This window comes from Jaculus jaculus, chromosome X (assembly GCF_020740685.1).
Source record: "Jaculus jaculus isolate mJacJac1 chromosome X, mJacJac1.mat.Y.cur, whole genome shotgun sequence".
NCBI lineage: Eukaryota > Metazoa > Chordata > Mammalia > Rodentia > Dipodidae > Jaculus > Jaculus jaculus.
In genome coordinates this window covers 136,062,764-136,134,852 of record NC_059125.1, presented here as the reverse complement: position 1 = coordinate 136,134,852, position 72,089 = coordinate 136,062,764, and the positions used below count along the sequence as shown (strand labels likewise).

The following is a 72,089-nucleotide window of genomic DNA, read 5'->3' as shown; positions in this document are numbered from 1 at the left end:
TGGTCATCTCATAATGCAAATCAATTCAGTCTCCTTTAATCTCTCCCATTGTTTTTAAAAGGTCTAGCACAGTTCCAAATCTGAAGCTTAAAGACTCTTCTCAGCATAAACACAATCTATTAATTGTGAACCTTAAAAATCAAAGTACAGGTTACACATTTCATACAGAGCATGGCAGAAATGAGTATTCTTACACACAAAGGGAAGAAAGATGTGGGTTTGAAAGTGAATATGTGTAAATGTAGCCTCACAGATTTTTTTTTTAATAAGATCAAAATTGCTACTTAAGTCTTCAGCCACTAGAGTCCTGATGGTAAAGGGATGTTTCACTGGGGGAAGATCTTAGATCTGCCCTACTAGGTACATGAAGAGCCATTTGCCGGTCTGGATGTTCACGTTTGCTGTTTGGTGGTTTATCTCTGTGATGGCTCTATGAAATATCATCACTTCATGCCAGGGGCCAGTTAGAGTACACTGAAGTGTGTCAACTGATAATGCTGGCTGGATTGTGGAACGTCCCCCAGTGCAACATGTGTTTGTGATTATGTCCTATACTTGATCCACAGCTGGTGGTGCCTTTGGGAGGTGAAGCATCACTGGAAGATGTAAGCCCCTTGGGCACTTTATTGGGTCTATTAGTATGGATGGATGCATAGGGCTGGGAGAGCAGACTTGCTGCTCCCTCCAAGCTGCTCTGACAAACTGTTACAGTCTGGCTGCCTGTTTTACCATGTTTCCCTGCCATGGTAAATCTTGCCCTCTAAACTGTAAACCAAAAGGAGTGATCTCTTTTAATAAGCTGAATCATGCCAGGGTTTTTTCTCCCCAGGAAGAAAAATTAACTCCTACCACCATAAAGCCTATGTCAACGAGTACCTCGTAAAATCTTTTGTATTCACACTCATCAAGGACTCCAGGAAGCAACAACAAGCTGAGAGAATAGCAGTGCAATGGAAAGTTATGTGTTAAGTCTTGTGTGAAACCATCTGTCAACTTCGTACATGAAAGGGAAGATTGGATCAGCAAGGTTGTTCTAATAATCCTCAAGACCCACTCCCAGTGACATATCTCCACCACTACAATTTCCCACTCCAAATCCTCTGCCCCCTGGGGCCTGAATAGAATGCTGAATCACCATGTTCCACCCATTTGCCCACAGACACATGAACACCTCAGAGTTTATATATATATATATATATATATATATATATATATATATATATATATATATATACACATATATACATATATATTATATTATTATATGTATATATACATATATATTCAGCCTAACATTTAATGTCCTAGACTTTATGAATCTCAATGTTATTCAAATGTTAATCTCTCCTGAAACTCAAAAAATATATATCTCTTAACTGTAAATCCTGTACAATCAAAGGACAAGATTCCCAGGTTTCCCTGGAGTACATTCCATAATGCTGGTGTTTCCAAAATGTTGAAGTCTCCTTTGTAACACAACACCATGTTCATCATTTTTTATTATATTATATTATGTTAATTAATTTATTTATTTATTAGTTTTTTACTTAGTGAATACAGTCAAGTTGGTGCCATTGTTAGCCTCCTCCCTGCCCTCCCTCCTCCCCCTGGCCTCTACTTGTTGAGATATATGAGTCATGCACTATGGAGTTAGATCTCACTTATGGGTAGGAGAAAACGTCTCTGCATATCATGACCCAACATGTGGCTTTGACATTCTTCTGCCCCTTCTTTGACAAATTTCCCTGTGCCATGTAGGGTTCATTTTAGGTCTGCTTCAGTGATGAGGTCTTGAGAGCCTCTGTGTCTCTGGATATCTGATTAGGTAGAAGTTGACTGCTCTCTTTGTTGATATCCTTAACCCTTTGCTGGTACCATGTTCACCAAGAAAACAGCACCCTTGCTTGTTTTGCCTATTATGCTTACTTTCATCTGGGGCACTTTTGAGGTATGATGGGGTGGTTCTCTCCTTAGGATCTGCATCTATCTGAAAAAGAGAAACAGATTCTCCATCAGAGAGTAAATTTAGCACAAGATAAATGGAATAACCTTTATTTTTTTAGAGAAAATTTAATAGGTGTAGGCCCTCTTGTAGCATATGATTGGAGGTAGCTTGATAATGGAGAGTGGGCTCATTATTGGATCTGGCTCTGACTTGTTTCCCTGCTCCAGCTATGGGTTCCATTCCACTGAGCAGAATAGTTAGCCAAATCAAGAGTAGGTGATTTCCCACCATGGCTGTGTGCCACGATCACACTTGTATGAGCATCGCAGCAGGTTTTTTGCTGTTCAGGAGGTTAGTCCATGAGTTTCTTGGGCAGATATTGGTCATTTTCCCCAGTTGCCCATGTAGCACCTTCTGGCACTAGACATGCTACCTGGGGACTGAATCTTTTCTGGCTTCCAGCCATGTCACATGTCAACCTCATATGGTGTCTCCAGTAGTAGGATCTTACAACTAACCTTTGGTAGGTCATCAAGTACTCTGACAGAAATCTGTCATTCTTTTATGAAACCTTGTAGGTCTCTCTGATCAAAAGCTCTTTTTGGATGATGGCCACATGCTGGTACTGGGAGTTACAGGTCAGTGCCCACTAAGAGAAGGAAAAAAAAAAAAGATAAGTAATATAAAAGAGAGAGATTGAGAGAGAGAGAGAAGCTGTAGAAGTTTGAGGTCAGTCTTCAGCATACCCTCTCCAGTGCCATGTGACTCAGGTGTTCCCTCTAAGGGCCTGGTGAAGGTTCAACCATTTGGTCTGCCTTTTAGGATGGAGAATTTTATGGTACCATTGCCATTTGGGTCCAGATTTGTGTCCCCCATCCCCTCCCTTGCCCTTCCCTGCCTCCCTACCCACCCTATTATCTGGTCCTTGAGATGCTTGCTGGGTACATTGACATCTTGTGTAGATTCAGGTTAGGTGCTGAAGATGAGTGAGACTATGCGGCAATTATCTTTCTGTGATTGAGTGAGTTCACTGAAAATGATATGTTCCAAAATCAAGCATTTTTCTTCAAATTTCATTGTGTCTTTTTTTCTTACTGCTGAGTAGAATTCCACTGTGTAGATATACCACATCTTACTTATCCATTCGTCTGGTGATGGACATCTGGGTTGATTCTAGCTCTTAGCTATTAGGAATTGAGCAGCTATAAACATAGTTGAGCAAATCTCTCTGAACTGAGGCTTGAAGGTTTTGGAGTAAGGGAATAACTTGGTCTGTAGGGAACTCTATAGTCAGTTTTTTTAGGAGTCTCCATATTGTTTTCCAAAATGACTATGTACCATCTTACATTCCCACCAACAGTGGATGAGGGTTCCTGTTTTTCCACATCCTCACCAGTATTTATTTTCATTTGATTTTTTGATGTTTGCTATCCTTATTGGGGTAAAGTAGACTCTCATTGTTGTTTTAATTTGAATTTCCCTGATGATTAGGGATGATGAACATTTTCTTAAGTGTGTGTTTGCCATTTGTATTTCTTCCTCTGTGAACCGCCTGTGCAGCTCTTTGCCCCATTTTGTAAATGGGTTGTTTGATTTTTATTGTTTAGGTTTTTGAGTTCTTTGTAGATTAAAGAGATTAGGCCTTTGTCTGTGGGATATTCAGCAAATATTTTCTCCCGTTCTGTTTGTAATCTATTGGCTTTGCTTATTTTATGTTTGTCTCTGAAAAAAACTCTTCCGCTACATGTGATTTTAGTTGAGTGATTTTTTTTAACATCCTGTGCTACTGGGGTTTGGTTCAGGAAGTGTTTTCCCATCCTTATATCATGGAAAGTTACTCCTATATTTTCTTCTAGTACTATCTGTGTTTCCATTCTTATATTGAACTCTTTGATCCGTTTTGACTTGAGTGTTGTGTATGAAAAGATGTGTGGATCAAGTTTCAATTTCCTGCATATGGTTATCCAGTTTGTCCAGCATAATTTGTTGAAGATGCTGTCTTTTTTCCAGGTTACATTATTAGGGCCTTTGTCAAATATCAAGGAGCTGTAGTTGGTTGACCCAAATCTGGGTCCTCAATTCTATTCAGTTGGTCTATACTCCTGTTTTTATGCCAGTACCATGCTGTTTTTATTACTATGGCTTTGTAATATAATTTTAAATCAAGTATGGTGATGCCTCCAGAAGTGTTTCTTTTGCTGAGGATATGCTTGGATATCCGAGGACATTTGCCTTTCCATATGAATTCTGAGATCATTTTTTCTACCTCTCTGAAGAACAATGTTGGGATTTTAACTGGAATTGCATTAAATCTGTATATTGCCTTTGATAGGATTGCCATTTTCAGAATGTTAATTCTGCCTATCAAGGAGCATGTGAAGTCTTTCCATTTCCTCAAGTCCTCACTTTCTTTTTTGAGTTTTTTTTTTTTTTTAATTGTATAGATCTTTCACTTCATTGGTTAAAGATATTCCAGGGTATTTTATTTTTATTTATTTATTGTTGTTTTTCAAGGTAGGATCTCACACTAGCTCAGGCTGACCTATAATTTACACTGTAATCTCAGAGTGGCCTTGATCTCATGACAATACCCTGCCTCTGCCTCCTGAGTGCTAGGATTAGAGGCATGCACCACAATACCCAGCTGTACTTTATTATTATTTGTTGTTGTTGCTATTGAAAATGGGACTATGTCCCTTATTTCTTTCTCTGTTTCTTTGTCATTTGCATATAGAAAGGCTACTGACTTTTGAGTATTGATTTTGTATCCTGCTACTTTGTTAAAGGAGTTAAGCATCTTCAAGAGTTCCAGGATAGAATCTCTCAGGTCTGTTACATATACAATTATGTCATCAGTGAATACACCTAGCTTAACTTCTTCCTTTCCAAATTGTATCCCTTTTATTTGTTTCTCCTGTCTTACTGCTTTAGCTAGGACTTCCAGTACTATATGGAAGAGCAAAGGTGAGAGTGGACACCCCTGTCTTGATCCTGAGATCAATGGGAATTCCTCCAGTCTTTCTCCATTTAGTATTATTTGGGCTTTAGGAGCTTTGTATATACCCTTTATTATGTTAAGATATGAACCGACCATGCCAATTCTCTCCAGTGTTTTGATCATGAAGTGATATTGTATTTTGTCAAAGGACTTTTCTGCATCTATCAAAATGATCATGTGGTTTTTGTGTTTAAGATTGTTTATGTGGTGTACTACATTGACATATTTCCATATGTAGAACCACCCATGGTTCCTGAAATGAATCTCACTTGATCAAGGTGGATAATGATTTGATGTGTTGTTGGATTTGGTTTGAAAACATTTTGTTCAGCATCTTTGTGTCTAAGTTCATCAGGGAAATAGGCCAGTAGTTTTCTTGTGGCATCTCTACCTGGTTTTAGAATTAGGGTGATATTAGCTTCATAGAAGGAGCTGGGTAGCTTTCCCTGTTCTCCAATTGTGTGGCACAGTTTGAGAAAGATTGGCTTGAGTTCTTCAATGAAGGTTTGACAGAATTCAGCTGAGAAGCCATCTGGTCCCGCACTCTTTTTTGAGGGGAGGGTTTTTAATTACTTTATCAATCTCAATGAGTTGATAGGTGTGTTTAATAGATTAATCTGCTCTGAGTTTAGCTTTGGTAGATGGTATTCATCCATTTACTCCATATTATCCAGTTTTGTGGAGTAGAGGTTTTTAAAATAAGCCTTGATGATTCTTCTGATTTCACTTATGTCTGTTGTGATCTTTCCTTTTTAGTTTCAAACTTTGTTAATTTGAAGCATCTGGTTTTTTGGGGTTTTTTTTGCTTGATGATATTTGCCTGGGGGTTGTCAATCTTGTTTATTTTTTCAAATAATCAGCTCTTTGTTGCATCAATTTTATTAGTTTCCAATTCATTAATTTCTTCTTTGATCTAAATTATTTCTTCCCATCTGGAACATTTATTTATTTATGAGGAAGGGAGGCAGATGGAGAGAGAATGGTCACATCAGGGCCTCTAGCCACTGCAAAAGAACTCCAGACTCATGTGCCACCTTGTTTATCTGGCTTATTTGGGTATTAGGGAATTGAACTTGAGTCCTTATGCTTCACAGGCAAGCGCCTTAACCACTAAGCCATCCTGAGACTTTATGTATATATACTTTACCCCAAGAATAATATTGCTAACCTAGAGCCCAGAGGGGTAGCTGCCCAGGCAGTAGTGATCCTTTGTAATCCTGGGTGGCTCTTTCCAGAGGAGCATGAGGAGAGAAATCAGGGAGTTACCAGTGAATATCAGCAGTGGTGCTGCTGGGAAGAGCTGCAGGGTAAAGGGCTAGGTAGGAGTCAAATGTGTGGCCCTGGGTGGCACAGGGAAGCTGCCTGCCTCCTGGAAAGTGGACATGAGAGCACCCACGTGCCATTTCAGGTGCAGAGAGTTTGTAGGGTCATTGTCTGTCAGTCATGATGGAAGAGGTGATTGGCAGAAAGAGGTTATACAAACCAGCAGATGTGGGGAAAGCTGGGCCATCTTGACCTTTTTGGGTTGGATTCTTCTTGCTTTTCCACTGCCTTTAGGTGGATGGTTAGGGTATTGATTTAGGATCTCTCTGTGTTTGTTATGAAGTCATTTAGTGCTACGAATTTTCCAGAGGACCACCTTCGTTGTGTCCCATAAGTTTTGGTACAATGTGTTCTCATCATCATTCATTTCTAGAAATTTCACAATTTCATTTTTTATTCCATCCATTACCCATTTACTGTTAAAAAGTGTGATGTTCAGTTTCATGGAGCCAATGGGATTCTTGGTGGGTCTTTTGTTGTTAATTTCTAGCAATATAGCATTTTGATTTGCTATCATGCAGGGAATTATTTCAACCTTCCTAAACATATGGCGGCAGGCTTTGTGACCCAGTATATGATCTATTTTAGAGAATGTTCCATAGGTTTCTGAGAATAATGTGTAGTTTGTGGATTTGGGATAGAATGTTTTGTAGATCTAAGTGATCTATGTAAATCTAAGTGATCTATGGTTTTGTTGAGCTATCTTACTTCCCTGTTGAGTTTCTGTTTGGATAATCTATTACTGATAATGGTGTATTGAAGTCTCCAACTATGATGGTGTTGGAGGTTATTTGTTTTACTGTCAATTAGATTTTGTTTTATGAACTGTGGTGCCCCTATGTTTGGTGCATAAAGATTTATGATTGTGATATCCTCTAGATGGGTCATTCTCTTGATAAGTAGGAAGAGGCCTTCTTTGTCTTTTTTGATTATTTATTGTTTGAAGTCTATTTTATCTGATAGTAGTATAGCTACACTTGCTTGTTTCTTATTCCCATTTGCTTTGAATATTGGTTTCTACCCTTTCACCCTGAGTAAGTGTCCTTCTTTAGGGGTGAGGTGGGTTTCCTGAAGACAACAGATTGAGGGGTCCAATTTTCTGATCCATCTTGTTAGCTTGTGTCTCTTCATGGGTGAATTAAGGCCATTAATATTTAGGGTAATGACTGTGAGGTTTGATTTGCTCCCTGCCATAATGTGTTGGTATGTTTGGATTGATGTTTTCATGGACTTTGAAGATTTTTGTTCCTTCTCTGAGTTTGGTTATTGTGAGCTGCTTCTTGTAAACATTTGAGGTTGATTATTTGATTTTTCTGTGTGGATAATTTCCTGAAATACTCTCTGTAGGTTTTCTTTTTTTAGGTTTGTATAATTGTAAAGCTGAGTATTGACCTCTTTGTTTCATTAAATTGGTGTCCTGTGTCTCTTTGGTTCCTTTGATTTTTTCTTTGACTTCTTTGAACATTTTATAATCATTCTTTTTTTAAAAAAATATTTTTATTTTTATTTGTTTGTAAGTGACAGGTAGAGAGAGAGAGAAAGAGAACGGGCGCGCCAGGGCCTCCAGCCACTGCAAACGAACTCCAGACGAGTGCGCCCCCTTGTGCATCTGGCTAACGTGGGACCTGGGGAATCAAGCCTAGAACTGGGGTCCTCAGGCTTCACAGGCAAGCGCTTAACCGCTAAGCCATCTCTCCAGCCCTATAATCATTCTTTTGAAATCCTTCTCAGGCATTTCCTCTAACTTGTTCTCACTGGAGGTCATTTCTGATGCATTAATACTTTTTGGTGGATTATATTGTCTTGATTTTTGGATCTTCATGTGTTACAATGTATATATTTTTGCATTCTGGATTATTAAATGATTGTATTTTCAAGTTAGCTGGGTATTATTAGATGTATCAATCAATGTTATGTTATATATCTTCAGGATAGGAACTTAGGGTGCTAGGTGTGGCTCTCAAGACTCTCAGAGTATCTACAAAAGTGACTCTAGGTGTTGGGTTTGCCTGCTATGAGAGTATTCAAGTAGTCTGAGTGGAACAAAATACAGATAGTTTCTAAAATTTAACTAAACAATGTACACTTTAAATGAAAAACAGCACAGGGTATTTATCCAAGAGTAGGTATTCTGACAACCAGATCTTCTGTCTGTCCCTTAGGTTGTGTGGTTCCCCACCCACTCTATTAATCTTGACAACAAGGAGTTTAAGCTTTCTGGTCTGTTGAGGGTTCCAAGTCAGCTTGTGACCAGGTGAGACCCTTCCCTAATGTATAACAGAAGAGGAAACAAAGCCACTATAAATCAAGAAGCAACAAATAACAAGCCCAAAATATAGCTTATTTGTGAATGGCAAATTTGACCATCCATCAGATTTAACACATAATTTATCCAGATATGGAATGTACAATTAGCACTTCTGGTTCAGGCCTATGTACCAGTTTTGTTAGGCAGGTACTGAGCTGCTATAATCCCAGTTACCTTCTGGGATGATTTTTGTCTCAGTTATGCTGCATTACTTCTTGGGTCCCTCTTTGGTGCACTATGGGTTCAAGTAGGCTGGCCAAATCGCAGGATCACTGCTCTGTTCACCAGAGAAAAATTAGCTCTTACCAAATCAGAAAGCCAGAAACCCAGAGGCCCCCAACACCTCATCACTGAAGCAGACCAAAAATGAACCCAACATGGCTCAGAGAAATTTTGCAGAAGAGGGGGAGGAAAGAATGTCAGAGCCACACGTTGGGTCATGATATACAGAGATATTTATCCTACCCATAACTGTGGGTGAACTCCACAATGCATGACCTACATACCTCTACAAGGAGGGGTCAGGGGAACGAGGTAGGACATGGATGAGCCTAACAACGGCACAAAATTGACTGTATTTGCTGAATACAAAACTAATTAATAAAAAAAAAATAGTAAGGACCCATGTTCGATTCTCCAGGTCTGATATAAGCCAAATGCTCAAGGTGGTGCATGTGTCTGGAGTTCCATTGCAGTGGCTAGAGGCCTTGGTGCACCCATTCTCTCCCTGCTTTTTTTGTTCCTATTATATAAATTTAAAAAAGCACTTTAAAATATTCCTGAGGTTACTGAAGACTTACATTCATATACAGAAGGTGACAGGGCACCATGAGGAGTAGAATGATGGAGGAGAATGTATAGAAGGGATATGGGTTTGGATGGGATATCGTGGCTGTGCTAAATATACCCACAGGATCTGTGGCTGAGTGCACCACGGACAGAGGTTATAGTGAGAATTGGTGACCATAGTGATCCCAGAAGTGATGCAGTAAAGCATGAGAGGTATTTCATTTAGTGCTGGGCTTGTCGAGCATGGATTAAACCCTAGCTTCAATGTGCAGAGTAGCATTGGAAGAGTACACAGTTTTCCTAACACTGGAGAGATGGGGACCAGAGTAAGGGACATTTAGGAAGAACATGGCCTATATACCAATTCTGAGAGCACATTGGATTGCATGAGTACCTCTCTTTAGAAACAATGTATGAAAGTATGAATAAATATATCTATACATCAAATCTATTTTAGAAATAATCAGGTTATATGACAAACCTAGAGACTGGGAGAGATAAATGTGGGCAAAATAGGTGCATAATATTAAAAAACACCACACACACACACACACACACACACACACACACACACACGCAGAGAGAGAGAGAGAGATCTCCAAAATATCACACTGATAGAAATTTTTGTTAGATGAACATTGAAAAGGAAAATGTTACTATAGATAGTTTGATCAGGATACTAATGTTAAAGGGATGGAATATAAATGAGAATCTTGAAGCAGCCTAGAAATTAAGCAAAGGCTTATGCACAAACTAAGTAAATGATTATTTATTTATTTTTTATTTATTATTGTCTTGAGAGGTGTTCTCAAAGGGGGGACAGCCTTTGTTCAGTAGAATTGTTCACCTAGCCCAGTCCCCTTTTACCTGATCAGGTTGAATTATGAGCAACTGAGTGATCATGAGGGAAGGAATTCCTGAAGGAACCAGTGCATTCAGAGGCCTGTTCCAATTGTGCAGTTGTGTTCATGGATATCATGCCAGGATTAGACACAGCAGGATCTAGGGCACATTCAGTCCTCCTCAATTAAGGGAAAAGGTGGCATGTTTGGTTCCCCAGGGAATGTTGCTGGATCAAGCAAGTATCTCTGAAGTTTGTCTAAGTGCAAGTGGCAGTGCTCAGATAGTATACGTCAGAAAGGGTGGCTCTACCTCAGCAGTACATACTGGCTGATGAGAGTCACTCTATGTGGGGGTGGTAAGGGCAGTGGGGTCCAAGAGCACTTCACTCATGGAAATCAGGGAAGGGGAGGAGAGGAATGATGACACACAAAGGCTGCCAATGTGCTGAATGAATTCAGTGTTTCTTTTTTCTGATGAAGTTTCCCTGTCACCTGATCTGCTACCAACCTTCCTGCCAGCTGCCATCCCTGAACATACTCATCATGCCCTGTGGAAGGAAGAGACTTGACCAAAACAGAGTTCAGCACAAGAAGCTCAAAAATGCTCACCCCAGTGCTCCAGAAGAAGGAGAGTCTCCCTTCTCTGCACATGCTTCTGGAGATGCTTTTCCCAACTCATCTACTGCTGGCTTCCTCCACACATCTTAGTCATCTGTACATCCCATTTACACTGCTGTAGGTATTACCCTCAGGAGGTCTGGGAAAGTGTACCAGGGCAAAGTCAACTCCAGAGTCAGATCCAGTGAGTCTCACTCCTCCCACGAAACCCCCAGGTATGATCTTGTTAAGAGCAAGACAAAAAAGCTGATGGATTACATGATCAGCAAATACAAAATGAATCAGCCCTTAATGATGTTAGAAATGGTGAGAGTTGTCAAGAAAAGTGTCAAGATATATTTCCCTGAGATCCTCAAGAGAGCCTCCCAACATCTGGATATGTGCTTTGGCCTTAAATAGAAAGAAATGTGGCCCAATGCCACTACGTTCATGCTTGTTAGCAATTGACATTTCAAGGATGATGCAAGCGACCACAACCAGCTGGGCCACCCAATCAGGAGGATTCTCTATTCTATCCTGAGTGTCATTTACTTATATCACTGCTACACCCCTGAGGAGAAAATCTGGCTATTCCTCAATCAACTAGACATCGATGATAGGATTCTGTGCGTCATCGTTGGGTATGCCAAGAAGGTCCTCACCCAAGATCTAGTGCATAAAAAAATACCTGGAGTACCTCCAGGTTCCTGACAGTGATCCTCCCAGGTATGAATTCCTGTGGGCTCCCCAAGCTTATACTAAGAAGTACATGGAGAAAATCCTGGATTTCTTCTCAATTGCCATGAATACATCACTCACAGTGATGACACACCCCATTATGGAGATGCCTGATGGGAAGAGGAAGGCAAAGGCATATGTGAAGGTTCAGCACAGGGTGGCACAGAAAGCCAAGAAATATTCTAAGAACAAGTCCCTCTGCCCCAAGAAGAAGTGATACTCGAGTTACACATTCCCTTTGGGAGTGCATCTGCTTCCTGGTTTTTTCTTACTCATACATATATTTTTTAAATAATGTTTCTGGTTTGTATTAGCAAAGTCTTTCTTATAGTTCAGAATACAAAGATTTACATTATAATTTACCAACTTGAGTGATTCAAACTTTTCCTTTGTGAAATGTACATTTCACTTTTCCTTATACTTTCAGATATGTGGGTAATAACATTATTTGAAAGTTGTTTAAGTCTTTAGTCATGTAGTGTTTCTTAAACAAATTTTAAAATTTGTTTACATTTTCTTCTTTTATTAAGGAATAATCAGAAAATAAGTGATCATATGTTGGATTTCTTGGTGACTATTGGGGCATTATGCACACATTAATTGAACATCTGTTCTTGGGAAGTCTTCAGATTTTGCACTGGGGATGTTCATTAAAAATGAACAAGTTCCTCCATTTATCTCAATGTTCACTGGGGCCTTCACTGTGGAAAATGGTAGAATTCTGGTCTCTTTCCAAAGGACGAACAAATGCAATTATAGGTTAAGTGGAATATATTTTATGTTCCATTATGAAAAGCCCTTGTAGTGAACATTTCATCTTTATGTGTGATATAGAATGTACAATCTCGAGTATGTTTCAAATTAACAGTAAGAAATATAATCCCAGTAAAAGTCAAAAGAACATGAAACATAGTGTATAAATGAAGAAAATGTTGGAAAACATAAAAGCACATATGTCTCCTTAACACAGCCCTTAATATGGGTATCAGCCTTTTCTGTTGGATACAGAGATATCAGTATCTGGAGATGATAATGATTTCAATCATGATGCGGTACCTAAAAAATGCAAGAAAAGAAAAAGGACTGATCCCAACCCATTGGAAACAGTGATAGGAGGATAGGAGTTCTAGATCATCCTTCAGTACATCTGGAGTTTTTCACCTACATGGAATACGTGAGATCTTCTGTAATATAATGAGCTTCAGAATGAGGATGGTCAGCTTCATGAGGAAATTGTGACACACAACTCTTTGAGTTCACGTGTGCAATGGCTGTTATGGATAGGGGAGAGGTTTGTGGGGACCTATTCCTTCCTGAGGAGCTAAGGACCTTCACTTAATGGCTGCTGTGGGAGAGGGAATCATTCTTTTCCATGACACAACCACTGGTACAAGTTATGGAAGGGTAATGTGAGATACATGTGATCATAATGCAATGTGCATGTATAAAAATGTGAAAAACAAAATAGGAAATAACTGAAATACATCATAAAAATAAGCTATACATTTCAAACCCATCCATGCTGTTTGAAATAGGAGAGTCAAGGGAAGCCAAGCTGAGGGCAAAGGCAAAGTAATAGAAAGGACAGTGAGGGCAATTATTGCAATGTAACCCTAGTTGATTACAATGAATGGAACAGTACCATCTGTGAATAGAAATGATGGGGCATTGGGGGCTGGAGAGAAGGCTTAGAAGTTAAACACTTCCTGTGAACCTTAAGGGCCCCAGTTCGAGGCTGGATTCCCCAGTACCCACGTTAGCCAGATGCACAAGGGGGCACACATGTCTGGAGTTCGTTTGCAGTGGCTGGAGGCCCTGGCGCACCCATTCTCTCTCTCTCTCTCTCTCTCTCTCTCTCTCTCTCTCTCTCTCTCTCTCTCTCCCTCCCTCCCTCCCTCTTGGTCTCTCTGTTGGTTTCTCTCAAATAAATAAAAAAATAAAAAATGAATAAAAATAAAGAAATTACGGGGCACAAACAGTTGCAAGGGAACCAGGAGGCACTTTAATAGCCTATTCAGACTGATCAGAATAGGAAAGTGTGGGTGCTCTACGTGTAACACTCATGGAATTTGGACAAATGGGGAGGAAAGTAGTGGCCAAAGACAAGGTACTCCAAACTGAAGAAGAAGTAAAATATATCTCATTTACTGGTGCAAGTTCCCCAGTGACATGCTCTATTAATCAAACTCCATTGTCCCATAACCAATTTTCCTCATCCGGCCAAAGAGAAAGCTTAAGTGACATAATCATGCAAAGGGAGCTATGTCAAATATCAGATCCAAAGTCTTGAGGGTTTTCCCTGCAATGAATCTTCTCTCAGTACAGTCAGGGAGCTATATATAGAAGAAATGCTGGTAAAAGTATAGCACATAAAATATGTGAAAAATGTGTCAAGGGCCCAGAGGTAGGAAGCACCAGTTCCTCCAGACTCTACTCTCAAATAAGACCTCAGGGAATGATATTCTAAAGAGCTAATCAGAGATGCTGGTGCATTACTTGGTCTGTGAATACAAAATGAAAGAGCATTTGATGAGCAAGAGTGTCACTAAAAAGGATCAAGACAGCCTCCTCACACTTGGATGTGGCTCTTGGTCTAGAGTTAAAAGTAGTCCTGTCCAATGTGAATCCTACGTGCTTGTCAGGAAGTTATATGTAGAGGATGGTGGGAGCAACACAAGCCTTCTCAAGACTTGCTTTTGATCCTACCTAGGTGTGTGTGTGTGACTACTAACATGGGAATTGTGGCTGTAGGCCAAGTCTGGTACGTTGTGATTATGTAATGGATATAGAATGAGAATGCCAGGAAATTCGTTATCCATTACCCACTGCAGGATATGTAACTCCTATACTGTCAGGTTTCCAACATACATTGATCATCCACAGCAAGAGATTCTATGGGTCCTGGATCCTATGCAAAATGCTGAACATTGAAAGGTCCTGTTGTTTCTGGGAAAGTCTTGAACATTTGCAATATGCCTCAAGATCAGTGTATGAATAGACTTTGAGGGAAGTAGAGAAAACAGAGTACCGTCAAATCAATGGCTGCCAGCAAGTCCTAGCAGAGGTATGCAGGCAAGAAGAGGACTCTTACCATTAGTGAGGATAACATTTCCATCTGATAATTAAAAAGCTGTAGTAGGTTCCATTCTTCCTTAGGCTCCCTTGTTATAGAGAAGGGGCCAGGTGGAATTTGATTTTGCAAACCTCAAGTAACTAGGGAACTTGTTCTTAGAAAGGAGATCTGACTCTGTAGATAATGTTGTTTAAGGTCACAGTTAAAATCACACTTTGGGCCCTGAGTGATAAATAGTGACCCCTTGCAAAATGCTTTTCCACTCGGAACAAGTTCCAGTACTACACTCTAAGTAAAAAGTTTAGAGAACTAATTTGTTTCCAGGGCTTTAGGGAATTGGGCCAAATTTTTTAAATCAAAATAAAAACATGATACTCTACAATACATTTCAAAAATATATTTGAGAAAAAGACTAGCCCTGATAAAGACATGGAACATATCAGGGTCATAGTCTAAAGAAGGTGTGACACTCCAATTTTCAAGTCACCCTGATCGCAATACAATGACAATACAAAATTTAAAACAAACTAAGCAAGCAGAAAAGCAAGGAAACAAACAGAAGGGATGGATTGGAGATATGTTATTTTATGAAACACTTGTCTGGCATGCATGTAAATCAGGGTTCTAAGCTCAGCATAGCAAAAGTACACATTGTGGCAAAGGACTGTCACCATGGCCCTCTGAGGTGGAGGAAGATGAATGACACTATCAAGGTCATCTTGGGCTACATATTATATTATAGCCCATAATGTGATACATGACCTTCTATTTGCCTACATACTTAAAATTAAAATATGTGCCTATATAGAAAAGTACATGAATGCAGTAAGATCTATATATAAATCCTATGTATACTCCTATAAATATTGGGGTCAAGGGAAGGAAATGAACCTGAAGATGAAAGTGAGGTTAAAAACAAAAAAGTACAGCAATGACGATAAGCCAGATCAAAGAACAGTCTATACACATATGAAATTTCACAATAATACCCACACAGTGAATATACATTAATAGAAAACGACAATGTCAGCTTAAAATGTTTGATCAAGGCTCTAAAATTAACATGAAGAATGCCAATTTATATGTTATAAATAGCCTGGGAGTTTTCAAAAGTCTCATGGAGTATGTTGAGAAAAATGAGATGACCTCTCACTTTCTCTGGCAGTTGGACACACAGTGGACAGACTGTTGGCTTAATAGAGTAGATCCACTAAAGTGTGGTGTGTGATAGTGATATTAGAACAAACAGGGCCTTTTTTAGACATGTCACTCTCCTGAACTTGGACATTTGGGAATATTTAGACATATTTACTGATTCTAAGGCATAGTCAACACTAGAAGAGAAAGGGCCTTAACTTTCATTATCCTTTGTTCGCTTATGTGGGTGAGCATATGTGTAGATACACATATGTAGGCAGATGCATGTTCCCTGTGCACTCATGCAGAGGCCAAAGGAAGAAAGAGAGAAGTCTTCTTTTGCACTTTCATCTTTAGTACACTGAGACTTAGTCTCTCTCTGACCATAAATCTCACTGATTTTGGTTAGACTGGCTGAGTACAGAACAACAGTACAGTACAATGTTTCTCCTGTCTCAACCCAAATCAGCACTGGCACAATAGGCCTATCTGACCATTCTCAGTATAATAGTTTTGATTTTAGATGTCCCCCATGCATTAATGTGCTTCAATCTTTTATCCCCCATTGATGCTTTGGAAGAGAGAGTATGGCCTTATTGTAGATGGTATGCCACTGGCATCGAACATTGACATTCTGAGACTCAGCCTCCTTTGATGCCACATGGAGAAACCTCCATGTGGTTGTCATGATATAATCCTGAAGTTCTTGTACTGTCAGATCTTCCCTGTCATGATATATTTTCTCTTTAACCTGTTAGCAGAAAATAAATCTTTCCTTCTTTAAGCTGCTTCTTTTAGGTTACATTGTTCCAGCAAAGAGAAATTGACTGATACAACCAGATTCAACTTTTGTCTATCTAGGGAAGCCAGGATCTCACCATTGCAGAGAAAATACTCTGACATGCTGAGTCATTTCTCCAGACTGCCAATCACTCCCTTATTTGTGTCTAAAGGGAGATATCCTTAAAGTGAAGTATAAGATCTGTCTATGGATGGAGAGATGGTTTTATGGTTAAGATGCTTACTTTCCAAGACAAGGGACCTAGGTTCTATTCTCCAAGGCCCACATAAGCCAGATGCACAGGTTGGCATGTGCATGTGGAGGTCCTTTGCAGTAGCTGAAGACCCTGGCATGCCCATTTTCTTTCTCTTTCATTCTCTACCTTTACCTCACTCTCTCTTTCTGCCCCTCTCTCAAATTAGTTAATTAGTTAATTAATACACAAACAAATAAAATGTTTGTTTTTCATTACAGATGAGCAGCAAGTAGAATTGGTGTGATGGGAAGATTTACATAAAGTTGACCAAATGAATAAAAATAGTATCTGAAGATTATGTAGTCCCCAAGGCTGAAAAGACATGGCTGAATTCTAGACACTCTATTTCCTGGGGTAGGCAAGTAGGCTGAAGCTACTCAAAGGCTTTCAACTCAGTAGAATGTGGAAATATTTGTATGAAAAGCAGTTCAGCCCTTCATACCTCAGAGTAAAGGAGATAGGGCAGAAATATGAGAAAACAGGGAGCCAGACTGCACCTTAGCAGGACACTGGGGCTGATCAGAACAGATGTGGGGTATTTCCAGAGCATGATTTCATGGGTATCAATGAAAATGAGTGGAATGTTGATGAAATGCAGTGTTCTCACATCATGTTGATTTTGATAAAGTATCTTATTTTCCTTGTAGAGGTTTTCCCATTACATGTTTTGTACCCCATTCTCCTACGTGCTCCCCTGAGCTTCCCCACCACATGCAGGTATATGAAGGGTAAGGGCCTTGATTGTGAGAAGTTACTTCCTACACTGGATCAGCCCCCAGAAATCAAGCAAGCACAGGACTGTGACTATAGTGGAAAGAATGTCAACCTTCTGCATTTACTACTGAAAGCTCAAGTGTATCTGTGCCTGATCCATGGGGGGCATGCATTCATCTTACCACAGTAGTGAAATACATCTGGGATTGATTTTGGAAGCATGAAGAAATTATGAAATAGGGTCAAGAAGTGCTCTTGAACCTGAACTTGGTGATATGAGGCATGCTTTCCATATGAGACTGTTATCTGGAGCTTTAAAGATGAAAGATGGGTTACAATAGATTCTGAGATTTTGGAGATGCCAGGACTATGTTACTATCACCATGGAAATCTGCTGACTTTTGCTTGGGTGGATCTTTCTGAATGCCATCAGTAGAGTAGAGGGGTGGACTGGAGCCCAGAGGACTTCACTTCCTTTACTCTGGACATGGAGCTTCAGTATTTCATGTTTGCCCTGCCAGTTTCCTATCTTTTTTTTTTTTTAATTCAGTCTCTCCTTATGATGTTGTCTCTTTGTAATGAGAACATAATATGTATCTTGGGTCATTATTATGGAAGACTTGAAATTAAAAGACTTTCCTGATGTTCAGAAAAGACTGAGTTTTTAATAGAAATGACATTGGTAGAGACTTCAGGGAGTATTAAAGCTAGGCTGAATACCCTTTGAACTATGTGTTTGTGGAGGCCTGGAGTGGATTGTGGTGGTTTAAAGATAAAATGTCCCCTATACCTTCAAGTGTTTGAGATTAAGCACATGAGGGAAGGTGGGAGTGTATTTTGGCTTACAATTTCTTGTGGAAGATTCACAATGGCATGAAAACCATGGGAAACTGGCAGCCAGGGCATTATATCTTTTATCAGTAGCTTGGAAGGAGCAGCAAGAGTGAGATACCTATACTCAATGCAGCTGGACTAACAGAGCCTAACGTATGTCCCATGTGACACATTTTCTCCAACAAAGTTTCATGTTCCAAAAGGTCTACCAGGTATGGATCAAGGAAGAGGCTTAATCAATAACACATGAGGCTATGGGGCACATTACACTTTCAAGTCACCACCAATACTCCTGTAGTATTCTGGGTCTGCAGGAGGAATAGGGCAGATAGAATGAATTGTATTAAAAAGGGTTTTAGGACAGGCTTATGACAGTATACCGTACCAGCCTGAAGGCTTGTGATCAGGATCTCAGTTGTTGCTCAGTCTATGTGGATGGATGCCTCTGTAGTCTCAATCTAGCACTGAAGGTCTGCATGCTCCCAAGAGAGCTACCAGTGTTCAGTCCATGTTAGAAGGGTGAGGAAACTTGCAACCAATACCATACCCACAAAGGTCAGCTGATCAAGAAATGTGCACATACTGCTGTAGGCACTATCCAGTAAGCAGCATAAACAGCCAGGTTGGAGGAAGGAGGATTTTCCTGTCATGGCTTCCTTAAGGAAAGTCACCACCTTTATTACTGCCCACTCTGGGGTTAGGGCTTACTCTGGAGGAAGGACTTCCTCCTACAGTAAATCCTCCCTGAAAGCAAACTCAGATTACAACCAAGAGGAATGTCTGGGAATTCCTAATCAAATCAATTTGACAACAGAACATTACTATCACAAATCCACAGAGTTCATTTTATGTATTTATTTATTTATTTATGTATTTGATTTTTAAAGGTAGGGTCTCCTCACTCTATCCCAGGCTACCATGGAATTCACTGTGTGGTTTCAGGCTGGCCTTGAACTCACAGCAATCATATTACCTGTTCCCACAATGTGCTGGGATTAAAGGTGTGCATCACCATGCATGGTTTAAGTCCACAGATTTCAGTGACCTTGTAATGACCCTTTGTACCTGAGAATACGACCAGACTTCAGACTACATTTTAATGTTTAGAACCTCTGATAGAGTGGTGTTCCTGCATGGAATCAGTATAGCCCAGTGTTATGTGCATATATCCTATCAGGTTCCTGGCACATAAGTTTGTCACGCCTCTGCTGACATGAGGCCTACTAGTTTTCAATGGTCATCGAGGTAGTCTATGCCTCTGGTACTTCCTTCCAAAAGTCTTGGTATTTTGTTTACAGAATTCAAAAACCACACAGAAAAATAGCAATAAAGAAAAGAATTTTACTTGAAACTGGAACTACTGCTTTAGAGCACTTTTATAAAAAAGATTGTGGAAGACTCCTGCATTGGTTCTGTGGGTTACAGAGATGAAAGACCTGATGGTAAGTACATGTGTGGATTTTGTTTTGATTGGGAGATGTAATCTTAAGACTGTGCACATATATGTGTAATATATTCCATAATTTAAATATGTATGTCTAGCTGGGCATGGAGGTTCCTGCCTTTAATCCCAGAACATGGAAGGCTGAAGAAGGAGACTTACCATGAGTTTAAGTTCAGTTTTGTCTAGAATGTGAACCCACCCAACATCATAGATAAATGAAAGGTCATGAAATGTTTATATCCAATCTCAAAAATACATAATTGATAAACAGGGTTGTTTTCAATAAAATACCACTGTGAGGACACAATTTTCCATAGTATATACATACCTTAAATTGGTTCGAACACATTTGGCTTACTTCTTCCACTTCCAGGACATTTTACAGTATATATTTAACCACAAACTAACCACAAATGGGGGTTATCATAACAGAGTTTCACATTCATTTGAACTCTGCCATGTTTTATATGGATTATAAAATTGACAGGACCAATGATCAGCTTTGGTTTATGATGTACAAGAGATGAACCTCTAGGCAACTTTTTTTTTAATTTAATTTATTAGTTTTCTTTTCAGCAAATACAGGCAGTTTGGTACCTTTGTTTAGGTTCATCCATGATCTACCCCTTCCCAATGGACCTTCCTTGTTGATGTAAATGGGTCGTGCATTGTGGAGTTAGTCCACAGTTATTGGTATGATAAATGTCTCTGCATATCATGACCCAACATGTGACTCTGACATTCTTTCCACCCCCTCTTCTGCAAAATTTCTCTGAGCCATGTTGGGTTCATTTTTGGTCTGCTTCAGTGCTGAGGTATTGGGGGCCTCTTTGGCTCTGGCTCTCTGATTTGGGAGGAGTTGATTTTTCTCTGTGTTGGTCTCCTTCCCCTTTGTGCTGGTATCTGGTTCATCAGGAAAACAGCACCCTTGCTTATTTTGCCAATTTTCTTTAGTTTCAGTCGGGCCCCTTTTGAGATATGTTGGGGCAGCTCTCTCCTTATGATCTGCATCTATCTGAGAAAGAGAAGCAGATTATCCAACGGAGAGTAAGTTAGCACCCTTAAAATTGAGATAACACTTTTTGATAGAGAGTTTAAGTGTAGGCCCTCTTGTACCCCATGATTAATGGTAGCTTGATATTGGAGAGTGGGCTTATGTTTGGATATGGTTCTGACTTGTTTCCCAGCTCCAGCTATGGGTCTCATACCACTGAGGGGATCCGTTAGCCAAATCAAGAGCAGTTGGTTCCCCACCATGGCTATGTGCCACTATTGCACTTGTGTGGACATCACACCAGGTTATTTGTTGCTAATTAGGTTAGACCATGAGTTGCTTGGACATATATTGGTCATTTCCCCTACTCACCCATGTAGCACCTTTGGCACTAGACACGCTGCCTGTCTGGGGACTGACTCTCTCCTGGCTTCCAGCCATGCCGTTCCATTTTACGTGTCAGCTGCGTATGAAGTCTTCAACAATAAGGTCTTACCACTGACCTTTGGTAGGTCATAAGTACTCTGACAGAAGTCTGTCATTGTTTTGGGAAACCTTGTAGGTTTCTCTGATCAAAAGCTCATTGTGGATGATAGCCCCATGCTGGTAGTGGGGGTTACAGGTCAGTGCCCACTAAGAAAATGAGGAAAAACATAACGAATATACAAGAGTTAGAGAGGAGAGAGAGACAGGGGGTAGGGGGAGAGGGAGCGAGATAAGATGTAGAAGATTTACGTTAGTATTGATCCTACCCTCTCTAGTGTCTTGTAGTTCAGGTGTTTCCTCTAAGTGTCTAGTGAAGGTTCAGCCATTTGGTCTGCCTTTTAGGAAGTAGAATTTTATGGTACCATTGCCGTTTGGGTCCAGATTAGTGTTTCCCACCTCTTTGATGCCCTCCCCTCCCTCCCCATTCATCCTAGTGTCTAGTCCAAGAGGTGCTTGCTGGGTATGTAAGCTATCTTGGGTAGATTCAGGTTAGGTGTTGTAGATGAGTGAGACTATGTGTCGATTTTTTTTCTGTGATTGGGTAAGTTCACTGAGAATGATCTATTCCAGGTTCAACCATTTCTCCTCAAAATTCTTTGTGTCGTCTTACTGCTATATAGAATTCCATTGTGTAGATATGCCACATCTTAGGCATCTTGATGAGGGATTATCTTCATCAGGTCAATTATAAAGGAAAAGAAATACATTAACTATGCTCATCCCCTTTTCATATGCCACAGTTATGGACTGTGTCAAATAAAGAGGTATGTGACTACTAACATCTTTTGTGGTTCTGCTTTGTCAGCGTTGTGGTGAACACAGTTGATTACTGTGATAATGTCTTCCCTGCCATTTTTGACTGGCATTTTAAGCTGAAACAATCAAATATTACTCCCTTAAATGAATTTTGTCATGTATTATTTCTTAGCAATAAAATTAAATAATACTGTAAATTTGTACCTGCAGCTGAGTCTTTGCTGCAATATAACTGGTCATGTGGTAGGAAACTGGAAGGGTTTGAAAGTTTGAGCTAGAAAAGACTCCCATCTTACATCAGTATTTTAAGGTTAATGATCCATTAGGTTTGGAAATACTAGGAGGCCTAGAGACATTTGAATGCTGGAGATTTACTCATGATATTATACATGGGTAGAAAGACCAAGTTGACAACTGGGCCACAGCTGATTTACAACATATTCTTCTTGAGATCTTGAGAAAAGTTGATTTCAATGGTAAGATACTCACATTATTTGGCAGAAGAATTTTCAAGGCAGAAATATTTGGAGTCTGTGTAATAGATTCCATTAAGTGTTCTGAATGTAATTTACAATGAAATTGAACATGATACACTTTAGAAAGAAATGTAAAAAAATATATAAAGTTTAACAAGGAAAGAAATGTGACCTATTTAAAGTTCTCTGCATAGTAATATAAGCTCTTTGGGCTGTAAGTGTGAAAAAGTTTATAATCAATATAGAAACTCTATTCTTCTGTCCTGAGACCATTGCAAAGTTGTTCCAAGCCTGAGATCTAACCCACTGAATAATGTGAACTACATTTAAATAAGAGTTCTGAGCTGTAAAGATGGTTAGTGGTCAAGGGGCATACCTATGGAGCCTAAGTACCCAGGATTAATTCTCCAGGTCCCATGTATCCAGATGCACATGGTGGCACATGCCTCTGGAGTTAGTTTGCAGTGGCTTAAGGCCCTGGCAGGCCCATTCTCTCTCCCTCTCTCTCTCTCTCTCTCTCTCTCTCTCTCTCTCTCTCTCTCTCTCTCTCCCTTTCTGTCTCTCTCTCCAACACTCTCTGTCTCTCAATAAATAAAAAAATAAATCTTTAAAAAATGTCCTGAAATAAGAATTCTAAAGGAGTTTCCTGTTTTTCAAGGTCAGACGTATATAGTTTGGTACATCTAGATTACATGAACACCAGGCTTCATCTCTATAATTTAGCAGAAATTACCTACATTACACACAAGTTACTGGTGTTGGAAAAATGAAAGATATGAGCCTGAGGAGTTTTGCATATAGCATTGTGCTCTGGTTCTAGATATAGCTAAGTCTAAGCAATGTGAGATATATTGACAGTCCTGGCAAAGAAACTCTGTGATGCCACTGAGAAAAGCTGTGAATAAAAAGCCTATGGTGAAATGGACACCACAGGATGTTAGTGGAAGGGAGGACCATGAGACAACTGCAAGAAGAAGCTATGGCTTTGGGGCCAATCTGGTACCCTAGGGAGGCTTCAGGCAGTAAAATCTATTTTAAGCCAAAATTATCCCATCATGACTCCCAGATGCGAGACACAGAGCTGCAGTATTGGGTTTTGGCCCTGCCACATTAAGGGCTAAATTCATTTGAATTTTGAGATGGCCATGAAGCTGTAGCAATGTTTGGTTTAAGATTCTGAGTAAATGTGTTATATATATGTGTATCAAGTGGACAAAGGATGGACATATGCGAGGATAGCTCAGTGTAGGCAATGTTCCAGTTTACTATACTATGCCTTCCAATTGCTTCGGTCATAACCATGCTGCTCTGTGATGCTGTGGAAGGTGAACCTTATTCATGGTATCTGAATCACCATGAGTTTCAGTTATGAAAGCAGATTTGGGGTCACATATGAATTTTTTTTTCTTCCTGGGCAAGTCTCCTTACTCACACTTTCTATCAGTACATGGGCAAGTGTGAGGTAAGTCTTCTGCCTCTGCTCAATGTAGCTTCTCTTACTAATCTAAGTATCCCTATTTCTGAGTCCACATCTCATCTCCCAAATTTCTCTGGAATGATGTGCTCATCTCCTGTGAATCAGGGGGTAAAATTTATAATGCTTCCCCTTCTTCTCTCTTTGCCTTTATTCAGGAAGCTTCCCCTTTGAATACCTCTGTTCTTTCTGGGACGTATATCACCCTCATACTGGTTTATGGCCTTACCATATGTAAGCCTGAAATTTCCATCTTTCTTGAAGGGGGCAAGCTACAGCAGGACTCTTAGATCCTTCAGAAGCATCAAGAGTATGTGCAGGGTTTTCTGGGTTCTCCAGTTCCAAGAAACTTTGTGTCAGAAAGTGGATGGGGCAGAACCTTCAGTGACACTTATATTGTGATTTTGTTGTCCCAGTTGTCTTGTATATGTGTTTGTAACTGAGGTTTATGTCATAATTGCCCCATGGATTAATTCATTTTGGGAAATGCCAAAACCTTCAAACTCTTTAAACATTCCACTTATGCAACCTTGCTGAAAAATGGCTTCATATACTTCATTATTCTTGGAGCTGTGTGACATGGAGAAACCATAGGACAGGACAGCCCAGTCAACATACTTCAAAGAAATAAAGAAGTATACTCAGCCCTTTTAATTATTATTCAGTATTAAATTCTCATGTGACTTTTGCCATGAGAAGTTTCCTTCATATAGAGAAAGAATTTTGCAGTGAAACTTGCTTATATGGAAGTCAGATAGTGTTTCTTGACAAAATTACACTCTCTTGAACTCATAGGAGGATTCTTAAGAATGAGTTATAATTTCAAGTTTCATAACACATTGGAAATGAAATGGAAAACATCTCATGGTTTTTACTACTTGATTTTCCATTTACTCATACATGTATTTTGACATTTTCCTGGGTCAAGCTATGAATGAAGAACTCGACCTTTGTCAGCTGGTAGTGCTTGAGAAACATTTACACACAATCATCATATGTTGAAGAAAATTTGGTTAAAAGCCCAGATATGTGCATCAGCATAGGAAAAGTGGAACTGTATCTGTCAGCTCTAGGGAACGGTTTTACTGTAGACTCAAAACAGGCCTTTGATATTGGACACATCAAATTACATATGAAAATTTTATTCTCTTGAGAAGTGAGTTGGGATTCCACTTTTCAGACAAGGGAGCTTTGAGTGAAATGGATGTTTGTGACTATTTGACTAGTATGGCCTTATGAGAAACACTAATTAATACGACAATTTTCACCTATTCTTTTTGATCCATCCATATTGTACTAAATTTTTTACTGTTCATTTAGAAAATGTTATGAAATGTATACATTCTATATCATAAATAAAATGTAATCTTTGGATAAAAAGCTATTTGTTTTGTAACTTAACCTAAAATGTATTGTCCATCTTATTTAAATTACATATGGTGCTCCCTTTGAAATAGATCATATACCACCCTCTTCCATAGTAAAGCTATCTGTGAAAATGTAGGCAAAGATAGGAGCTGGTTCATTTGAACTAAACAACCCAAGTACATAGATTGGAGACTTCTGCAAAAGAGATAATCAATTTTTATGGGGAGAAGGCACAAAAGTAAACCAGGAGATCTTAAACATAATGTGTTTAATTTATTCTTTAATAAATGGAGCAAATGTAGGCACATGTCTGTCATAATTGTCAAGACACACAATGTGACATATCTCAAATTGAAATGTGCATTGCACAGAGAAAAAAATTGCATCACTCATGTTAGCAAACTATGATGTAACTGCATAAATTCTGACCTTCTATAAAGATTTTGCTAACAGGCACCAAACAATTAATTAAAATATATTTATACACAGAAACAACAAACAAGAAAGACAGTTAAAAAAGAAAAGGTTAACATAGATCTCACTTGAGCTTAGGGTAGCAAGACTTGTCCTTATTCTGTTTCTTGGCCTTGCATCTTTTGCCACCCTTGGCTGCATTCTCAGCTTGAACTTTGTCGTCCCAGGAGGCATCTTCATGAGGGAATTCATCAGCCTTGTTGATGGACTTGTCATGCTTGATCAGAAAGTCCAGGACTTCCTCCTTGCAGTTTTCAGAATAGGCACTCTGACCCCACAGGAACTCATAGAGGGGAGGATCACTGTCAGGGACCTCATGGTGCTCCAGGTACTTTTTCTGAACTAGACCTTGGGTGATGAACTTCCTGCCATTCCCAAAGATGATATGTGATGTTCCATCATAGACATCTATGTGATTCAGGTAGTGCCAGATTTTCCCCTCAGGGGTGCTGTATCCATTTAAGTAGATGATGCTCAGAAGAGGGATCAGAACCCATGGTGGGTACACCCAGCTGGAGGAGTTTGCTCCCATTAACATCAAAATGTAGCTTGCTGACAAGCTTGAAGTATTTTCCACTGGGATCCACTTCTTTCAAGTCAAGGCCAAAACCAAAATACAGCCATTGGCAAGCTATTTTGAGGATCTCAGGGAATTGTTCCTTGAGTCTCTTGTTGATAAGTCTCACCATTTCTCCCTTCATCATGGGATGCTTAATTTTGTACTCGCTGAGCATGTAGTCTCTCAGCTTTTTGGTCTTGCTCTGTAGAGGATCTGGCTTTCGGTCCTCACTGGAGGAGCGAGACCCAGTTTATCTGACCCTGGAGGTGATTCAGCCCTTGATCCACTTAACAGACCTTCTGAGGGTAATGCTTGTACCAGAAATGGTGAGGGGTACAGGTCACAGGTATGTGTGGGGGAAGCCAGCAGTACATGTGCTGGGAAGAGCATCTCCAGAAGCATGTGCAGAGCAGGAGGGTGACTCTCCTTCTCCTGTTGTCCTGCCCTGAGCATCTTTGAGCTTCTGGTGCTGAACTCTGTTTTGGTCACATCTCTCTTGAGCATATGCCTTACTCCTCTTTCCTTGGGGCATGATGAGTAGGACCAAAGATGGCAGCTGGCAAAAAGTTGGTAGGAGAGCAAGTGACAGGGAAATCTGCATTGGGAAAAGAAGACACTGTGAATCTATTCAGCAAGTTGGCAACCTTTGTCTTTCTCATTGCCCCCCTCCCCTTTCCTCATGTCCATGAGTGCAGTGCTCTCAGAGCACACTGTCCTTCCCTACACACACAGTGTTATGATCAGTTCATAAGTTCTGCTGAGGTATAGGCAGGTTCCCTATCTTCTGATGTTTGAGCCTTGTCTCTCCTACTCATTGTACTGTGATACTGTCCTGGGTATGTAAATATTCCCTGGGATCCAGAGGAAGTTAGCTTTTGGAAAGTGCCCTGCAAGGTGATTATGTCTAACCGTGCCCTCACATCCATCATCGCAACAGGACCAAGCTTCTGATTGCCTCTGTTCTCTCAGGAATCCATTCCCTCATGTTCTTGGGTTGCCCATATTTCAATCAGCTCAAGCATCAGTTAGATGTGCATAAGTGTACCAATTCTATAGAGCCAAGCCTGTCCACTTTGTGATAGGTCATCTCATTTAGGTAGCATTGCCTTGAAATTTCTTGAAATTTCTAGGCTGCCAGAAGCCTTACAATCATATTCCACCATTTTAACAATAGTAACAAAATGAAACTTTTTATATTAATTTTACTACTTCTTTTTCAATGATCCTTATGCAGAATTTGGGTAATATTGTGATTTTCATACATGTATAAAATGTTCTTAGATAATTCCCACTCCAATTGCCCACATTCTTGTCTCCAAGAATCCCCAGGCTTGCTTGTATCATGGGACCCACCAATTTCTAACATACATTTGATAAAGAAATAGAGTACTTCACTCTTTTATATATCTCTCTTTTCTATAGGTACATGTTCTCATGAAGTCCAAAGTCCTCACGAACTTGGTATGTAGCCAAGTATCGAGTTGAACATCTCATATTCTGGCCCCCATCTCTCCAGTGTTGGAAAAGGAGGCTATGCCTCATGTCTCCCTTTTCAATGCCATACTGAACACTGAAGGCAGGCTCTATGCATGTTATGCAAGCCCCATTTCAAATGAATTAAATTTCAGGAATTTTTTTTCTCTACATATCACTTCTGGGATCATGATGGTCTCCAAGTCTGGCAATAATCTCCATGTTGTGCACTCAATCAATGTTGTACTAGGAATCTTTAACAACAAACGATGTGTTCTCTTTTTAAAAAATCCACATTCTCTTGGAATACTTATCACATTTTTGTGGGTGAAGGGAGATTTATCTCCCAAATTTCCAGTGCAATGAAGTTAGGTTGCTATAACTTTTCCAGTGTCTTCCAACCAAGTGGTCAGGAACAACACCCATGTTCTAATTCTTATCACATTGGGTCCAAAGTTGTCTGTAACTATGGCCACAGACTCTTCCACCTGCCTTGTTGGGCTTCTTCTGAGGTTCCCAGTCCACTCCCAACAACTTGAAAAGCCAAACCCCATGTTACCTCCTGTCCAGGGAAAGCTAGCCAAGCGACCTAGAAGTGGACCCTTGAGCATCCCTCTTGACTGTAAGAGGAACACATTCTCTCCGTACAAAGTGAGGTCTTAGGTACCTCCTCTACAGACTAGTTGTAGGACTCAATGGATGCCAAGCGACTGGATGTGCTGTTCCTGTGCCACAGAACTACTATGACGCAGTCACGCACCTTCACATAGGAAGTGACCTTTAACAACTTCTGGTCACAGGGAGGCTCTGATTGGCAACAGGTCCAGTTTTCTAAGAAGCCTGTGTTGGGCTGGAGAGATGGCTTAGCCATTAAGGCACTTGCCTGTGAAGCATAAGGAGCAATGTTCTGCTCTCCAGATCCCATACAAGACAGTCACACAGAGGTGAAACAAGTGCAAGGTCACACATGCCCACTTGGTGGCATGATTGTCTGGCATTTTATTTTATTGCAGTGACTGTTGGCCATGGCATACCAATTCTCTCCCTCTCTCCTCCCTCTCTCACTCTCTCTAAAATAAAAATATATATAAAAAATTAAAAAGTTATATTTTTTTTAAAAAAGGCTTTTTCCTGCAGTTCAGTAAGGAGGAGAGAGTGCAATCCCTAACTCTACTTCACACATATCACCCTGCCCTATCTGTTCCTCAGCCTACAGCAAATACACTTTTCTGAAGGAGCCTCTCTGGATGCAAATTTGCCAAACCCCTTCATGGACCCTCTCTCTCCTTACACTCCTCCACCTCTTCCTCACCAGCTTTCTTGTTCCAGTGAAGATAAGAGTTCTATGCCTAGTGTCTTAGAATTGAGAGATTTCCTGGGTCCTCTTATGCAGTCTCTCTAACACTGTCACCTACTTTTCCACAACTCCTCTTCCCAAATCCTTGAACATTCTTGCACATAAATCTCACTGCCTCAGCTTCTTCTGATTGATGCTATGCCATGCCCCTTCAGGATCCCTTCTATCTCTTTACCTTTTCCTACTCATGCAGTTGTTTGCTCACTGAAATAGACATACAGCTAAATGCCTGGTCTCTTATGATAATGTGGTGGGTACTAGTCCTTGTATACTCTTGAACTATCTATCAGAATCCCATACCTACTATTACATATCCCTTCCCATAACATTGTCCTTAGACTGTTGCACTAGGGGACTATTGCAGAATCTCTCATGTGTCACAACAGCCCGTACCCCATCCTCTCCCTATAGCCCTCCAACACCTTTGACACCTTCCTCAGTCCACTGCCTCTTGAGATTTTGGTGCTGTGTACGTGAATGTTTGTCACCTGTACCCTCTGGGATTTTTTATTGTTTCATTTTTTCTTCTTATGTTTCCAACAGCCTGCTGGGAAGAGGTGAGTCACTGGGGACAGTCCTTTCATCTGTCCCTACTAAGTAAGTGTAAAGAACTCTTTGCACTCTGCTGTTCCTGTTGGATCACTTTTGCTGGTGTCTTTCTCTTGCAGATCTTTGGAAGTGAACAAGCTTCTTCTGGCATTTTAATGATACTTACCATGATTTTTACACACCAGCAATGAAGCCATTCTTCCAATAAGTTGTTTCTTGTCCACTGTATGTACCAGCATTGGGAATGTTATGAGAATAGAATAAAATGATCTTGATAAGTGAGGTTGTTGCTATGATGAATCATTTTGTATTGTGGAATATGTTTACAGGAGATGTATGGAAGGATTTGGTGCTTTGGACAAGACAAGTCTTGCAGGGTTGTAAACAGAATTTTCTGGGTTATTTGGTTAGGGTTTGATGTTAGCATCAGAGATAATTGTGGAAGTTGAAAGCTTGGCCCATGCACTTTTAAAAGGTAAAATGAGAAAAGTATTGGAAGTGAGTGCCTGGCAGAATGGTTAGGTGTATTAGTGTATTCTTCTGCCCATTCTCAAAGAGTTTCATCATGGTTAAATTTTAAGCTGTGCTTCCAAAAAAAAAAAAAAAAAGTAAAGAAAAGAAAAGAAAAAGAAAAAGAAGAGAAAAAACAGTGATCAGAAGATATGTAAGATGAAGTGTTTATCCCAGCAGGAATCAAATCAAGTTTATAGCTATAGACATAGTTTTAGTTAACCTAAGCTGTATTGTTCTTTGAGGGGGGCCAACTCTTTTGAATTGAAACAATGGAAATGATGCCCTGAATGTGAACCATTTTAAGTAGGTGGCTTGAAAGAAGCCTGGTGGAGGATTATGCTTCTCTTCAATGGCATTTATTTAACCATCAAGTTACAAATTTAAGTATGACTCACACATAATTCTGGTTTTGGAATCATGAAAAATGCACTGAAGCATATCATGAAATACAACATGGCTTTGTTGTTTGAAAATGGCCACTATTTGTTATTTGAAATTTGCAATTGAAAAAAAGGTTGATATTCCTGTTTGGAAGCCCAGTCAAGCCATGGCATTATGGTGAATTGGGTCCAGAAGCTGCTGGTGATGTGTGGTATGAAACATGGTGTAGAAATGCATGTGTGGAGTTCAAGTAAGGCCACTGTATGAAGCTGTGAAGATGGGCTGTGGTCTGCAATGTAGACCCAAACATGTTTGATTACATGGGAAACAGCTGTTGGCTTGGGAAAGAGTTTTTCCCAGGCTGCAACGATCCTGCTTGGAGCGGTGGAATTCAGAATCCAGAGCCTTTCCTCACTGCTTACATATGTTGCACTTCCACTGCAGAGAACGTTTGTTTACCAGCTAGTGATGGATTTTGCATTGGTCCAGTGTCTGCTTTTATGTCATTTTGCAATGGGAATGTATACTCTGTGTCAGGATGCTTTTAAATGTATGTAGCATCTGTTTTAGTTTTGCATGTGTGAGTCTTAAATATCAGATACAACATGGGACTTTGGAACAATGTAATAGTTGACAAAGTCTATGGTGGCATATGAAGTAGAACTGAATGCAACCTGAATTGTGACATGATTTTTGCAGCCTGTAGTGTAGCCCCCTGACTTGTGTTGTCCTCTCTACTGCCAAAAGTACTGTAATATCAGGAAGGGTGTTAGAAGGGAGCCAGAGAATAAACAAATTACGTGCACATAAATATTGCTCTGCCTGTGCTGAAAATGAAACTCTTGTATCCTGTTGTTGGGATTATTAAATACCACTTGTTTCTACAATAAAATATGGACAGTTCATCAGAACATGAATAAATCCAGTGTACTACACAAAAATGCTTCTTATGGTTAAACAATCATAATACAAAATGAGCATGACAAAAGTTGCTCTGTGCTCTAGGTTAGTCAAAGAAATATTTATCATAAAAAGACATAGAAGCAAAAATATTCTGATAATGGATTCATGAATAAGTATATAATTATACATAAATTCAGCATGATGTATGTATTACAGTGTTTCAGGTAACTGAGATGTACTTTCAAAAGAGCCACTGTTATGGAAGGCAGAAAATTGATTTGAAGCTTAATAATTCATGGGAAGTTCCATAATGGCAAAAAAGAGAAACAATTGGCACCTCTTACACAGATCAAAGTACAGACAAAGGCATAGAAAAGCAAAAAGAAACCACCACCCCACCAGCACACACACTTCAGGAACACAAGGAAGAACTTCATCAAAACTTCCAAACCTTGCATATGTTTAGAAAAGAATTGCAAATCCACTCTCACATGTTAGAGGAGGACCGTAGGAACAACCCTCAGTGACACTTCCTCCAGCCAGGAGGATGGAGTTCCAAATCACAAGCTTTAATAAACTCTTAAAGGCATTGGGGGACAACCTTTCATGACATTAAATTCTGCTTCTGTCCCTCAGTAGATTTATATCCATCTCATGTTGCAAATTGTATTCACTCCAACTTCATAGGTCCACATAGGCTTTACCAACTTAAAGCTATTCTCAAATCTCAAGTCTAAACTGAGATTTAAGATTGTCTCTTAGCTGGGAGTTCTTTAAAATCAAACAATTCATATATTTTCAACATATAAAGGAACAGAGTAAACACTTTCAACTAATATAAGGCCTAGCAAGGAGGGAGTGGAAGCATGCAAACTCAATAACCATCAAAAAACATCAAATATCTGCAGTTCAAGTCTAATATCATTACCAATGACTGACAGTTTCTGCATTTTACAATTCTTCCCCTCCATCTGGGATGAATAGCCAGGAAAATCTTCTTTCATTATTATTATTATTATTATTATTATTATTATTAGACAAGAGAGAGAGAATGGGTGGACGAGGGCTTACAGTCACTGCAAATGGACTCCAGAAGCATGCACCACCTTATGTATCTGGTGTACATGTATACTGGGGAATCAAACCTAGGTCCTTACATTTGGCAGGGAAGCATGTCTTACTTTTTAAGCCTTCCTCCAGTCCCCACAGCCATATACTCAATTCATGGACAAAAAAATATTGAGCTGAAGAACAAGTTCTTTCCTTTCACTCAACTACTTGTGAAAGAGTTTGCAATTTTATCATTCAGACTTCCCTCTGGCATCCTCTCCATTGTTTTATTGTAAAACACTTTGCCATCTTCCTTACAGTGTGAATATGTTTGACAATAGCAGCATCAGTACTCTAAAACCAGTCACTGTGGCAGTAAATTTTAAACTTGCTTGAATTGTCCCAACTTAAAATCTTAAACCTCTCAGTCCCAAATCTTTATCCAAGCATATTAGTCCATTACAAATTTAACCTTGATCAATTTCTCTGGGCCTAGGCCACAGAACATAGTCAGCCCTTATGACAGTAGCCCAGTTATAACAAGTTTCTGCAGTAGCTCTTACCCTTAGAAAGTTCATAAGCCAAGCTTTCAAATACAAGTCTGTTAGCAATTAGCATTTTCAAACTCTCACAAGAACAGTCCAAAAGGCATCTTAAGTAGCATCTCACCCTTTCTTCCCTTGAGTCCTAAGGGAGACAATTTTATTCTGAGGTGTATACACAGTATCCAGAGCAGAGTGATGCTTAGTGACACATGGTGTCAAAGTAAGAAGATGACATGACAACGTAGGACACCAGTGACCACTGTATATAGTAAGAATGAAATGAAATCAGTGTTGTAAACTGTAATCACCATGGTTCCTCACCATTTTGTATAGTAATAATAAAATGGTAAGGTGGCCATTGTCCACTGACAAAAGATCCCTTATTCTAAACTTATCCATGAATTGTGTGCCATGTCATTGGTATGTGGATATTTTTTGTTCTTGTTTTTGAAGGGTACTTGATCTCCTTGGATCCACCCAGGTCCACTGATTTCCTTCCTAGCCTACATGCAGGGCTAGGCTTTTGATGAAGCACACTTACAAAGGGTAGGCTTCAACAGAGCACCACTAACTCTCCTCTCCTTCACTCCAGTTAGAGTTTAGCTGCCAGACTCTTTACAGCCTTGAATTGCCACTGCAAACATCTTCCAAGAGAAAATCAGGCATAACTTACCTTCACAGATCTTTCTGGGCACTCAAGTCTAACAGTAGTAGGTTGGACATCTTGGAGTTGGTGTTCTTAGAGTAAGGCAAACCAAGAAATATGCAATACTTGTTGTTTCTCTACCTTCCTTTCTCAAAGTATTTATGACAATGATTCAGGTTTTCAATGATTTTCCTATTCAAATATCATTATATTCTCTTAGGGTCAAGAAAATGCAATTCCAAATTGAAATACGCATTCCATAGGAAATATTGAGTACTTGCTCATTGGGTTAGTAAACAACAGTGAATGCATATATCCTATGGCTTATGTCATTCTTTATTCTAACCATGAAAAAACAATTTCTTAATATATACCAGGAAACTTATCATCTAGATACCAGAGCATAAGAGGAGCAAAAATCAATATACTTTTTTAAGTCACAAGAAGGAACATCTTCCTGAGATCTCATTTTCAAACAGGGCATTAGGACGTGGACTACTACTTTCCCTTGGCCTTATCATTTTGGTTTATATGGGATAAACTTGTATCATGGGCTATCTGTTATTCTATCATCCGAGAATGTTCATATTTTGATGAAGAGGGACACTGAATGGCATTAAATTCAGCTTCATGTTGCCTGCAGAAAACATGTGAACCACAGCTTTTGTAAGTAATGGTTTTAATTTGGCTTACATACTTGAGGGGAAGGTCAATGAAGGGCAGGGGGAAAATAATGGCATCAGAAGAAGGTGGATCACCACCTAGCCAACATGAAGTGGGTAAGTGCAACAGAAGACTGTGTCATACACTGTCAAGGGGAAGCTGGCTATACCACCCATAAGCTCACCCCCAACCATACACCACCTCCAGGAGGATCCAATTCCCCAATTTCCACCAACTGCTTACTTATCATTCAGAATACACAAGTTTATGAGGGGCACCTGAATCAAACCACCACATTCTACCCCTAACAACCACAAACTGATAACAATCCATGATCAAAATGCAATGCATGGGCTGGAGAGATGGCTTAGTGGTTAAGCGCTTGCCTGTGAAGCCTAAGGACCCCGGTTCGAGGCTCCATTCCCCAGGACCCACATTAGCCAGATGCACAAGGGGGAGCACGCATCTGGAGTTCGTTGGCAGTGGCTGGAGGCCCTGGCACACCCATTCTGTCTCTCTCTCTCTGTGTGCCTTTCTCTCTCCGTCTGTCATTGTCAAATAAAAATAAACAAAATTTTAAAAAATGCAATGCATCCAGTGCAACTTTAAAAGTCCCCATGTATTCGTCATAACAAAGAAAAATTGAACCAATTCAAGTGTTAATACATACATGGCCAGCATCGCACACTGTAGCTCCAAGTCTGTCAACTCTTTCCAGTGACAAGTCACCAATTCCAGTAATTATAACCAGTGACATTTCTCCAACTCTGATAATTCTAACCAGCAATGAGCCTCCAAAGTTCCAATACTTCCTGTACTGCTAGGATACTCACAGTCTTGAAATATTTCCTCTGATGTTGGAACAACTCCTTGCCAGCCACCCAATAATTCTGGTATCTCAACTGGGTCTTAACTACAAGCCATGGTTCATCTTTATGGCTTGGGCAGGTCTCTGCACAGATAACTCAACAAGCTTGCTATATGATGCCGATGGCCATTTAAAAAAAAAGTATGTGGTGAAAATTCAATGACCCTCTCTTTCCTACATTTGTTATACTCCATAGTACCAAGTAAACTGAAATTATGTTAATACAAGGGGGATTATAAAGCAAACTTTGAAGAGCAAGACAATTCTTCAGGCCCCTTCCAAAGATTCTGAATTCTTTCTGATTTCCTAATGCAGATCAGCTGGCCCAACTCAATGGCTGTCATCACTAAAAAAATTGCAGATGAATGGGCAGCAGGTTCAAATGAAAATTCATTTCTCCCTTTACCATATCCTCTACTCACTCCAGTCCATTTGATGTAACTCAACCATGCAAAATTTAACAGGATGCACACATAACAAGCCTTTCACACAAAATGCTTCTTTCCAAGTCCATCGAAAAATCAAGCTCTTTCTCACCCTGATAAGCCAAACCTCACAATCCATAGTTCTAACTGCATTCTTACTTTTCAACTCTGAAGAGTCTATAAATCTGTACTTGCAACACTGCAAGATAACTCTTAGGTCAAGGTTTGAAATCCATCCACATGTCTCCCTCAAATCTGCTTCAAATGACCAAAGCTTCAGTTTTTTCTCTAGGAACAATGACCCCACTTATTGGTGACATTTTTACCATTGTGGTCAGCATTGAGTAGTTGGTGGAAAGCACCCAACCAAGAGAAGCTTTCTATAATACATATGATACAAGCAGGCCCTAACAATACATTGGCTCAAGGAGGAAACAAAACCCACATTGCCACCACATGGGGACCTCACACCCAGAACACACAAGGTTATAGGGGATACCTGAAACTAACCACCAAACATGGGTTAAATAATCATGGAAAAAAGGAAGAAAAGCTATCAACTGGCAGTGTTTTCCATGGGATCTAGGACCCATAGTATTGTAAAAAAATGGTGAATCAAAATTAGAGACTTGACATTATGTCAAGTACATATCCTATAGCAGGTCTTAGGTGATAAAGATCCTGGCATCTGCAAAGAAGAGCTGGAAGATCCCATTCCCAAAGGTTCTTTACACCCAGTGATTCACCCCCTAGTTAAAAGCCTCTTACTCAGCAGGCTAGCACAGTCTTACATAGGAAGGCTAACCCTAATCAAATATCCTTGAGGCTAGGGGGGAACATACATTGACATTCAAACCTTGACATTCCCTCCCTAGCCCCAAAACATCCATGATCCAATCCCAATGCTGCTGGGTTTTGTGGTACATGCTTTTAATTCTAGCACATAGAGTGAGCTTTTGGAAGATCACCATGAGTACAAGGCCATCAATTGAGACTACATAATAAATTCCTAGTCTGTCTGGGATAGAGTAATACCATAACTTGAAAAAAACACACAAAGAAACAAATGTCAATGCAAATTTCATTGAGGTTTTGGTTGGTAATTCTCAGGCACAGAGCTGGGCTGTCCCCCACTGTGAGTTCTTGGACAGAGAGACTCGTGAGGTTCACAAGACAATGTAGTCCATTTCCAAAACACTTAACTACCAACCAAAACTAAAATGTAAGTCCATATTGCTGAAGACAAGACAGACTGCAATCACAGGATGCGTTAATATCACACTAGCACCAAAAGAGAAAAAAATAACCCTCCTGACAAATCATGGTGCTTCAAAGCCCTATGGGAGTTGTTGGAGGACAATGGCCACCAACAGCATGTTTAATCCAGGCACCCTGCAGATTATAAAATCAATTAGCCTGACATGAAGTACACACTTTTTCAATAGTGGCACACAGCCTCTGTGGGCATCCAACTCCTCACTGACTGGAAAGAAAGCCCAGGCAGTGGGAGAGAACACATATCTGGTAACAGAAACCAAGTCAGCAGACCATGTGCAGGAAACTCATGGCCTTCAGAGAGAAACAGTCACTACACTCTGGAGAAGAAAAGTGGATTTATACACTAAAAATTTCTAAAATAACTTTCCATACCCCCTTTTAACCCAATCAGTTCTTAATCTTCATTGGAGAATCTACTTTATTTTAGAAAAGGCAGTGAAAACTGAGAAGAACCAAGATCCACTCATAAGAAGATAGCCATCTGCCCACTACCACCACATTTGCCAGGGCCCAGGAGAAATTGAGGAGAAAATAGAAAAATGATTAACACTGCTTTTAATGACTGCATGACTACCAGTTCCAGTGTGACAGTAAAAAACATGGTGATCAAAAAAATAATCAGTAACAAACAATATAATATAATGATCAAACAAGTTGGGGAAGGAAGAGGAGAAGTGTAAGGAGAGGAAGGATCTGTGAAGGGGTGTTGCTCATTTTTTATTATGAGAGTGACAGGCATGAAGGGCTGTGTGCAGCAGACTGAAGAAGGAGCAGGGTACTTGGGCCTCTGTGTGAGTGCAGTGAGGGATTCCAAACCCTTTTTACTGACTCTAGAACACAGGTTTCTTAGCAACCTGGACCAGCTGTCAATGAGAGCCTGCCCATGACCGGAAGTGGTCCTTTGTCACTTCCTATGCATCACTTCCTGTTGCATGGAGTGGGTCTGTGTCATAGTGTTTCCATGGCACCGACTCAGAGCACTATCCAGTCAGTTGGCTGCCACTGAGTCCTAGGAGTGGTCTGCGGAGGAGGTAAGGAAAACTCATTTTCTACTGAGAGAACACGTTCTTCTCAATGTCCATCGTACTTCCCTTGGTCCTTCTCCTAACTTAGTGGGCTGGCTTTCCGAGGGCAGGGGCTGAAGTGGAATCTGGCTCTTCAGGTTTCCTGGAGGACAACTGGAACCTAGAGGAAGCCAGACAAGACAGGTGGAAGAGTCAGAGGACATAATTAAGAAAAGTTTTGGTGCTGCTGTGATTAAGAAGAGAACATGTGTGAGCAAGGTTGTGTGCACGCTGAACCGCCGGCTCCACACTGTTGTCCCTGACGAGGCCTCCCTGGGAAGACACTGGGCAACATTAGAGCAGCCTGACTTCATCATCCCCGCCAGCTCCTCAGGGGAGTTTGGGAGATGAGGCACCCTATACCTTCCTCCTTAAAATGTGAAAATAAACTAAGAATTTGTTTAGAGGGGGACAAATGAGTTTACATGGCTTGTTGGTAAATGTTTCCAGTGGGTCTGTGACTGAGTGCAACATGGAGGGAGGTTACAGTGAGACAATGTCTTAGAGGTATTCCTTTGGTAATGGACTTGGCTAACATGAATAAAGCACTGTATTAACAGCACAGAATTCTATGGGGAATCAGACATGAAGTACACCCATGCTTTGTAACACTAGTGAGATAGGATCCAGAAGTCGATGTTCACCAATAGTGTTTGGTGTCTTCAACAGTAGGTTGTTACCATTAATCTCTGGTGGGTAAACAAGTTCACTGACAGAAGTCCATCTTGTATGTTTTGGGAGATCTAGTAGGTATCTATGATCAACAGGACATTGTGACTGTAGAGCATTGCCTGTATACCAACTTTGAGAGTACATTGGGTTGAGTGAGAACATGTATCTAACGAACTTACACAGAAGTATGAAGAATATATGTACACATGAACTTTATTTTAGAAATAGAAAGTTTACGTGATTCAGACAAGCCTGGGGACTGTGTGAGAAAAAGATGAATGTGGGCAGAAAATGGAGATTATCAAAGAACAATATATACACTTACAAATTATCATACTGAGAGCAACGTTTTTTATTTTTATCATTTTGTAATTTTTTGTTTATTTTTATTTATTTATTTGAGAGCAACAGAGAGAAAAAGGCAGAGAGAGAGAGAGAGAGATCACCCACATGTGCACCAGGGCCTCCAGCCATTGCAAACAAACTCCAGATTTGTGTGCCCCCTTGTGCATCTGGCTAACATGGTTCCTGAAGAATCGAACCTGGGTTCATTGGCTTTGCAGGCAAATGCCTTAACTGCTAAGCCATCCTTCCATCCCTTTTATTTATTTATTTATTTATTTAATATATGGGCATACTTTGTATATAAACAGCACATGTTTGTACCATCCTTTCAACCTCCCTGCCCCTATTCTGAAGAGACCTTCCTCCTTATGGATACAGGTCAACCCTATGGGGATTGTGAGTAATTCATTGTGGATGGGGGGGGGCGGGTAGAGGCAATATCTCTGTGAAAAAATTAAAAGGTTTTAGACACTATTACAATCTAAGGTTAGTGGGAGCTTGAAAATAGAAAGCAGCATCATTATTTGGATATGATTCTGAATTGTTTCCCAGTTCTAGATATGGTTTCTTTCCAGTGAGAGGATCTTTTAGCCAATCCAAGAGCCATTAGTTACCCACCATGGCTGTGTGCCACTATTGAACTTGTGTGAGTTGCTTAGACTTTGAATTGCTTGGACAGATGTTGGCCACATTCCCCCAGGAGCTCATGTAGCTCCTTCCAGCACCAGATAGGCTAAATGTCTTGGCACTGGCTCTCCTCCAGATTCCAACCAGGTCTCTCCATGGTCTGTGCCAATAGTGTTTGGTGTCTTCAACAGTAGGTTGTTGCCATTAATCTCTGATGGGTAAACAAATGTACTGACAGAAGTCCATCTTGTATGTTTTGGGAGATCTAGTAGGTATCTATGATCAACAGCACATTGTGACTGTAGACCACAAACTGATACAGGAAATTACAGTCCAGCGCCAAGGGAAAGAAAGCAGAAAAATCCAAAGAAGAAAGATAAAGAGGAGGAATTTGAGGTTTGGTTTCTTCTCAGTCTCTCCAGGGCCCTTTGATTCAGGTGCTCCCCCTAAGGTCCTCTTAAGGGTTCCACATATTAGTCTGACATCCAATATATAGGATTTTTATGGTACCAGTTCAATTTAGGGTCAGTTTTGTGTCCCCCCCCCCCTCACCCTTTCCTTCCCCCATACCCTACCTTCCCTACTGTCCAAGCCTCATGATGCTATTCAGTTATGTCAGCAACTTGGGGTGACCCAAATAAGAACTTGCAGATGAGTGAGATCATGCGACTGGTGTCTTTCTGTGAGTGCGTGAGTTCACTTAGAATGATCTGTTTCAAGTTTGAATATTTTTCTACAAATTTCAATGTGTCATATTTTTCTTACTGCCTAGTAGAATTCCATTGTGTATATATACTACCACTTGGTTATCCATTCACTTAATAATGGACACCTGGATTAATTCCAGTTTTTGTGCTATTATAAATTGAGATGCTATAAACAGGGTTGAGTAAATATCTCTGAACTTAGATGTGGAGTTTTTATTGGAAATATTCAGTAAGGTAAGAACAGGATCTGTTGGTAACTCTTTATTCATCCTTTTAAGGAGTCTCCATATTGATTTGCACAGTGGTTGTACCAGCTTAATTTCTCAGCAATAGTTAATAAATGTTCCTGTTTCTCCACAGCCTAGCCAACATTTGTCTTCATTTGATTTTTTTTAATGTTTGCTATCCTTACTGGGGTAAGGTGGAATCTCAGAGTTAAAATTTGCATTTCCCTAATGGTTAGGGATGTTGAACATTGTCCTAATTGTGTGTTAGCCACTTGTGATTCCTCTGCTGAGAACCCTCTATTTAGTTCTGAAGCCTACTTTTGGAGTGAGCTCTTTGATATTTTTTATTGCTTAGATTTTTGAGCTCTTTTTAGAATCGGGATATTAGATTTTTGTCAGTGGTATAGCTGGCAGAGATCACCTCGCATTTAGTAGGTAGCCTATTGGCTCTGCTTATGGTATGTTTGCCTATGCAAAAGCATTTTAGCTGCATGAAATTCCATTGGTTGAGTGCTTCTTTAATTTTCTGGGCTATTGTGTTTTTGTACAAGAAGTCTTTTCCACCTCTTATATCATGGAGAGTGTCTGCTACTTGTTCTTCCAGTAGTTGAAGAGTTTCAGGTATTAAATTGAGGTCTTTAAGACATTTAGACTTCATTTTGGTGTATAGCAAAATGAGTGGGTATAATTTCATTTTTCTACATACAGTCATCCAATTTGTACACCACCATTTGCTGAAGATGCTGTCTTTTCTCCAGTCTACATTATTGGCACTATTGTGAAAGATCCAGCAGCTGTAGTAGCTTGCCCTAAGTACTGGGTCTTCAATTCTGTTCCATTGGTTAATGTTTCTGTTTTTGTTCCAGTACCATACTGGTTTTGTCACTATGGCTTTGTAATATAGCTTTAGATCAGGTATGGTGATATCACTAGAGGTATTTTTTTTTTCCTAAGGATATGGTTGGCTATCTGAGGCCTTCTGCCATTCCATATGAATTCTGAGACCATTTTTCAATTTCTGTGAAGAATAATGGTGCTATTTTTATTGGTATTGCATTAAATCTGTGTGTAGCTATTGGGAGAATTGCCATTATCACAATGTCAATTCTACCTAGCCAGGAGCATTGAAGGTCTTTCCATCTTCCCAACTCCTCCTGTCTTTCTTTCTTGAGTATTTTATGTTATAATTATATTGTTCTTTCACACATTCTTGGTTAGTGTTATTCCAAGGTATTTAATTTTTTTGTTGCTGTTGAAAATGGGACAGCATCACTGATTTCATTCTCTGTATACTTTACATATAGAAAAGCTGCTGATTTTGTGCTTTGATTTTGTATCCTTCTACTTTGCTGAAGGAATTTATAACCTTATAAAGTTTTATGATGGAGATATTTTGATCATGTCATCTGTAAATAGAGCTTACTTGGCTTTTTCCTTTCCAGTTTGAATCCCTTTTATGTCTTTCTTCTCTCATATTGTTTGGGCTACTTATTGTAGTACTATGTTGAAGAGCATTGGTGAGAGTGGGCACCCATGTCTTGTACCCAATCTCAGTGGGAACTCCTTGAGGTTATCACTCACTAAGTGTTATTTGGGCTTTAGAAGATTTATATATAACGTTTCTTGTGTTGAGATATAATCCCTCCATGCCTATTCTTTCCAGTTTTTGAACATGAAGTGGTGTTGTATTTTGTCAAAGGCTTTCTCTGCATCAATTGAGATGATCTTGTGGTGCTTATGTTTCACATTATTTATGTGTTATATTATGTTGACCAATTTCTTTATGTTCAACCATCCCTGCATCCCTGGGATGAAATCTAGTTGATCAATGGGGGTAATGCTCTTGATGGTTGTTGAACTCGTTTTACAAGAATTTTGTTCAGGATCTTTGCATCTAAGTTTCTTACAGATATAGGCCTGTAGTTTTCTTTCCTTGTGGCATCACTGTCTGATTTTGGTATTAGGGTGATAGTAACTTCATAAAAAGAGTTGGAGAAGAGTTCCTGTTCTCCAGTTATGAGGAACAACTCAAGAAATATTGGTTTCAGTTTCTCTTTGAAGGTTTTGTAGAACTCAGCTGAGATACCATCCAGTCCTCAACTTTTCTTTGGGGGAGGTTTTTAATTACCTTTTCAATCTGATGTGATAGGTTTAAATGATTAATTGGCTCTGAGTTTAGTTTTGGTAGGTGGTATGTGTCTAGGAAATCATCCATTTCTTCCAGATTATTTTAGTGGAGTAGAGGTTTTGGAAATATGACCTGATCATTCTTTCAATTTCATTGATGTCTGTTGTGATCTCTCTTTTTCATTTCTTTTATGAGGGATACTTTTTCTGTGTAAAGTACCGTGGTTTGGAAATCATAGATTTTCAGACATTGAAGTGTTCCATTCCAGGCACTGCTGGCTTTCAGTTTCCATTAAGAAATCTGATATAATTCAGATGGGATTGCCTTTGTATGTTGTGAATTGCTTCTCTCTTTCTGCTTTTAACACTCTCTTCATTTTCATTTTTAAGAGTTTTTAACTATGATGTGTCTTGGAGAGTTTCTTTTTGTGGTCCTATCTGTTTGGTGTTTTATTGGATTCTTATACCTGTATGGGTCTCTCTTTTGTGTGATTTGGAAAATATTCTTCAATAATTTTGTTGAATATGTTCTCTATGCCTCTGCTCTCAATTTCTTCTCCTACTGGTATACCAGTGATCTGGATGTTTGGTTGTTGTAGACTTTCCTACAGTTTCCTCATATCCTGTTTACATTATTTTTTTTTAACTTATCAATGTATTTTGCCTCCAAATGAATTTCTTTGTTCTTATCTTCCAAGTCAAAGTTTCTGCCTTCTACACAAGTAACGATTGGTAAGTGGTTCCAGAGAGGCACTCATAATTTCTATTTAATTTTTGTTTTCTGTTGTGTTATTTAACATCATGTCCATCTCTTTGTTGACATATGATTTCAACTGTAGTTCTGATTTTCTTGATGCTTCCTGTATTTCATTCTTGCATTTGATCAAGTCTTCATTAATTTTAATCAAGCAGTTATTGAGATCTTCCATTTCTTCACTTACCTTCATTTCATTCATATGTCTTTGGAGGGTTGTAACATTTTCTTTAATCAGGATAAGCCTACTATCAAAAGCTGAAAGCTCTATGGGACAATGCTGTCCAATTTCATTGATACGATTGTTGGTTTCTTGATAGGTTGCTTCAAGTTTAAAGATTTTTTTTTTTAAATCACGGCCTCATTTGTTATTGTGTTTTCATTTTGGGAATGAATTTCTGTTGATTTCTCTATGACTTCATTGAAGGCTTCCGTTGTAGGACTAGGCATCCTTGGTGAAGATCTCTCAGTTTCCTGACTTTTGTTGGCTTTTTTGCATTGGTGTCTATCCACTTTAGGAAGACTCTTTATTTTATTGAGGAGGAAACAAGTTTTTGTCCTTTGGTCCATTTACCCTCTGATTCAGGGGAGCAGGAATGTTGGTACCTACTAGGCAGTCAGGATACCAGAGTGAAAGGCCTGATTCCACAGCTCACACAGGGACAAGGCCTCCCAAAGCAAGGAACACTGGGACCAACCAGGACCAGGGGACTGGGAGGGGCAAGGGACCATGGAACTGGCCTACATCCTGCAGCAACCTCCAGCACACAGACCAACACAGGCAATGCACACTGGGGAGGTGGGGCACCCAGATATAGAGGTCTGGCCTACTTTCTCCAAACAGCTGCCCCCCCTACTGTCTGCACAAGGAACTCAGACTGGGGAGGTGGAAGGAGCCTGGAAATGTGTCTATTCTACTCACCCCAAACCACCGCACCTGCCCACACTGTCCGTGTTGATAGCAATTTTTGCCTAGTGAAAATTGAAATGGAAAACAATGAAAACTGTAAAATAGAATGTTTGATCAGGAAGCTAATGTCATAAAGGTGGAATGCCAATAGCATCATTGAAGCACCTTAGAAATTCCACAAAGGCTCATGAGAGACCTTCTTAGTAAATGAGATGTTCTCTCATTACCATAAGAGGGGATCTCCAAAGGAGACAGGCATGGCATTTTCCAGTTACAATACTTAAGCTTTCCCCCTTACATCTGAAAAGATTGAATTATGGGTCACTCAGTGATCACGAGGGAAGGAATTCCTGAAAGAACAAAGACATTCAGAAGACAGATACTGTTGTTACCAAAGTCACAATGGTAGGATTAGACACAGTCAGTTTCCACAGCAATTCTGCCACACAGGTGAGGGAAGAGCTGGCATGTTCAGCATGCCATCTTTTCTTCATTTTCATCCAGAGGGAGATACCCTTATTCCTTGGTTGGCAGACAGTATCCAGAGTAGCGTGGTGCTGAACAGCAATTGCTGTCAAAGTAAGGATAGTAAGGAGAGCATTGGGCCTCAGTGACCATGAAGACTGAAACAACTTCACAGAATTCTCAGCAGTCTATGAGCTTTGTGAAAGAACTGGACTGAAGCTTCCCAAAGCTATCCTCTCCGGGGCCTCAGGAAATGTTGATAGATTAAGCACAGCATCAGTGTTTTCCCGCAGTGAAAGTTGCAGGGTTCCAGCAATATAAGACAGGGAGTCTGGAAGCACCTCAGCAGTCAGTACCTACAGGCTGATGGGAAGCAATGTGGTTGGGTGGGGAGAAAATCAGGGCAGGTTCGTATAGCACTGCACTCATGGAAATCAGGGAAAGGCAGGGGAGAAAAGGTGAAAAGCAAAGACTGCCTAACAGCTGAATGGATTCACAGTGTGTTCATTTTTTAATGCAGGCATTGCTGTCACCTGCTCTGCTACCAACCTTCCTGCCAGCTGCCATCCCTAGTCATATTCATCATGCCCCGTGGAAAGAAGAGTAAGGAACGTGCTCAAGAGAGACGTGACCAAAACAGAGTTCAGCCCCAGGAGCTCAAAGCTTCTCTGGGCAGGACAGGAGAAGAAGGAGAGTTGCCCTGCTGCTCTGCACATGCTTCTGGAGATGCTCATGCCAGCACGTCTACTGCTGCCTTCCCACACATGTCCCAGTCATCTGTACCACCCACCAATGCTGGTACAGGCATTACCCTCCAAAGGTCTGGTAAACGGATCAAGGGCCAAGTCACCTCCAGGGCCAGATCAGCTGGGTCTCGCTGCTCCAGTGAGGGAGCAAAGAATGATCTTGTACATAGCAAGACCAAAAAGCTGATGGATTACATGCTCAGCAAGTACAAAATGAATGAGCCCTTTATGAGGGGAGAAATGGTGAGAGTCATCAACAAAAGATTCAAGGAACAATTCCCTGAGATCCTCGAGGGTGCCTGCCACCTCTTGGATGTGGGTTTTGGCCTTGAGTTGGAAGAAGTGCAGCCCAAGGGCAAGTCGTTCAAACTGGTCAGCAAGCTATATCTCAACGATGATGGGAGTGACTGCAGCCATCTGGGAATGCCCACCATGGGCATTCTGATTCCCGTCCTGAGTTTCATCTATTTAAATGAGCACTGTGCCCCTGAGGAGAAAATCTGGCTACTCCTGAATCAACTAGGTATCTATGATGGGATCCCACACATCATTCTTGGAGATGCCAGGAAGGTCATCACCCATGATCTAGTGCAGGAAAAGTACCTGGAGTACCACCTTGTTCCCCATACTGACCCACCCACCTATGAATTTCTGTGGGGCTCACAAGCTTATACTGCAAAATGCATGGAGAAAGTCCTGGAATTTGTGGCCAAGTACAAAGAATACGTTGCACACTGTGATTCAGCCCCCTATGAAGATGCCTGGTGGCAAGAGGAAGAAAAAGGCAAAGCTGAGTGTGCAGCCAAGGGTGGTACCAAAGACAAGGCCAAAGGACATTCTAAGGGCAAGTCCAGCCGCTCTAAGAAGAAGTGAGAAATGACTTACCCTTTCCCTTTGGGGTTGAACCAGATTTCTGGATTGGCCTTGTTACTAATAAATGATTTCAAAATAAATTTTCTGGTGTGTTAACAAAGTCTTTCTTGAAGTCGAGAATGCAAACACATACATCATCATTAATTTCCTCTTGAGGGATCCAAAGTTTCCTTTTTGTGAAAGGTTCATTTCAGTTTTATATTTAGACTTTTTTCTGCAGGACAATAATGCTGTTGCAGTCAGGTTCACATAGCTGGTAGAAATTACCTGACCAACAGCAGCTTGTTGGATAAAGCAGTTTATTTTGGTTTACAAGTTAGAAGGGAAGGTCCATGATGACTGAGGAAAGTGATGGCATGACCAGATTGTGGACATCACTCCTTGGCCAACATAAGATGGACAATATCAATAGGAGATTGTGCCATACACTGGCATGGGGAAACTGGCTATAAGACCCACAAGCCTGCCCCCAACAATACGCCCCTTTCAGGAGGCATTAATTACCAAATCTCTATCCCCTAGAAACCTAACATTCAGAACACCTAAGTTTATGGGGGATACCTGAACCACACCACCACCAATGTTATCTGAAATTTGTTTAGGTCTTTAATTTAGTCATGTAATGTTTCCTAACAGATGGAAAAATGTGGTTACATTTTCTTCTATTGTTCAAGAATGATTAGAAATTAAATGATTATGCAGTCAAATTTCTTGGTAAGAGTTGGAGCATTATCCACACATGAATTCAACCACTGTTCTTGAGAAGTCTTCGGATTTGGCACTGGGAGTGTTCACTTAAAGTGATCCACGTCAATTCTGTGGTAGTCAGTTTCACTTTGCTGGAATGAATTTCCAAATCAGGAACAAGTGATGTGTGGAAGAGATTTATTGATCCAGGGTGTTTTCCTAATGGCATTAAAACCTGGCACCCTTTCACAGACCCAATACAAGAGACATATCACCATCAGTATAATAACCAAACACCTCAGGCAGAGCTCGTACACTCTGAATACCTTAGGTTTGATTTCAGATCCTCCTGCACACACACCACAGTACTGAACATTAGGAGTCACTAACAGTGAGAGTTCCTCCCAGGCAGCTGGAAACCTACTAAGATTTAACTAACACCAGAATGTACTGGGGGAACTCCATTCAAACTACAACACGCCCTTTACCTAGATCTTTACATGTGCTCTCAGTGTGGAAAAATGAAAATAAGGTCTGTTTCCAAGGGATGCAACACATGTCATTATATGTTAAGTTCTAAACCTTTATGTTCCATTATGAAAAAGTTTCCTAATGAACATTTCATTTTGTCTTTCTTTTTGTATTATTAGATATGAACATATTTTGTTTGTAAACATCACATGTTCGTACCATCCTTTCCCTCCTCCTTGCTCCTTTTCTGAAGAGACCTTCTTCATTGGGGATACAGGTCAACTCCATGAGGGTTGTATGTCATGCATTATGTGGGAGAGGCAATGACACTGTGCAGAATGTCCCAATTTGTGGCTCTAACAATCTTTCTACTACTTTTTCTGCAAAATTCCTTGAGCCATGCTGGGAGCATTTTAAGTCTTCTTCAGTGATGGGCACTCAGGAGCATATAGATCTCTGTTTTGGTAGGTATTGAGTGCCCTCAGTATCTTCCTTCATCATCCTTGTGCTGATATCAGCTTAACTAAGACAGCAGCATTCTTGATCATTTCTCCAATAACTATGTGGGTTCAGCTATGACCTGGGTGGAAAGCCCTGGGACATTTATCTCCTCAAGTCCAGTTACAATCTGAAAAAGAGAAGCAGATTCTGCAATGGAGAATGAAGTCAACACTAATTAAATGGGATAACCCTTATTAACTTAGAATTAAAAGTGTTTAGATACTTTTATAGGCTAAAGTTAGTGGGAGCTTACAAATTGAAAGCAGAATTATTATCTAGATATAATTCTTACTTGTTTCCCACTTCCAGATATGGTTTCCTTTCCACTGAGTGGGTCTGTTAGCTAATCCAAGAGGAGGTGGTTACCCACAATGGCTGTGTGCCACTATTGCACTTGTGGCAGCATCATGTCAGGTTTATTGCTTCTGAGTGAAAATAACCTGAAATATACTTTCTAAATAAAGAAAGTATTAGAAAATAAAAAAGCACAAAGTTCTCATTAATAGCTCTCTGAACATGGCTTACAGAGGGCACTACTTAAATACTAGAGATATTCAATATTTGGGGCTGAAAATGAGTCTAGTCATAATAGAGTATCTCAAAATATTAGAAAAGACAAAGGACAGAGGGAGAGGGATAGGAATTCTAGACTATCCTTAAGTGTATCTGGAGTTTGGGGCCTGCCTGGCATGCATAAGATCTAGGTAATAAAATTAGTTACAGAATGAGGATTACCCTGTATGTGTGAAAATCTTGATCAGGTTCCACAGCTTTTGTGAGCTCACATGTGTAATAGCTGTTAAAGATAGGGGAGGGGCTTATGGGACCACTCCAATTCTTGAGAAGCTAAGTATATGCATTTAAATGTTGCTGGGGGAGGGTTAATAATAATTGCAAGGTCACTGGTAGGTAGAGAGGAGATAAAAAGGTTCAATGAGAGTGGGTTGTTAAATTAAGTGTAATTTGAACTATATAGGATCACAGTACAACATATATGTATGAAACAGTGAAAAAAAAAACTTCATGAAAAACAAAAAAAAATGCATGAAAATTTAAGCTGTATGTCTTAAACAGTACAGAGAAATAGTTGGGGAAAATTTCACTATGATACCCCTAGTTTGGTATAGTGAATAATGCATGTTTTAGAACAAATTACCAGTTTGAAAAGGTTAAGTACATTGTCAGTGATCTTTTGGTTCAATGATAATTTGTGCCTTTTGATCATAGTCATTGTAAAAGGCTCATGGACTCATAGAAAAAATTGATATTTCGAGGAGAATAGAACAGTACCACATGTGAGTATTAATGATGGGTTCAAATAGTTGCAAGGAAGGCTGGAGGCACCATACCAGTGAATTCAGACTGATCAGAATAGGAATGATAGGGTGCTTTGAGTGCAGCTCTCATGGAAATCAGGTAATGGGGAAGTCAAGTCATGTCCTAAGTCAAGGTACCCAAATTGATGGATGGCTGTACAGAATATTCTAAGGGGGACTCACTGACATTGGCTCTATGGTTAATGATGTTTCTTTCTCATTGCTGAAACACAACACCTGACTCAAAGCAGTTTCTGGAAGGAGAGGTTTTACTTTGGCTTACAGTTCAGAGGTGAAGCATCCCCATGTCAGGAAACCATGTAAAACATGTAAGCCAGGATGTTACATATTGTCTGGGCCTGAAAAATGCCACCCAAATTCCTGTCATTGTTAAAGAGATTACAATCAATAAAGAGAAATCTTCTGGTCTTTACTGACACCACAGGAAATATGTGTGGAGGGTAAGATCTATCCCATTGAAAGTTCAAGGTAGGATTAATTTGAATTCATTTTAAGGAAAAAATCTTGAGGTAGGAATGTTGAAGGCATTTTTTTCTTTGTTTGGTTTTTTTTTTTTTCTTTTTTTAAGGAATGAAAGGGTTTATTCTGATTTACAGTCCCAGAAGATACATTCCATTATTGATGGAAGGCATGGTGGCAGAAGTAAGAGGCTGGCTGGTAACAATGCATACATAAGAATACAAGTGTAACAACCACATGTGCGGACCCAAGTGACCCACTTCCTCCAGCAAGGCTCCAACTCTTAAACATTCCACAGCCTTCCCCAAAAGTGCCTCTAGCTTAGAACTTAGTATTGAAACACATGAATCTGTGGAGGACATTTTACAGTCCAAACCACAGTTTTAGGAAACCTTAATGACTGAAAAAAATCCTTTTCCTGGTACTATTCCCTATCCCATAACAGTTCCTCCCTTGTTGAGAAAAACATACATTTATTTCTGTCGTAATACCTAATATGAACAAATGAATGTATCTGAGAAGCTTCTCCCATTCAGAGGCTGGATCTCATCACCCACAATTGTCTCCCTAGTCTGGAGAGGAAGCACATTTGAGTCACTGTGACTAAATTCAGTTTCTATTTCTTAGAAGTTCATGGCTATAGTGACTCTGCTCATGAGGACATCCTCCCTCATGAATTCTGTTAGAATGCTGATATTTCATTAACCAGTTCAGATTTCCAAGACAATAGTCAAAAAATCATGGAGATCAGTGTGGGGCTCACCCCCAGCAGGTAGGTAGTGCTGAAGGAAGGACCAGGCCAGCTGGTTCCTCCAAAGGGGTTGAGGAGAAGGGTGGATGTCAGACAACTCAGAACCTCTCCTAGTCACCGGAGAAAAAACACACTGAGTCGGGAGTCTTGTGGAAGTAGGAACTCACTTTACTGTTACAAGAAGTTGCCTATAAAACGTTTGGGATGAAGGTGGGGATTTTAGGATGGGGTAAAGGTAAGGGCCAATAGTAAACTGTGACTATTGAAATAATAATTCTAACTCTCGTGCGGAAGTGGCAGGCAAGAAGCCATTAGGCATCTTGTTGAGTCCTAGCTGGCCAGAGACAGGTCGCTAAACTTTAGCTAGGCCCAGGAAGTTCCACTAGGCTTCAAGCCCAGTCCTCTCAAGGCCCAACATCTCCCCCTTTTGGTTTTGTAAGAGCATTAGTCACCATGGCCCCTGTCTTAGGTTGTCCCCATCTGGAGATCTTACCCATCACTAGGTACCATGTGTTTAACTCCCTGAGAACCCACTCCATGGCCTGTCTTAGGTTGTCTCAGTCAGTCTGAGATCTTACCCATCATTGGTCACATGGAGGGCAGAGGAGGTGGCAGTGGGTCATCTGAGGAACTTAATTCCTGAGTTGCCAGCTATGGTAATGTATTTCAACCTGATAGAGTTTTATTGTCTCTAGCTGCTGGTGAATGAATTGTGTAATTTTGTTAATTACACAAGGCCCGACAGGAGGAGGGGAAGGAGAGGCCTAAGATAAGGGAGGAGGTAGGGTAAGAAGCCATGTAAGCCCATCCACAATTGGCTTGTTCTGGGGGTCCCATCTCCTCCTCTCCAAGTCTTCTTGGAGCCTCTTAATCTTGTCCTGGACGATTCTCAATTTACTGGCATAAAAGAAGCATTTTTTTCCTATAAAAACAAGCATTTGCCTCCCTTTTCGGCCATTAGTAGGTTTAGTCCCCTCCTGTTTTGTAAAACCACCTCAGCCAGGGAATCTAGCTTCCAGGAATGATATCTACATCTTTGATTAAGGTGGCTGGGGCACAAAGGCCCATCCAATTGGCGGGCAGAAAGTTATAGGCCATCCCACCTCCACAAACATAAACCATTCTAGAAGGCAAGCAGCATTGAGCACTGGGCTCAGTTGTGTTAAAAGTACATAAGGAAGGATGAATGTACCCTACATCTATACAGGAATTATTAGGGGAAGGCAGGACCCAAATGCAAGTTCCAGAGGAAACATTGGGAAAAGCTGGATGGGGATGGGGAAGGTGGCTGAGCAACTTTTTAAGGTCTTATGGGCAACTGTACTGCAAGCCGCCAGGGAGGCCCAGATATTTTAAGTTTCTCGCTGGTACCCAAATGGGTCTTTTTCTTTTTACAAAGTTTTCCCATGGACAAAAATTCCATGACCTTCACGTAAGTTTTTATTACAGAGTTTTTGCACTTCAATCACTTCTCAGTACAAAAGATTATCCCAAGGTTGGGAAACAAACAAACCATTTGATCTCAGCAATACAAACATAAATATAAGTCGTAAGGAATGGCCAGCTCTTATCAGTAACACTGAAGGTCTATAATCTTGCTTAAATGTAGGTGCTAAAGTCTTGCTGTCAAATGGCCCAGAGCTATGGATACAAGGCCAGCCAAATGGCTCCAGACAATTCCTTTTCCCTTTTTTATTTCTTATGAATCAGGCCCTTTTGGGACTCAATGTAGAAAGACTGTGTCTGTTTTAGGTTGTCTTCTACGATATTTAAGCCTTACCCATCAGCAGTACATGAATTCCATCATTTATGCCCTGTCTTAGGTTGGCCTAACTCAAGAGAATCTTACCCGTCTTTGACTATCAGCCTCTGCAGGGGCTTTAAGATAAAGTCTCAGGAAGCTGGGGTCGGTCCATAGCTGTATCCCATGTACTTCTGCACGGATATCCATAATGGATCTCAAAAGGTATTTAACAAGTATGGGCAGCAGACACAGAATGAGCAAAAGGCAAACACCTGTATCATTAAAGCTTCCTATCCAAGAATTGAGAGAATTCCATCCAGTCAAGGCAGACTTAAAAGCAGATATTAAGTCATCAGCAGCTTTAGCTGCATCCAAAGTAAGATGATTATCTTGCAAAGACAAAATCTCTGAATGTAACTGAATCAGATCCAAGAAAATATTATGATTATGTCAAACATCTCTTAAATGCATTTTCCCAATGCTGTTGACTGTCATTATATTTTTTAGGAGTAACACAAATCCATTGAAGATCTACATGACACTCCAAACGAGTTCTAACTTTCAGCCCTAGTATACAGAGTGTCTAAAAGGTAAAAGTGTATCTAGGGTAAGGATCGAGCCCAAGATCTTAAAGGGAGGCACAGTTTGAACTTTCTCAGAAGCTACTTTAAGCTGTGAGTATGAAGGATAGTTAGACATTAAAAGTACAAGCCTAAAGCCAAAAGCCACAGCACACTTTAGGAAGTCCTGTTAGGCACACTTTGCATATCTTTAGATTGAAATCTGAAACCTACCATCACACCTTAAGATCCACACAATGGCACTGACTCCAGTCAGGTGGCTGTAGAATGTAGACTACAAGCAAATAAATAATTTAATATATTGGGGGCCATTTATTTAAATTACCACATTCCACCCATGGAGCCCAATAGATTTATAACTATCATATATTATAAATTGTTAGAAAAATTTAAAATATTTAGGGTAAATAATGCCTTTTTAGTTGGTCGTATGAGGGTAAGGACTTCCACTTTTGTTTTTCTAATTGAGACATGAGAGTTTCATTATATTTTTCAACAATAGCTTGGCCCTGGGGGTTGTATGGGATGTCTGTGGAATGTGAGATTTTCCAGGTCTGGGGAAAATCTATAAAGGCCTTGCTTACCAAGCAGGGGCCATTATCTGTTTTAATTTGGTCAGGTAGTCCAAGGGTGGCAAAGCATTGAAGCATATGGCTAATTGTATGTTTAGATTTTTTCCCAGCAGGTGCCGATGCCCAGCAGGCACGGGGAAAGGTATCAACTGAAAGAAAAATATCAGTGAGCCCAGTCACCACAAGAGGGTGGACTTCTCCCCTGTCCCCACCTGGGTCAGTACAAGGGAGCCACGTGGCAGTCACCCAGGAGGTGCACTGCCTGCCAACTCCCAGTAGGGGAGTGCTGGGCACAATTTGCCGGGGGGGGGGGTCATCTATTTAAATTCCCACATTATATATAAATTGTACTCAGTTACTTTTAAAGGTCCCCATAGTCTTGACCAATTTAAGATATTAAGATGTGTAAAATTAAACAAGTTAAACACTTCTAACATATAAAGGCACAGAGTAAACATTTTTAACTAGTATAAGGCATAGCAAAGAGAGACAAAAACAATGTAAATTGAACCACCATAACCAAAAATTAGTCTCAGTGCCTGTTATTTTAACTTGCTTGACTTTTTTTTTTTAGCTTAAATTTTTAAAAATCAGCCGGACGTGGTGGTGCACACCTTTAATCCCAGCACTCGGGAGGTGGAGGTAGGAGCATTACCATGAGGTTTAGGCCACCCTGAGACTCCATAGGGAATTCTAGGTTAGGCTGGGCTAGAGTGAAACCCTACCTCAAAAAAAACCAAAGCAAAAAAAAAAAAATCTTAAATTTCTCAGTCCAATATCTCTAGCTAAGCACATCAGTCTATACAAATTTAACCTTGATTAAACTCTCTGGGTCTGGGCAGCAGGACACAGCCAGCCCTTATGCCAGTAGCCCAGTTCCAACAAAGTTCCCTGCAGTCTTTCCTTTCCCTGGAGGAAGGGATATTTATTGAAGCTTACAGATCCAGGAGAACTTCCATAATGGCAGGAAAAGCTGGCCTGCCTTCACAGGCCCAAGAAGAGAGAGAGAGAGAGAGAGAGAGAGAGAGAGAGAGAGAGAGAGAGAGAGAGAGAGAGGCACAAGCCTTCAGAAATACAAAAGGCACAGATAGAGCTTGCTAGGCCCCATTCAAAAACACAAAAGCTGCCACCGAACCGAAAGTGAAAAGAAAGAGAAAAGGAACACAGAGATGTTGACAAACAAGTACAGGTTATAGAAGCCAAGTTTAGTGCATAAAATATAAAGACTGCCTCATACTCAAGAGGGCACGCTCACCTGCACATGTACACCGATTACCTCCACAATGCATGCCTCTCATGGGGCACTAGTCAGCTGGGTTTCCAGAGCCCCATGTTAGATGCCAGAGGCCAGGCTCCTCCCCAGCAGGTAGGTAGTGCTGAGGAGGGACCAGGAAAGCTGGTTCCTCCCAAGGGGTTGAGGAAGAAGATGAGTGTCAGACGACTTAAAAACCTCTCCTAGTCACCGGAGATAAAACACACTGAGTCAGGGATCTTGTGGAAGCAGGAACTCACAGGAACTTGCTTTATTGTTACAAGCAGTTGCCTATAAAATATTGGGGATGAAGGTGGGGATTTCAGGATGGGGGTAGGGGTAAGGGCCAATAGTAAACTGTGACTATTGAAATGTTAATTCCAACTTCTGCACAGAAGTGGCAGGCAAGAAGCCATTAGGTGTCTTGCTGAGTCCTAGCTGGCCAGAGACAGGTCGCCAAACTTTAGCTAGGCTCAGGAAGTTCCACTAGGCCTCACGCCCAGGCTTCTCAATGCCCAACAAATCAGGGCTATGTATGTATCACATTCATGAGCAATGGGACAATTTACTTTTCGCAGTATCTGTTCCCACCATAATGCATGACCCACAATCCCCATGGGGTTGATCTGCATCCCCAATGCAGAAGGACTCTTCGCAAAAGGGGCAGGAAGTAGGGAAAGAATGGTACCAACATGTGTTGTTTACATACTAAATATGTCCCTATCTAATAAAAATAAATTTTAAAAAATGCAAAATACCAATAAGATGTAAAAATGAACACTTAGGATGAAGAAATTAATTTAATATGATAATAATATCTTAATTTCTATAACAATGGATTTGCATCATATATACAGTCTCGCACATGGAATGTGATTTATGATGATTTTATTTTCACTCTTTTCTTAACACCAAAGTCCCTTCTATGAATGTATCCTGGATATGTTTGAAAAACAAGTGTTCTGCGAGTAAACCATGAAATGATCATTATTTATTGTTTCTTTATTCTCCATTCTTAAAGGATTTATGGTAGTCATTTGAGTTTTCAAGTATTTCCTGTTCCTATATCCTAGTATTCTATTTTGGTCAACAAAAGCCAATTCCAAAATTTATATTTTCATTTCACAACAAACATTAAGTTAGTGCTTAAGTTAGTAAACAACAATGAATATATATCCCATGGCATGTATCACTGTTCATTCTTACCCTCAAAACACAATCCATTAATAGGCATCTGGAATCTTATCATCAAGTGCCACACACAATGAGAACAGAAATTAATTAAGTCACAAGAAGGACACCTCTTTTGCTGTCAGTGCAACAGGACTTGGTCTAGAACCTTTTCTTTGTCTATTCTTTTTGGCCTACAGGGCCTGCACATTCCTCCCAAGCTTTCTCTTCTTCTGATAAAGCATATTCACACTGTGATGTAGAGGTCCATTGCATAGGTCCAATGCTCTTGGAGAAAAAGACAAAAACTTTCCCCTGGCATTGGTATGCATGTTATCTAGAACCCATAGGAGCTTATAACATGATGAATCAACATTTTTCAGAAATCTGCCACTATATCAGGTACAATTTCTCCATTAGTTCTTGGTTGATGAAGATCCTGACATCCACAAAGAAGAGCTGGAAGATAACATACTCAAAAGCTCTTTACAACTAATGATCTTCCCCCATGGCAAAACTCTTTCTTAGCCAGATGCTGCAGACTTACTAGGAGGGTTACACTTAAAAAATCTTTGAGGCTACTGGGGACATACATTCACATTCCAAACACCATATTCTTCCCTATCCCAAAAAGAAGTAAGATCATATTTCAAGGCAAATTTTATTCAGTCCTTGTATGTTAAATCTGAGGCCCAGAATTGGATTGATCCACCCCCTTGTACCACCAGCTGTTTGCCAGGGAATCCCATGATTTCACTAGAATAATACAGGTCATTGCCAAAACACTTAAATACACACCAGAGCTAAAAGGTAAGATCATATGGCTGAAAAGACAACATATGCTATGATCACAGGCCATCTAAATATCATACTGGGATGCAAAAGGAACCAAGCTCCCTCCTGGCTAGCCATCATTATGTGGCAAAGCCTTATAGGAGCTGTTGGAGTACAGTGGCCACCAATGACATGAATAAGAAGGTGACAATGCAGACACTGAAATCCACCACCTGGATAAGAAGTATACACTAGTGCAATAGTAGTACACAGAAATTGCAGGCGACAAACTGTGCACTGATTGTACATGAGGCCCAGTCAGGAGAACCAAACACATATCTTATGTTGGAAACCAAGTCATAATCTCAAGGTCAGGGAAATCATAGACTTCTGAGACTGCACTCTGTACAAGAGTGGGCTTATACAGAAAAAAAAAAAAACTCAAGTAACTTGCCAACCATCCCCTCCCCCAACCCCTGCAAGCTGATTTCACACTTGGTTTGAGCATCTGCATTATTTTAAAGCAGAAAAAAAATGTAGGAGAATTAATATTCATTGATAAAACAATTAGATAATCCAAATACCTTCCATAAGACCCTCGACCTGCACCACATCTTCCAGGGTCAAAGGACAAATTTCAGAAGAAGCAGTGACAATAATACTGCTCTTTATGCCAGCCTAACAAACAGTTCCAGGGCAATGGTGACAAACATGGTGAGCTATTAAAAAAATTAAAGCAGAACTACAGAGGACACAGAAAACCCACCTCTGAATCAGTATTCCAAGAGACCTGCTATGGCTCGGGGAACATTTTTGAAGATAGAATAGGAAGTCTGCACCAGCCACAGAGTGGGTAGCCGTATGATGACATGTGGTCTCCAGACACCCTACAAGGACTAACTGAGGCCTTCCTGACCCTTCCATGAAAAACATAACCCCACTGAAGAGGTCTCCCAGTGCAAAGGAAGCAGGGGTGAATGGATTAAAGTGTATATCATCTTATAATGTATATATGTATATGATGAATACATTAACATATATATTGTATATAATGTATATATTAACTTTTTAGAAAAAGGAAAAATATTTCATGCATTCCAACATCAAATAACCTCATAGTCTTTACCTTCTTTAGCAATATTCAAAATTCCAGAGTCTTGGGCTAGAGGATAGCTCAGAGTTCAAAGTACTTGTGTTCAAAGCCTGTCAGTCTGTGTTCAGTTCCACAGTATACACATAAAGCCAGATAGACATGGTGGTGCATGCGTCCTGAGTTAGTTTGTAGAGGCAGGAGTCACTGAACCTACCCTTTCCCTCTATCTCTCCTCCCTCTATCTCTCTCAGTCTCTCCTTGAAAGTAAATAAATAATAATAAAATGTAATATAAATGCGAGAACAATTCACCTCCAAATAAAGGCAACTTAGAAATGTGATATTTTTCCAAGGAAGAATATTTTTAAAACTTGCCAATTTAGCAGGGTGTGGTGGCGCATGCCTTTAATCCCAGCACTTGGGAGGCAGAGGTAGGAGGATTGCCATGAGTTCGAGGCCACCCTGAGACTCCATAGTGAATTCCAGGTCAACCTGGGCTAGAGTGAGACCCTACCTCCAAAAACAAAAACAAAACAAAACAAAACAAAACAAAACAACAAAAAAAACTTGCCAATACTCATCTGAAATTGAAGACTGTCTGTTAAGTGCTATCCCTATAAAAATAAAATGCAAGTTACATGAATTCTAACACAATGACACAGAGCCACCTGGCTGGAGGTGATGTCACTGTGGGCATCTTAATGTGTGGTGGTGGACTGAGATTTCAATCTAAAGAGATGCAAAGTGTGCCTACAGTGAGTTCCTCAAGTGTGTTGTGCTGTGTGGCTTTTGGCTTTTTAGGCTAGTGCTTCTCTCCCTCTGTTTGGTCCTGTGAAAACAGGCCAGCTTCTTCTGTCATTATGGAACTTCCCCTGTGTCTGTAAACTTCAATAAATATTCCTTCCTCCATAAATGTGCCTGGTCTGTAAGTTCATCTCATCGAACCTTATGTTGTTTGTTATAGACGTTGGTACCAGAATGGAGGTGAAATGAACCTGACTGTGTAGATATTTGTCTTTTGGAACCTTGGTTTTGTAGAAATGGGCATGGACTTGGTGCTTGCAATTGAATATGTCTTATAGAAGGGTAAGCCAACTTTTATGGACTCATCTGATGAGAGTTTAAGAATGCTCAGTGCAGAAAGTTGTGGGCTTCAAGGCTTAAGCTTATGAGCTTTCTAAGTGGAAGATAAGTCTGCAGAGGACTATGTTGGAACTGGGCTATTGGCATAAGGACTGTGGTCCAGGCCCAGAGACTTTGATCAAGGTTAAATTTGTAATGGACTGATGTGCTTGGCTAAAGATCATGGACTGAGAGATTTAAGATTTTAAGCTAGAAACCCTTAAGTAATTTACAATTATAGGCACTGAGACTGGGTTCAGGTTACTGAAGCTGCTGTTGTCAACACGATAGTAATCTTAAGGCAGATGGCCCTACTGTTTTTCATTAAAACAATGGAAAGGTTGCCTTAGGAAAGACTATCATAGAAATGCAATCTCTTTTGGAAACAGTTGACTGGAGAAGTAACCTGATTTTTAAGGTTATGATTTATTTCTTCCCTGAGTTAAGAATATGGCTGTGTCCTGAACACCTGACATTGGTTTCAACAATATGAAAAATGGAGGAGTGGTCATGAATTACATATGGTTTCAGGAGCTGCTGCTGAGATGTGGCTTGAGGCAGTAACTGATGTCCTGATAGGCTGAAAGAGCCTTTGGAAGATGGGCCGTGTTTTGCATGAAGACCTGAAGATGTTTTGGATATACCTGGACTAAGCAAGGGCTACCATTGAGTGCACTGTGAGCTGAGGATGGAAGTGTTTCCTGGCTACTCTGTTCAGCTGGAGAGGTAGAATTGCACAATCCAGAGACTGTCAGTCACTTATTCACCTATCCTTGTACCAGTGGTCATTTCGCAGAAAAGAATGATTCCCTCTCCCACAGCAGCCATTAAGTGAATGTCCTTAACTCGTCAGGAAAGAGTGGGTCCCCACAAGCACTTCCCTACTGTAACAGGCATTACACATGAAAACTCCAAAAGAGTTGTGGGTCACGATTTCCTCATGAAGCCAACAATCCTCATTCTGTATCTCATTATATTACAAAAGATGTCATGTATGCCAGCTGGGACCTACACTCCAGATATACTTAAAGATGGCCTAAAACTCCTACACTCCTATCTCTGCTTCCAACAGGTGGGGATCAGTCTTTTTTCTTTCCTTGTGATTCTGAGATACAGTGTCAAGACTGAAATCATTATCATCTCCAAGTATTGTTATCTCTGTACCCAACAGGGAAGACTGACACCAATATTAAGGGCTGTGTTAATGAGACATTTGTGCTTTCATGTTTTCCAACATTTCTTTATTTATACACTACATTTCACGTTCTCCTGACTTTTACTGGGATTATATTTCTTACTGTTCATTTAGAACATGCTAGAGATTGTACATTCTATATCACACATAAAAATGAAGTGTTCAGGGCTGGAGGGATGGCTTAGTGATCAAGAGCTTGCCTGTGAAGGCTGAGGATGCTGGTCCGAGGCTAGATTCCCCAGGACCCAGGTAAGCCAGGTGTGTAAGGTGGCACATACATCTGGAGTTCTTTTGCAGTGGCTGGGGGCCCTGGTGCTCCTGTTTTCTCTCTATTTATCAATCTCTTTCTCTATCTGTCTTTCTGCTTCTCTCAAATAAAAAATTAAATATAAGCAAAAAAAGGAAATGTTCTCATAAAAAAGCTTTTCATAATGGAACATAAAATATTTTCCACTTAACCTATAATAACATTTGTCCATCCTTTGTAAGAAAACAAATATTTTGCCACCTTCCACAGTGAAGGCTCCAGGGCAAAATCAGGATAAAGGGAGGGACTGGTTCATTTTTATGAACACCCCCAGTGCAAAATCTGAAGAATTCCCAAGGACAGGTGTTCAATTCATGTGTGCTTAATGCCACAGCAGTCGCCAAGAAATCACATGTATGATCATTTTCTTTCTGTTTATTCCTTAATAACAGAAGAAATTATAGACACATTTTTAAAATTGGTTCAGAAACCCTACATGACTAAAAACATATGCAACTTTAAAATGTTATTTTCCCACAGATCTGAAAGAGTAAGGAAAACTGAAATATACATTTCACAAAGAGAATAGTTTGAATACTTCACGTTGGCAAATAACAATGTATCTGTTTAAGTTTTGAACTTAAAGAAAGCCTTTGTTAATACAAACCAGCAAATTTCTTTGAAAAATATATGAGTAAGAACAAACCAAAAAGCACCTTCAGTCCCAAAGTGAACAGGTAATTCAAGTGACTTCTTATGGCAGAGGGACTTGCCCTCAGAATGTTTCCTGGCCTCCCATGCCACCACCCTTTGCTGAATCTTCACCTTTGCCTTTGTCTTCCTCTTTCTGCCCGGCATCTCCATAAAGGAGTGTATCATCGCTGTAGTTGATGTATCCATGGTACTTGAGAAGAAAGTCCAAGACAACTTCCTAGGCTCATAGTCCATTGCAGAAGAGGTGGAAGAAAGAATGTATGAGCCAAAAGAAGGGTAGGATAACTAACAATGTGCTGCTCCAGACAGAAATTAGCCTGGATATCTATGACCTCACAGTGCCTGACATTACCTACACAAGACCATCATAATAGGAAGAAAAAGATCATGACATCAAAATAAAAGAGAAAAGGGAGAAGTGGGAGAAGGAGGGCATTGTCATAGGATACTGTTTACAATCATAGATGTTGTTAATAAAAATGAATTAATTATATATATGCAATATATATATATATATATATATGAAAGACAAACCAGAAGGTAGATTTAATCCCAAAGGGAAAGGATAACTTAGGTGTCACTTCTTCTTAGGGCAGAGGCACTTGACCTTATAATGTCCCTTGGCCTTGCATGCCACCCTCTGCTAAACATTAACCTTTGCCATACTCTTCCTTTCCCCTCCAGGCATCTTCACAAAGGGGTGTACCATCACCATGTGTGATGTATTCATGGTACTTGAGAAGAAAATCCAGGACTTTCTCCATGCACTTTTCAGTATAAGCTTGGGGACCCCATAGGAATTCATACTCGGGAGGATCACTGTCAGGGCCTGGCAGTACTCCAAGTACTTTTCCTGCACTAGATCTTGGGTGAGGATCTTCCTGGCATCCCCAACTATGATGTGCGGAATCCCATCATAGATGCCTAGTTGATTAAAGAGTAGCCAGATTTTCTCCTCAGGGGCACAGCAGCGATTTAAGTAGATGACACGCAGGACAGAATAGAGAATCTTCCTGGCAGGGAGGCCCAGCTGGCTGTGATCACTCATCTCATCCTTGAAACGTCTCTTGCTGACTAGTTTGAACATGTTGGCATTGGGGTGCACTTCTTTCAACTCAAGGCCAAAACCCATATCCAGGTGTTGGCAGGCTCTTTTGAGGATCTCGGGAAAATGTTTCCTGACACTTTTGTTGACAACTCTCACCATTTCTACTATTGTATTAGTCAGGGTTCTCTAGAGGAACAGAATTACTAGAATTAATTATTTTATAAAGGGAATTTATTGGATTAGCTTACAGTAGTCCAATAGCAGTTGCAGGCCTGAGAATCACCAAACCTGGTAGCTGCTCAGTCCACGTGGCCAGATGCCTCAGCAGTCCCGACCCAGCACTGCAGATGGTGCCGGAAAGCCTGGAGGCTTCCTGAGGAGCCGGAAAGCCTGGAGGCTTCCTGAGGAGCCGCTGGGTTTCGATCCACGTGGGTCTTCAGTTTATGTTGGTCTTTAGTCCGTACTGGTCTTCAATCCACGCTAGAAGGTAGGGAGCAGCTCCGGCAGCCAAGTGGAAGGAAGGAAGGAAGGAAAAGAGGGAACTCTTCTACCCAGAGCTTCCTTATATCAAGTCCCTCTCTGAGCGGGGCCGCCCACTCTGGGGGAAGGGCTCACCCTGGGCGAAAGACCTCCTCCTTTAGTTGATCCTTCCTAGAAGCAGCCTGTGGATTACTAAACAGATCAAGTTGACAACACCTTAACTATCACAACTATCATCAAGGACTGATTCATTTTGTACTTGCTGAGCATGTAATCCATCAGCTTTTGTGCCTTGCTCTTAACAACATCATACCTGGGGGCCTCACAGGAGGCATCAGATCCACTGGATCTGGCACTGGAGGTGGCTTTACCCTGATAAACTTCCCTGGACTTCCTGAAAGTAATACCTATACGATCATTGGTGGGGTGTACAGGTGACTGAGATGTGTTGTGGAAGCCAGCAATAGATGAGCTGGGAAGAGCACCTCCAGAAACATGTGGAGGGGAGGGAGACTCTCCTTCTTCTGGTGCACTGGGATGAGCATCTTTGAGCTTCTGTTGCTGAACTCTGTTTTGCTCACGTCTCTCACGAGCACGTGCCTTACTCTTCTTTCCTCGGGGCATGATGAGAATGACCAGGAATGTTAGCTTGCAGGAAAGTTGGTAGAAGAGCAGGTGACAAGGAATCCTGCATCAGGAAAAGGAGACATTGTGAATCCACTGAGCACATTGGCAGCTTTTGCATTTCATCATTCTTCCCTCCCTTCCCTGATTTCCATGAGTGCAGTGCTCTTGGAACTCACCACCCTCCCCCACACACACATTGGCTCTCATTATCTGGTGTCTACCGCTGAGGTGAAGCCACACATCCTGCCCTCTCCTGTCTCAGCCCTGCCCCTTCCAATGAGACAAAATCCTGAGATAGTTTCTCAATCTAGCAACATTTACTGGGGTCCCAAATATGCTAGCTCTTCCCTTGATTGTGGAGGGCTGAATATGTGCTGGATCCTGACTGTGTCTCAGCCTGGCATGATGTCCATGATCACAACAGGACCAGGCTTGTGAATACCCTGGTTCTTTCAGGAATTCCTTCCTTGGTGATCACTCAGCTGCTCATAATTCAATCTGATCAGGTAAAAGGGAGCTGTGCTAGATGAACAATTCTACTGAACAAAGGCTGCTCCCCCCCCCCCCCGTTGAGAACATCTGTCAAGGCAATGAGAGAATTTCTTACATACTTATCTTGTGCATGAGCCTCTGTGTCATTTCTAAGCTACTTCAAGGTTCCCATTCCCATCCCACCCCTTTACCTTTAGTATCCTGATCAACCTATCCATACTAATTTTTTCCTTATCAGTGTTTATCTAACAACAATACCTATCAGTGTGATATCATGAAAATGTATTGTGGCTTTTTTAAATAGTATGTACCACATACTATTGTCCACATTCATCTCTCCCAGAGTCGCCACGTTTGTCTGAATCACAAAACCTGATTATTTCTAAAATATGTTTGATGGATAGATATATTTATTCACACCTTCTTGCATTGTTTCTAAAGATAGGTCCTCATGCAGTCCAATATGTTGTCATCATTGGCATATAGACCATGTTCATCATAAAGATCCCTTACTCTGGGCCCCATCTCTCCAGTGTTAGGAAAACTGGGCATGCCTCAGGTGTGCTTTTCCCATGCTACTCTGCACATTGAAGCCAGGGCTTCATCCATGCTCGACAAGCCCAGCACCAAATGAACTACCTCTTATGTATGATTGCATCACTTCTTGGATCACGATAGTCACCAGTTCTCACTATGACCTCCGTCTGTGGTGCACGCAGTCACAGACCCCGTGGGAAAATTAACCAACAAGCCATGTGTGCTCATTTGTCCCCTCTGAACACAAGTTGTTAGCTTATTTTCACATTTTAGGGAGGTAGGTATAGGGTGCCTCATCTCCCAAACTCCCCTGAGGAGCTGGCGGGGATGATGAAGTCAGGCTGCTCTAATGTTGCCCAGTGTCTTCCCAGGGAGGCCTCGTCAGGGACAGCAGTGTGGAGCGGGCGGCTCAGCGTGCACACAACCTTGCTCGCACATGTTCCACTTCTGACCAAAGCTTGTCTAAACGATGGCCTCCGACTCGTCCTCCTGTCTTCTCTGGCTTCTTCTCATGTTCCGGCTGCCCTCCAGGAAACCTGAAGAGCCAGAGTCCATGTCGCCCCCTCCCCTGGGAAAGCCAGCCCACTCAGCTAGTCTTAGGACCTAGAAAAGAACCCCGGACTGCGCGAAGAACGCGTTCTGTCCGTAGAAAATGCGTTTTCTTACCTCCTCCACAGACCACTCCTAGGACTCAGCGGCTGCCGCCATCTGATCAACGGCGGCCAACGGAGAGGAAGACGCTCTCGCACTGTCACGCAGGAAGTGATGCACAGGAAGTGACGGAGGAACACTTCTGGTCACGGGCCGGCTCTCACTGACAGCAGCTCCAGCTTGCTAACAAAGCTGTATTCTGGGGTCAGTATTGAGGGCAACCCAGAATCCCTCACTGCACTCATACACAGGTCCCCATGTGCTACCGCTTGCTCAGTGTACTGCACACAGCCCTCCCTGCCTGACACTCATGGTGCAAAATTGGAGACACCCCTTCTTGGACCTCCTCTCCTTAAAACTCCCCCACCTTCTTCCCCAAATGGTTGGCTCCAGTGGACATAGACCTCCATAGTTTTTGTGTTATAATTGGTTGAAGTCATTCTCTCCTTTTTTTTTAGTTGTCTATCATAAACAGTACACTTGTGCCTACTTTTGCACCACTCCTCCTCAATCTTTTCTTCAATCTTTTTTTATTAGTTTTCTATTGTGCAAGTACAGGCAGTTTGGTACCATTATTAGGCTCATCCATGACCTACCCCCTCACTATTGGCCCCTCGTGGTTGAGGTATATGGGTCGTGCATTGTGGGGTTAGCCCACAGTTATTGGTATGATAAATGTCTCTGTATATCATGACCCAACATGTGACTCTGACATTCTTTCCGCCCACTCTTCAGCAAAATTTCCCTGAGCCATGTTGGGTTCATTCTTGGTCTGCTTCAGTGATGAGGTGTTGGGGGCCTCTGGGGCTCTGGCTCTCTGATTTGGTAGGAGGTGATTTTTCTCTGTGTTGTTCTCCTTCCCCCTTGTGCTGGTATCGGGTTCATCAGGAAAACAGCACCCTTGCTTGTTTTGCCAATTTTTCTTAATTTCAGTCAGGGCCCTTTTGAGGTATGATGGGGTGGCTCTCTCCTTAGGATCTGCATCTATCTGAAAAAGAGAAGCAGATTCTTCAATAGAGAGTAAGTTGGAACCAGGACAAATGAGATAACCCTTACTTTTTTTATAGAGAGTTTAATAGGTGTAGGACTTCTTGTACCCCATGATTGATGTTAACTCGATATTGGATAGTGGGCTTATGTTTGGATATGGTTCTGAATTGTCTCCCAGTTCCAGCTATGGGTATTGTGCCACTGAGGCAATCAGTTAACTGAATCAAGAGCAGTTGGTTCCCCACCATGGCTGTGTGCCACTATTGCACTTGTGTGGGCATCACAAAAGGTTATTTGCTGCTACATAGGTTGGACCATGAGTTGCTTGTACAGATATTGGCCATTTACTCCGGTAGCCCATGTAGCACCTTCTGGCACTAGACGCGCTGAATGCCTTGGGACTGACTCTCTCCTGGCTTCCAGCCATGCCATTCCATTTTACGTGTCAGCTGCATATGGTGTCTTCAGCAATATGGTCTTACCACTGACCTTTGGTGGGTCATCAAGTACTCTGACAGAAATCTGTCATTCTTTTAGAAAGCCTTGTAAGTTTCTCTGATCAAAAGCTCATTGTGTATGATAGCCCCATGCTGGTACTGGGAGTTACAGGTCAGTGCCCCCTAGGAAAATGAGGGTAAAGGGTAACTAATATATAGGAGTTAGAGAGGCGAGAGAGAGGGAGTGAGGGAAGATGTAGAGGATTTAGGTTAGACTTGATCCTACCCTCTCCAGTGTCTTGTGGTTCTGGTGTTTCCTGTAAAGGCCTGGTGAAGGTTCAGCCATTTGGTCTACCTTTTAGGAAGTAGAATTTTATGGTATCATTGCTATTTGGGTCCAGATTAGTGTTTTCCACCCCTTCAATGCCCTCCTCTCCCTCCCCATCCCTCCTACTGTCTAGTCCATGAAATGCTTGCTGGGTATGTAAGGTATCTTGGGTAGATTTAGGTTAGGTGCTGCAGATGAGTGAGATTATGTGGCTATATTTTTCTGTGATTGGGTATGTTCACTGAGAATGATCTGGTCCAGGTTCAACCATTTTTCCTCAAATTTCTTTGTGTCATTTTTTTTCTTACTGCTGTATAGAATTCCATTGTGTAGATATACCACATCTTAGTTATCCATTCTTCTAGTGATGGACATCTGGGTTGATTCCAGCTCTTAGCTATTACGAATTGTGCCACTAAAAACATGGTTGAGCAAATCTCTCTGGCCTGTGGTTTGAAGGTTTTAGGGTAGATGCCCAGTAAGGGAATAACTGGGTCTGTTGGTATCTCTTTAGTCAGCTTTTTCAGGAGTCTCCATACTGCTTTCCAACGTGGTTGTACCATCCTACATTCCCACCAATAGTGGATGAGTGTTCCTGCGTCTCCACATCCTCGCCAGCATTTATTTTCGTTTGATTTTTTGATGTTTGCTATTCTTATTGGGGTAAGGTGGAATCTCATAGTTGTTTTAATTTGCATTTCTCTGATGATTGGGGATGATGAACATTTTCTTAAGTGTGTGTTTGCCATTTTTATTCTTCCTCTGTGAACTGCCTGTTCATCTCTTTGCCCCATTTTGTGAGTGGGGTGTTTGACTTCTTTCTGCTTAGATTTTTGAGTTCTTTGTAGATTCTAGAGATTAGGCCTCTATCAGTTGGATAACCTGAAAACATTTTCTCCCATTCTGTGGGTAATCTATTCGCTTTGCTTATTGTATGTTTGTCTGTAAAGAAACTCTTCAGCTTCATATGATCCCACTGGTTGAGTGACTGTTTAAGGTCGTGAGCTACTGGGCTTTTGTTCAGGAAGTCTTTTTCCATTCCTTTATCATGGAAAGTACTTCCTAAATTTTCTTCCAGTAGTATTCGAGTTTCTGGTCTTATATTGAGGTCTTTGATCCATTTGGATTTGAGTGTAGTGCATGGTGAAATGTATGGATCAAGTTTCAGTTTCCTGCATGTGGTTATTCAGTTTGTCCAGCACCATTTGTTGAAGATGCTATCTTTTTACCAGCCTATATTGTTCGGGCCTTTGTCGAATATCAAGTAGCTATAGTTGCTTGACCCAAAGTCTGGGTCCTCAAGTCTATTCCATTTCAGGTGCAACAGTATATGTGTGTGTACTTCTTCAATCTTGAATACAATGCTCCCTGTCTCAGGCTCCTATGATGGACAGTATGCCATGCCCCACCTGGCACCTATCCCTCTGTTTGCCCATTGTAGTGGTTTGATTCAGGTGTCCCCCATACGCTTATGTGTTCTGAATACCAGGTTCCCAGCTGATGGAAATTTGAGAATTAACACTTTCTAGAGGCAGTGTATTATTTGTTTCTGGCATATGGCTGTTATAGTCAATTTCCCATGCCAGTGTTTGGCACCCTCCCCTGTTGCTGTTCTGTAACTTATGTTGGCAAAGGGGTGATGTCCACTTTCTGCTCACGCCATTGTTTTCTCCCTGCTGTCGTGGAGATTTCCCTTGAGCCTGTAGGCCAACATACACCTCTTTTTCCCACAAGCTGATCTTGCCTGGGTGATTTCTACCAGAAACACTCATCTACTACTCATCTCTTACTCCAACCACAACTGGCTCACTGCAGCAAACCTACAGGTTTACACCTAGTCTCCTATTATTGACATAACCCTCTTTCATTACCTATAATGCTACTCTAGATAGTTCTTTGACACTTCCTCTCACCAGCCTGCCTCAGTCTTTTACATCTGTCTTCCTGCCAGAAACTCTTACATGTAACAACAGGGCATACCCCAGCCATGGTATCCCCATCCATACCCAAAACTCTTCAACTCCTTTCCACCTCCATCATTCTACTGCTCATGGAGCCCGGTGGCCTTCTGAGTATTAATGTAAGACTTCAGAAACTCAGAACATAAAAAAAAAAAACTTTTATTTTTTTATTTATTTGTGTATGTGTGAGAGAGATACAGAGAGAGAATGGGTGAGCAGCTAGCCACAACGAACTCCATATGCATGTACCACCTTGTGAACCTGGCTTATGTTGGACTTGGAAAATCAATATTGTGTCCTTGTAAAATTGAATGACATGGCTGGAAGCCAGAAGAGAGCCAGTCCCCAGACAGTCAGCGTGTCTAGTGCCAGAAGGTGCTACATAGGCGACTGGGGGAAATGACCAAGATCTGTCCAAGCAACTCATTGTTTAACCTAATTAGCTACAAATAACCTGTTGTTATGCCCACACAAGTGCAATACTGGTACAAAGACATGGTGAGGAACCAAATGCTCTTGATTTGGCTAACTGATCCACTCAGTGGTACTAAACCCATAGTTGGAGCTGGAAAACAAGTCAGAACCATACCCAAACACAAGCCCATTCTACAATATCAAGCTACCATCAATCACGGGGTATAAGAGGGCCTACACCTATCAAACTGTCTATCAAAAAAGTAAGTGTTATCTCAATTTTCCGGGTGCTAACTAACTCTCTGTTGGAGAATCTGCTTCTCTTTTCCAGATAGATGCAGATCCTAAGCAGAGAGCTTCCCCAACATACCTCAAAAGGGGCCCAACTGAAACTAAGGTCAACTGGCACAACAAGCAAGGGTGATGTTTTCCTGTGAACTGGATACCAGCACAAAGGGGAAGGAGACCAATGCAGAGAAAAATCAACTCCTACCAAATCAGAGAGCCAGAGCCTCAGAGGCCCCCAACACCTCAGCACTGAAGCAGACCAAAAATGAACCCAACATGGCTCAGGGAATTTTGCGGAAGAGGGGGCGGAAAGAATGTCAGAGTCACATGTTGGGTCATGATTTGCAGAGACATTTATCATACCAATAACTGGGGGCTAACTCCACCATGCACAACCCATTTACATCAACAAGGAGGTTCCAATGGGAGGGGGTAGATCACAGAAGAGCCTAAACAATGGTACCAAACTGCCTGTGTTTACTGAAAAGAAAACTAATAAATTAAATTTAAAAAAAAAAAGTCTTGTAACGAGGCTAAATTCCATTATATGTGAGGCTTAACTACCCAAAAAAACATCATAGAAAATTAAAAAAAAATGTGTCCTTAGGCTTCACAGGCAAGCACCTTAACCACTAAGCCATCTCTTGAGCCCAACCTCTGCAATTTTTTTTTAATTTAATTTATTAGTTTTCTTTTCAGTAAATACAGGCAGTTTGGTACCATTATTTAGGCTCATCTGTGATCTACCCCTTCCCATTAGACCCTCCTTGTTGATGAAAATGGGTCGTGCATTGTGGCGTTAGCCCCAGTTATTGGTATGATAAATGTCTCTGCAAATCATGACCCAACATGTGACTCTGACATTCTTTCCGCCCCTCTTCCGCAAAATTTCCCTGAGCCATGTTGGGTTCATTTTTGGTCTGCTTCAGTGCTGAGGTGTTGGGGGCCTCTGAGGCTCTGGCTCTCTGATTTGGTAGGAGTTGATTTTTCTCTGTGTTGGTCTCCTTCCCCTTTGTGCTGGTATCCGGTTCACAGGAAAACATCACCCTTGCTTATTTCGCCAGTTGTCCTTAGTTTCAGTTGGGCCCCTTTTGAGGTATGTTGGGGCAGCTCTCTGCTTAGGATCTGCATCTATCTGGAAAAGAGAAGCAGATTCTCCAACGGAGAGTAAGTTAGCACCCAGAAAATTGAGATAAGACTTACTTTTTTGATAGGCAGTATGGTAGGTTTAGGCCCTCTTATACCCCGTGATTGATGGTAGCTTAATATTGTAGAGTGGGCTTCTGTTTGGGTATGGTTCTGACTTGTTTCCCAGCTCCAGCTAAGGGTCTAGTACCACTGAGTGGATCAGTTAGCCAAATCAAGAGCAATTGATTCCTCACCATGGCTGTGTATCACTATTTCACTTGTGTGGGCATCAATCTGGTTATTTGTTGCTAATTAGGTTAAACAATGTGTTGCTTGGACAGATATTGGTCATTTCTCCCAGTTGCCTATGTAGCGCCTTCTGGAACTAGACACGCTGACTGTCTGGGGACTGACTCTCTCCTGGCTTCCAGCCATGTCATTCCATTTTACGCGTCAGCTGTGTATGGAGTCTTCAGCAATAGGGTCTTATCACTGGCCTTTGGTGGGTCATCAAGTACTCTGACAGAAGTCTGTCATTGTTTTGGGAAACCTTGTAGGTTTCTCTGATCAAAAGCTCATTGTGGATGGTAGGCCCAAGCTGGAAGTGGGGGTTACAGGTCAGTGTCCACTAAGAAATTGAGGAAAAAGATAACTAATATACAAGAGTTAGAGAGGATAGAGATAGAGGGGAGAGGGGGAGAGGGAGGGAGGGAAGATGTAGGAGATTTAGGTCAGTTTTGATCCTACCCTCTCCAGTGTCTTGTAGATCAGGTGTTTCCTGTAAGGGTCTAGTGAAGGTTCAGCCATTTGGTCTGTCTTTTAGGAAGTAGAATTTTATGGTACCATTGCCATTTGTGTCCGGATTACTGTTTTCCACCCTTTGATTCCCCTCCCCCCGCCCTCCCATCCATCTTATTGTCTAGTCCCTGAGGTGCTTGCTGGGTATGTAAGGCATCTTGGGCAGATTCAGGTTAGGTGTTGCAGATGAGTGAGACTATGTGTCGATTTTTTTTCTGTGATTGGGTAAGTTCGCTGAGAATGATCTGTTCCAGGTTCAACCATTTTTCCTCAAATTTCCTTATGTCGTTTTTTCTTACTGCTGTATAGAATTCCATTGTGTAGATATACCACATCTTTGTTATCCATTCTTCTAGTGACGGACATCTGGGTTGATTCCAGCTCTTAGCTATTACGAATTGAGCTGCTACAAATATGGTTGAGCAAATCTCTCTGGCTTTTGGTTTGAAGGTTTTAGGGTAGATGCCCAGTAATGGTATAACTTGGTCTGTTGGTATTTCTATAGCCAGCTTTTTCAGGAGTCTCCATATTGCTTTCCAAAGTGGTTGTACCATCCTGCATTCCCACCAGCAGTGAATGAGTGTCCCTGCTTCTCCACATCCTCGCCAGCATTTATTTTCATTTGACCTTTTGATGTTGGCTATCCTTATTGGGGTAAGGTGGAATCTCATAGTTGTTTTAATTTGCATTTCTCAGATTATTAGGGA

General features: G+C 40.9%; 2 protein-coding genes across 2 annotated transcripts; one reads left to right on the top strand and one right to left on the bottom strand.

Moving 5' to 3' along the window:
• The first annotated feature begins 45,499 nt into the window (after positions 1–45,499).
• On the top strand, positions 45,500–46,534 carry LOC101611088 (melanoma-associated antigen B4-like). The gene has a single exon (XM_004653813.2). It carries the CDS (start codon positions 45,500–45,502, stop codon positions 46,532–46,534), a length of 1,035 nt encoding a protein of 344 aa, XP_004653870.2.
• Positions 46,535–47,279: 745 nt separating this feature from the next.
• On the bottom strand, positions 47,280–64,459 carry LOC123456583 (melanoma-associated antigen B2-like). The gene is made up of 4 exons (XM_045139959.1): positions 64,437–64,459; positions 62,948–63,419; positions 62,011–62,437; positions 47,280–47,464 (listed from the first exon to the last, which is right to left on the bottom strand). Exons 1-4 carry the CDS (start codon positions 64,457–64,459, stop codon positions 47,280–47,282), a joined length of 1,107 nt encoding a protein of 368 aa, XP_044995894.1.
• Positions 64,460–72,089: the final 7,630 nt, after the last annotated feature.

Excerpts from the sequence above, each read along its gene's own strand:
- LOC123456583 (XM_045139959.1), bottom strand. The coding sequence starts at position 64,459 with ATGGATGAAGCCCTGGCTTCAAT. Across the intron at positions 63,420-64,436 it reads GATGAAGCCCTGGCTTCAAT|GATTCCTTGTCACCTGCTCT; the intron begins GTGCAGAGTAGC and ends TTCCTGATGCAG. Across the intron at positions 47,465-62,010 it reads CCTGACAGTGATCCTCCCGA|GGTGCCAGGTTTTAATGCCA; the intron begins GTATGAATTCCT and ends GGTCTGTGAAAG.
- LOC101611088 (XM_004653813.2), top strand. The coding sequence starts at position 45,500 with ATGCCCCGTGGAAAGAAGAGTAAGGAACGTGCTCAAGAGAGACGTGAC.